Source organism: Cydia pomonella, chromosome 27, assembly GCF_033807575.1.
Source record: "Cydia pomonella isolate Wapato2018A chromosome 27, ilCydPomo1, whole genome shotgun sequence".
Classification (NCBI taxonomy): Eukaryota; Metazoa; Arthropoda; class Insecta; order Lepidoptera; family Tortricidae; genus Cydia; species Cydia pomonella.
In genome coordinates this window covers 253,062-325,150 of record NC_084729.1, presented here as the reverse complement: position 1 = coordinate 325,150, position 72,089 = coordinate 253,062, and the positions used below count along the sequence as shown (strand labels likewise).

Genomic DNA, 72,089 nt, shown 5'->3' with positions numbered 1-72,089 from the left:
GTTAAGTCTCATTTTGTATAGGATTTTGAGTTTCCAAAACGTCCCGGTTGGCGCGCTCTTTCGAAATCCAATACAAAATGAGACTAAACGCAAACGCGTACGTCACGTTTGGAAATCGAATTTATTTACACTAGGGGTACTGATCAACCAGTAAAAACAAATGTTTTTAGAACAAGTGAAAATTAAGAAGATTTTCGTTGAACCAATAGCAATTAGTAAGCTATTGTTCCATGCATCGTCCGCCATTGTGGCTATAATTTAAACAGCAACTGTGAAAATAAATGAAATTAATATTTCCGTCGTCAAATTGTTAGGAACCGGTTTTATTTTTCATCATCTTATTCCTCGCGTTGTCCCGGCATTTTGCAAGCATTGGCGTAGGCGCTAGATTTTATGAAAGCGACTGCCATCTAACCTTCCAACCCAGAGGGTAAACTAGGCCTTATTGGGATAAGTCCGGTTTCCTCACGATGTTTTCCTTCACCGAAAAGCGACTGGTAAAATATCAAATGAAAAACTCACGCGAGCCGGGGTTTGAACCCTGTTAGTGTGAACACTGTATTAATTTTGATTTTGTTAGGTCGGTAGCTATTAACTGCAGTATCGTTTTAGAAATTTTAAAACACAATAGCTATTATGCAGAGTAAACAACATAGACTTTTCTTCAAACCTATTATGTATGTATTTATATTAGGGAATGCAAACCGGTTTTAACCGAAACCGGAAAAACCGGTTTTAACCGGTTTTTTGACGGAAACCCAAAACCGGGTTTTTAGAATTTGAAAAAACCGGTTTCGGTTTTATTCGGTTTTTTTTTATTTACCTAAGTTGCATGTTTTATTCATTATAAGGGTATAAATCGGTCCTAAACCGGTTGAATCGACATCAAATCAAATAATGTGGTGTTGTGTTAGTTTGATCATTTGTAACGCTAAATGAATTTTTACGGTACAAAATACACAAATACGAAAGATTTAAATAATATAAAGTACTGGCAGTGGCAGGACATCCGTGCTGGTGTACGAATTGTATAGTAGTACTTTTTAATAAAAATGGGTATAAAAGGTCTTACTTATAATTTATAATTTTATTATGCGATGCACTGTAGAAAAATTCCACGTAATCAATTATATCAATGGCAGCTTTAGAGTCTTTTGTTGGTTCGGTGATAACGACTTACCGAGAACCTTTTTTTGAGATTAATAGTACAAATACTAATTAAAGTTGATTATGGAGTAAAAACAAAGCTTGTTTCATTTATTTCCTACTTTACAAATCCATAATAACTTAGCAAATATTTTATTAAGGAAGGTAGTAACAGTAAACGAATTAACTACTTGAATATATATACTAGAAGACAGCGAAAAACTTAGAGCAAGATTTCGGATTGGGCCATTTGATTTAAGACAAATAACATTAAATTATAAATTGATATAGATTTAGATTTATTTATTTCACAACATATGATTACAGTACAAATTACATCAATGTCAATTTATAAGAATCTATATTGTGATCGTCAGAAATAAACTTAAATAATAACAAGATAATCCAAATAAATTAATTTCAATAATAATAATATATATATGAAAATTTTCACCTGAAAAGGATCGTCAAATAATATCAAGAATACGCAAACACAATGTCAAATCATTATTCAATTATAAATTATACAGTTATGTCAAAAAATTCACTTATTGAATATAATGGGTTGTCCAGTAAAAAGTTTCTCAATAGACGCTTGAATGTTGTATCGGATGTGTCCGTCCTTATTTCTGCAGGTAATCGCTCATAATAAGTCGGACCGATGACACGCGGGTTCTTAGCTGCAAGTGCCATGCGACGTGGAACTGTTCGTAATCGACCTGTAGTTCTAATGTTTATACCAGCTACCTCAACGCGTTTAAACAAAGATAGGTTATTTCTAACATACATAAGGATTTCGAACAAATATAACGAGTAGTGCGTCATTATTTTGTGCGTTACAAAAAGGCCCCTGCATGAATGTCTAGGCTTCGCACCTGCTAGTGTTCTTATTGCCTGTTTTTGCATGATAAACACTCGGTTAGCATGCGTAGAGTTTCCCCAAATGAGTACACCATACGTCATTAGTGAGTGGAAGTGAGCGTAGTAAATCGATTTTAATGTAACATACGAAACAAGGGGTTTCAACTTCCGTAACGCAAAGACTGCACTACTCAATCTATTGCATAGCTGGTCAACATGGCACTTCCAGTTCAGATTCGAATCCAACATAAAGCCAAGGAACTTCGTTTCACTGCACATTGGCATAGGGCAGTACACTACACATGGGGGCGCAGTACTGTAGTCGTCCGTCCTGAGAATAACATGACGTTAGACTTGCTGACGTTAAGAAGTAACCCATTTGCAGTAAACCACCGTTTTAACTGCCTACATGCCTCATTGATATTCTCGCCAAGCTGTTTGTATGTTTGCGCGCTGATTATGACCGTAGTGTCATCTGCAAATAGTACTGACAGCCCGGTTGTGATGGCAGATGGGAGATCATTGACGTAGGCTAGAAACAGAGTGTTTCCAAGGGCTGATCCTTGGGGAATGCCTAACTTGATATGGCCAATGTCAGACTGGAATCGTTTGCCATTTGAGGACAGTTTAACCTGTTGTCTTCGGCCCGACAAAAATGAAGCAATTAAGCGATGCGCCTCACCCGTTACGCCATAACATTTTAACTTATCCAGGAGCATTGTGTGACTTATTACGTCAAATGCTTTAGATAAGTTATTGTCATATATTAAAGAAAAAATGACCTATCCCATCGGTGTCTAACCAACAAACCAAAAAAATAATTAAATTAAATTGGTGTGTTCCTACTCCTAGTTACAAATAACATTAAGTCATTTGACAATTCCCATACAATACAATAAAATAGTCAGATATTCTGTCTTTAATTTCGTGATAAAATCGTGTATATACTATACTTGCATTCGTTTTTACACGTGAAGCAATCTTTTCTTTATTCCATGGCGATGAATTTAAGAATTATTGGTCCTTCGAACCGAAACCGGTTTTAACCGGTTTCGGTTTTTTTGTTGGTAAAACCGAAGAAAAAAACCGGTTTTGAAAAACCTCCGGTTTTTGCATTCCCTAATTTATATTAACTATATGCGAAATATCATTTACCAATTGCTTTTCGGTGAAGGAAAACATCGTCAGGAAACCGGTCTAATCCCAATAAGGCCTATTAGTTTACCCTCTGGGTTGGAAGGTCAGATGGCAGTCGCTTTCGTAAAACTAGTGTCTACGCCAATTATGGGGATTAGTTGTCAAGCGGACCCCAGGCTCCCATTAGCCGTGGTAAAATGTCGGGACAACATGAGGAAGAAGAAGAAGCATGTTTTTATATTAGTGTTCACGAGTTAATGACAAATAACAGTATAGGAGTAGGATTATTTTGTGAATCGTATGATTACACAGCTGGTAATATTTCGGGTGGACCAAATACTTATGTAAATATGCGCGTCAAGTGTTTAACCAGCATTTTAGTATATAAAGAGGGGGGACGAATCAAAAATGGCGCAGTTATATAAAAAACGGCACCATGAAGGCTCCACTTTTCTTCCTGCTTTTGGTAATTATATTATTAATTATTCTTTTTATTTATACTGTGGGACTTAGTCAATTTGTTTAATAATGTCCTATAATATTTTTTTTTTTTTTTATCTTTTGTCTCGGGTAGGTAAAGTTTTATTACAATATGGTATACTTAAAAGTAAAGTATAAAAACACATACAAAATATAAACATATTACAAAAATCTAACCTAGGGTGCCGCCAGCAGCGGGGCAGGGCCCAAGCTGCCGGTGGTCAGGGCTGCAGAAAGAGGAACCGACGTACTATGCGCGCCGTGTCCAAGATTACCGCCTACTGCATCTGACCCTATAATCCTAATTATATTTATTAGAATCCAAGACCTAATTAATTTAATTTATTTAAAACCAAGTGCATGTATACAATGCTGAACCAAAACACTTACACATTATAATATTTATTGACAATAACAATATACATAATGGATATATACAGATGATTACTATAACTAGCTTATATCTAAAATAGGCCCTTGAGGCATTGTACCAAGGATGCTGGCGGCATTTCCTCGTTGTATCGCAATACTGATACGTTGTGCGAGGAAGCCGCCAGCTCTTCGGTCACCAGTTACGTCAACCAGACGTTTCGCGATTTCTCCAAAAAACTTGTGCGCGCTGGGACCCCATGGACCTAGAGTTTTCAACGCCAAAAGGCATTATAATTACATTTTAAATATTTAAAAATTAAATAACATTATTTAAAATAAAGAAACAAATATTAACTCAAGCTTGCGGCACAGTTCAACTTTCAATTAATTTCAATTCAATTCAATTATTTATTTCGAATCTAGAGAGATCCATATAGTGTTAGTAGAGTACTAGAAATCTTAAAATTAATTTAGGTTAGTGACTTACAATTTACAAATAATTTGATACACACATGGCACATTGAGATAAACAACACAAATATGTTGTCAAAAATGTTCTAAAGATACGATATGGATTAGATATGTCACTTTCAAAAGTGACGTTTTTGTTTGAGAATGGCTGCCTTCACATGGGCGTAGGATGAAAAATGTATTTATTCATTATTCATTATAAATTATAAGAATTAAATATTTGCTGTACCTACTAACCCCTTAGTTTGTAAGTTCTACTAATAAAAATATGTGTTACATGAAAAATAAAATATTCATTCTTTATTTTATTTTTTTGCATTACTTCTTGTATGTAGTAACGAAACGGCTAAGTCACATATTTTGACTAAGGTGTAGAGTTTGTGAAGTTAGAAGTTGTAGGCTTGTAGAGTTAGAAGCTTGGCTCTACAAGAGATCTGACAACTTTTTGACAGCCTTATAGGTTTCGCCTTGGCAAAATTTGACATAAAAATGTTTTAAATGGGATTTCACTTCTTTTTGTAAATTGCTTATGACAATTTTCCATCCCCTAATTTTAAAGGGTTGGGGGTGATTTACTATTAAACCTACCTACTAGTACTAAATCCTGAAATACGTATTTGGGCATAATTTATATAATCTGCTTTTTTATTGATTCACCATATAGACTTTAACCCCTTTTTGCCCCTAACGCCCTTTTCCTTTTTAATTTCAAATTCCTAGGACTTCAGGAAGTACCCCAAGGGTTTTGATCATAATCAGCGAGTGAGTCAGTGACAAAATCGGGTTTTTTAGATATGAATAAAATCTTAAGTATAAGCGCCATGTAATTGAATTTTTTTATGCTTAATATGTCAACTATTGATATTATATTCCGAGACTGTTTTTCTGGTATGGCGTCGTCCATTAATTACGTCACACGAATATCTAGGTTTTTTATCTCTCCCCCGCCTCCTTGTCACACTTGGTCACATCTTGACAACCCGTCCCTCCCCCTGATGTAACGTCACATTTTCGACAGTTTTCTTTTCAACGAAATCGGCAAAACTAATTAGGTATTATTATATTAAAAACAAAAAAAAATGATAAAAGAAATATTAGTAATTTTATAAGACAAAACCAATTAGGAAATAAAATTAGAAAAATCAAAACGATTTCCCTTCCAAAAACTCATTATTTAACTGTACAGCGAATAAAAAAATATTTTTCGAATACGGATGAAGCTAAAGTGACGTCACAAAGTTTGTGACTGCCCCCTCCCCCTTGTCACAACATATCACATTTTCTTGACCTCCTCAGATCTAAATAAAATTCATCGTGTTTCAACAAAATTTTTATTTTTTGTTCTCAGGCTACTTTCCAAATCTGTCTCAGCGCACCAATCGTCAATGACGGTAAGTGAATCAAAATTGAAGTTAAGCCAATAATAGATTATAGGCGTTCCTAAATTGAAACGCTTACCTTGTGACAAATTGTACAAGTTGTCTTTAGTCGCATCTGGGCAAGCGAGAAATGTGCACGTCCTAACGATCTCACGGATAGAGAAAAAGACAAGCTCATGTTTAACAACTAGTATGACAAATATGAATGGAATACGAAAACAAATAACAGATTTCTTCGTAGGTATAGAAATAAATATGGAAGTCTTTTTGTGCTTCTTATTGAATTTAATTGAAATATTTATTTCGAACTTGACGTCCATAGGGTTAGGTAACAATGACTTATGTATCTAGAGTTAGTATTACAGTTAATTAGACGAAACAAACAATTGGACAAAACAAACAAAACAAAAGATTGTTGTTGTTGTCCTAAAGCACCCCAGAAACTTCCTATAAGTATAAGTTTCCTATTCCTCTAATTCATTCGTGCACTACCTGTTCTAAAAACTTACTGTTCTTTATATCCTGCTACCCTAAGGTTGTCTGGAAGAGATCGCTTACAGCGATAAGACCGCCTGTTGCTACCTTTCTTTACATTGTAAATCTGTTTTTTTTTTTAATTTGTCTTCTTTGTGGTGCAATAAAGAATATTTACTTACTTACTTACTTACTTACCCCAGAGGTGCAAAGGGCCTTCACAAGCTCGCGCCACGCCTTCCTATCTTCAGCTCGTCCTCTGGCCTCGCTCCAGCTCAACCCGATCGCTCGTAACTCTCTTAGGACGGACCGTTGCCAAGAGTGTACAGGACACCCGGAGCCACGGCTTTCGTCCGGCGGTTTCCACGCGAAAGCTATGGTAGCATTATTCGTTTCCCCTCTTCGAATAGTATGTCCTATCCATCTCCATTTCCGTGTCGCAATTTCTTCGTCAATGGGTGTTGATTTCGCCTACTCTTGCTCATCTAGAAGCCAAACTTGAAAGTCAACGAAGAGGCTGATAGAATGGACCTGCGAATCAACAGACGTAAGACAGTTAGCATGCGAGTTAAGTCAAGTACAACGGATCCGCTGTCGCTGGGGGGTGAGAACCTAGACTCAGTGTCAAAGTTTGTGTACCTGGGGAGCGTAATATCCTGTAAAGGTGGAGCGGATGAAGACATCGACAGCAGGATAAAGAAGGCGAAGGCTGCGTTCACTCAATTAAAGGCTGTTTGCTCACGCGACGAGTTAAACTTTCCCTCTTCGAATCCACTGTGAAATCTGTGTTGCTTTTTGGCTGCGAAACGTGGAGAGTGACTAAAAAAAGGCCTAACTAATAAACTTCAACAAGTCCCTCAGGTCGATCCTTTGCGTTTTCTGGCCAAAAACCATTCGAAATGAAGACCTATTGAGTATATGCCGGCAAAACAAAACATTACATAATATTTATAAATTTCGCGGCAGCACAGCAACAGGTGAGTGTAGCTGCACGTACCGTTTGACTAGGGGCGAGTCCCAACGCTGCGCCAGCGTACTTAGGATGCTGTTCGTGCTGCTTCGGATGTATGAGTATAACCTATCTATAGTTTTGTAATAATATTAGGTTGAGTAGACACTTTTTAGGTCTGATTGGCAGTCATTCTATACGAGCAGCCTATGGAAGTATGGATAAACTATACCAAGAAAGCACTGTAAACTTTGGACACGCAAGGCATTGTGTCCAATTCAAATACTTACTACTTTACGAAAGTCGAGGACATCGTAAAGTATGTACGAGTCAAGTCCGGATTCGCCCTGAGGGTCGCGAAGTTGGAATCTCGACACAATGCGAATTTCAATTCTTTTGTGGTGAGCGTTCCGACTGAACGTCTAGCGACCTTCACAAAGGAGAGTTTTGACCGAAGGGTGTCAAGTTTCGGCGGTTCCGCGGCCGGCTCCCTGACACAGCCGGGTTGTGAAATGCATCGCAGCCATAGTCTATGTTTTAGTTTTTATGATATATTTTATGATATGTTTGCTAGTTTTAAGGTATCTATGGGCCCATAGTTTTCTGAAAATAAAGATTTTCATTTCATTATAGTCACGCCCAATTCCCGGAGGGGTAGGCAGACACCACGGATTACCACTTGCTACGATCCTAGCCTCTTTCGCTTCCTTCACTTTCATAACATTCCTCATACACGCTCGCCGGTTTATGGTGCTCGTGACCTGGCCTTTCTCTCATCAAATCGGGGAAATCCTGAAGAAAGGCCAATTTAATAACTGATAGAGAATATTGTTAGGGTTGCCGCGTTTTTTTAGCGCATCCGCCATGTTTGCTGAAGCCCGCATGGATGACTTTTATGCAATAATTCGCAAACGAGTAGCCTCCGAGATGTGCCGCGTGCGAGGCAGCGTCAACAGTTCCATAGCGGCAATAGGATATTGGATAACCCTTTTAAATGGCAATGGGTGTCGTTGCTTACCTCGACTGAAAATCTCTGTATTATATCACGATTGTATGAAATTCTATTTTTTTATACTCCGTAGGTGGCAAACAAGCGTACGGCCCGCCTGTATAAACAGTCTCCGTAGCTTATGTACGCCTGCAACTCCAGAGGAGTTACATGCCCGTTGCTGACCCTAACCACACCCTCATTGAGCTCTGGCAACCTTACCTTAAATTCATTTAAGCATTAATCATTTTTTCGTGTGATTAGCACGGATATTTGTTACTGAGTCATGGAGGTTTTCTGTAGATGAGATTTTAACATCCTTGTGCTTACTGTTGGGTTTAGTCAATTTGTGTAAGAATATCCAGTATAAAAAAAAATATGATTGCAGATTGTGATACTGCAGCTAATGGAGCCGGTGGGGCTGGAGGAGCAGAAGGGCCAGGAGGACTAGGAGGGCTAGGAGGTAATGGATCAAGTGGCTCAGATGGATCAGATGGATCAAACGGCTCAGATGGATCAGGTGGGTTTAATAGAATTGGAAAGATTTAAAATGATAAATAAGAAGTTATTCGCAAATATAAACACACGGCAGAATAATTGCATAATTCATTTATTGGACGACCCATCTAGCCTACTACATAGTGACCCTGCCTATGAAGCTGATGGTCCAGGGTTCGTATCCCGGTAAAGGCATTTGTGCTCATCACACAAATATTTGTGGCTAAGTCATGGATGATTTTCTATGTATTTAAGTGTTTGTTGTTTTTGACGACCGGTCTGGCCTAGTGGGGAGTGACCCTGCCTATGACGGCTATGGTCCCAGTTTCAAATCCTGGTAAGGGCATTTATTCGTGTGATGAGCATGGATATTTGTTTCTGTCTTGGGTGTTTTCTATGTATTTAAATATTTATATATTATATATATCGTTGTCTAAGTACCACAACACAAGCCTTATTGAGTTTACTGTGGGACTTTAGTCAATTTGTGTAATAATGTCCTATAATATTTGTTTATTTATTTTATTTGTATATTATATATATCATTGTCTGAGTACCCATAACCGGACCCCTTTGTTTGACATAATTATTGAAAGTCAAAATGAAATGAAAAATAAGATTATTATTAGCCACTGAAACCGTTAACTTTTCAGGAATTTCCTTATGTTATCCTTATCAATCTTATCATATAAATAGGTTAGGTTTTTTTTATGCCAATCCTGAAAAATAAAATTATAACAAACGAAAATGCGGACAAACAATACATTATGACTTAAAACTTACAATACAATAAAGTATATACATACATACATACATACTTTATGGGAAACAATAGTCAATTTGTGTAAAAATGTCTTTATTATTTATTTTATATTTAATTTATTGTTTATTAACTATATCAATGTCCCTTCGATTGACTTTGACTTGATTTATTGACTATAAAAGTTAGAAGCGAAATACAAATTCTATACTAATTTAAAAAAAATGTTGCTGCTGGGTTTAATATCATATATACAGGGGAACCTCGCTAACTTGAATTTCGATAACACCAAATCTTTGTTAATACGAATTAATTATAATTATTTTCCCTTCAAAGCCCAAAACCTCCACAAAACACGAAGTATTTAACTTAATTAAAGGCCACTTGCACCATCCCACAAACCCGGGATTAACCGGATAAACCTGGAGTTACCTTGGTTACCAGTACAATTTGACACTGAAACCCCGGGTTAATGGGATGCAAGATGCGCTAAGACGAAGAAACCAACGATTCCCTTCAGCAGTGCTATCATGTAACCGAAATTTGACCTCTATTATATAACTCGAAAAACTATAATTCTAATAGCACCTCTATATCTCGAAATTATTTATCCACAAACCTCAGGACTACCAGCAGCAGGACTTCCGGGAGCTTCAAAACTCCCAGGAGCAGGACTTCCGGGAGCTTCAAAACTCCCAGGAGCAGGACTTCCAGGAGCTTCAGGACTACCAGGAGCAGGACTTCCGGGAGCTTCAGGCCTACCAGGAGCAGGACTTCCGGGAGCTTCAGGACTACCAGGAGCAGGACTTCCGGAGGCTTCAGGACTACCAGGAGCAGGACTTCCGGGTGCTTCAGGCCTACCAGGAGCAGGACTTCCGGGAGCTTCAGGACTACCAGGAGCAGGATTTCCAGGAGCTTCAAAACTCCCAGGAGCAGGACTTCCAGGAGCTTCAGGACTACCAGGAGCAGGACTTCCGGGAGCTTCAGGACTACCAGGAGCAGGACTTCCGGGAGCTTCAGGACTACCAGGAGCAGGACTTCCGGGAGCTTCAGGACTACCAGGAGCAGGACTTCCGGGAGCTTCAAATCTCCCAGGAGCAGGGCTTCCGGGAGCTTCAAAACTCCCAGGAGCAGGACTTCCGGGAGCTTCAAAACTCCCAGGAGCAGGACTTCCAGGAGTTTCAGGACTACCAGGAGCAGGACTTCCGGGAGCTTCAGGACTACCAGAAGCAGGACTTCCGGGAGCTTCAAAACTCCCAGGAGCAGGACTTCCGGGAGCTTCAGGTCTACCAGAAGGTCTCAATACTCTAATACTTAATTGCATTTCATGTATACAGAGGATCTTAGGGTTAAGTACAGCCTCAATAACTTAAGGGGCCCACTGATTACCCGTTCGCCGGACGATATCGGTCTGTCAGTTATTCGCAAAAGCTGAGAATCGCGAATAACTGACAGGCCGATATCGTCCGGCGAACTGGTAATCAGTGGGCCACTTAAGTCTGTTATATTGTCAGCTTTTGCAAATAACTGACAAGCCGATATCGTCCGGCGAACGGGTAATCTTAAAACATCTTGGATCCAATAGTACGAGTATAATGATAATTAAATGTCGCTTTAATTGCATTTCAAATAATTAGTCAATAATTTTCTTTGGGATTTTATTAAATATATTGACTGGGATGGAAAATGGACCAGAGTGGATCATTTTTACAAGCTTGTATTTAACTTGCAATGTACTTGACTATGTATGAACGGGTCAAATCTTGCAAGTTAAATTTGACCCGATTCCCGGCTTCCAATGAAGCTGAAAATTTGCATACATATGTAAGTCAGGTGACAATACAATATTATGATACCATCGATTTGATCTGATGATGGAGACAGGAGGTGACCATAGGAACTCTGTGATAAAACAAAGCAACCTAATTGTATTTGGGGTTTTTAGAATAAAACTTAACACATGTTGAATATTGTAACAAAATTCAACTAAATGGATAGAAAATGAGGCATGCATTATAAAAAAGTCGAATTTAAAATTACTTATTGAGAAAACACAAGGCTCCAAAGCTTCAAAATATTTTTTTTAATTTAAAAAAAATGTTACCATTCGATTTTACATTTTATTAAAAAATTGAGTGTGTAACAACTATATACATAAACGCAATATTTCAGGGTCAAGATAGCCATTTTCTTGATCTTCCATACATTTGAAACAGAAATGTAATGTGACGTCACATTACAATATCATTTTGTTAGAGGCGTTTCCATCGTCGAGTGCGAGCGTCAGACTTTAACTCTCATTTCTGACCTTTGTGTTGCTTAAATGCCATGTGTTGTTCGAGTTGGGCCGGGCTAATCTAGTATTTTAGGTTGTAAATTTGGTACTGCAGGAAAAGGGAAATATTGTTTTTAACAAAAATGCTTACTTCTAAAATGTACATTGACAGCAAAGTTAAAATATTAGGTTGAATGAAGTACTCCTCAACTTCCAGGACTACCAGGACCTTCAGAACACCCAGGACTCCCAGGTGCCAGCCCTGCTGTTCCACTTGGACAAGGTAAGCTCTTCTTTCTATCACCTCATCTCTGAGCATACGATAACTTTTGTGTCGTATTTGCGTAAAAAAATATCTGCCTAATTTAAGCACCAGATTCCTTTCTTTCACATAATTAATGAAAGTCATAATGTAATGATAGTCATATTATCATTAGCCATAACTCTGAAACCGTTAACTTTTCAGGAATTACCTTAGGTTATCCTATAAATAGGTTAGGTTAGGTATTTTTTATGGCAATCCTGAAAAGTTACGCGTTTCTGAGAAAAACCAAATTATGACTAAAGAAAATGCGGTCAAACAATACATTATGACTTAAAACTTTATGGGAAACAATAGAGACCCGAAATAGCACATAGGAAGGATTACTCACACATGCAAAAGAAGATCTGCTTCGGAACACGAAGACACACACGACATTTAAATAAAATGACACATTCTCGTTCACTAGTGCGATCATTAGCACATTATGACGTTCTAAATGACATTGACAGCATGGAAGTATCCCATTCTTTTGAATGCAACCCTCAAGATCTATTCAAACACATACCGAAACCCAATAATAAAAGCCTTACAGTTGTATCGCAGAATATCCGGAGTATCTACACTAACTTCCACGATTTTTTAATAACTCTGTCCCTCCTTGCCTTTGAACCTGACGTCATAATTCTGACAGAATGTAGACTCAATTCAAATAAACCGATTCCTCACCTAACTAACTATACCTCTACGCCCACTTCAAATCACTTAAATCAAAATGACGGTGTGGTCGCATTTGTAAAAACAAACTTAAATGCTACAGTAAAAGAAATAAAACTCGAACATGCTTCGTGCTTGCAAATAATAGTTCATAATACGACTATCCTAGGGATATATAGATCCCCATCCAACAATAATGCTCTTAACTTTGTTAACTCCCTCAACGATTACTTAGAAACGCTAAGCTCTAATTCACTAGTCATTACAGGAGACATTAATATAAACTTGATCCCGCGCATACAAGAGACACAATACGAGTATAATAATAGGCATAATTATCTCCATATGTTAAGTGCACATGGCATTCTACCTGGTCTTCTGAAACCTACACGTCTGAGCAGCTGTCTAGACCATATTATGCTAAAAATAAACAAAACTAAGAATACTGCATACACAGCCACTATCCTCACATCAATAACGGACCACAGCACCACGTTCTTACTCCTATCCTTTAACAAAACAGTTGAAACCACTCGTAAATCGATCGAGGTCATAAACTACAAAATCGCCGTGGAAAAGCTACTCAATAAGCACCTAGAAGCTTTATTATCTAGCACTGATCCAAACTATGTTATAAACCAATTAATTAACAACCTAAATGAATCACTCAATGAAAGTAAAACGGTTAAATCTTTACCTAGAGGTCGTAGAATAATTAAACCGTGGATCACACCGGGTATTCTGCGCTGCATCAAAAACAGGAACAAAATGCAGATGAAACTTAGATCTGAACCGGAAAATGAGACACTGAGGGTTGCGTTCAAAAGGTACCGAAATTTTACGACAAATTTAATTAAAAAACTAAAACGCACATACGAACGTCAGTTATTGGAGCAAAACAAGAAAAACTCTAAAGCTTTATGGTCTACTATCAAGAGTATTACTAACTTCAAGGGAAATAAAAGTGACAACTCCGAACTTCTAAAACACAAACCTGACCCAAATGATGCGATAAACCACGTTAATAATTTCTTCACAAACATTGGAAAACAACTAGCATCTGAGATTGCTGGCTCTGGTTTTATTTCAACAACTGACACTAGCTCTATACAAAATCACTCATTGCCCTCATCTTTTGTCCTACTTGAAACTGACCCCCACGAGGTGGAAAATATCCTCACGTCCCTTAAGTCTGATAGCGCGACGGGCACTGATGGTGTGCCTACAAGGTTTCTTAAACTTTGCAAATCCATTATAGCCCCAATACTCAGCCACCTAACAAATTTATGTTTCGCCCAGGGTGTTTTCCCTAAACCTCTAAAGAAATCTTTAGTCACACCTGTCTACAAGAGTGGTGAGAGAACTGAACCAAACAACTACAGGCCGATTTCGGTTCTTACTACCGTATCTAAAATAATAGAAAAATTGATTAATATTAGACTCGTTAACTACCTCAATAAATTTCAACTTTTATCGAAATTCCAATTTGGGTTCAGACAGGGGACATCGACAGAAGACGCTATCCTTCACCTAACTTCTAGGGTAACTAAAGATGTTGACAATGGAAATAAATGCCTAGCTGTCTTTCTCGATCTTAAAAAAGCTTTCGACACGGTATCTCTCCCCACTCTTGTAAAAAAGCTCGAGCGATGTGGCATCAGGGGTAAACCGCTGGACCTACTCAGTGACTATCTCCGGGACCGAACGCAAAGGGTCAAAATTGGAAGCTACTACAGTGATGAGGCAGATGTGACCTTTGGCGTACCACAAGGCAGTGTACTCGGGCCCACCTTGTTCCTCGTTTATATAAACGACCTCACTGACATGAATATTCGTAAGGGTTACGTAATCTCATATGCCGATGACACTGTCGTGGTTTTCACCGAGCGTAACTGGGAGTCAGTTTTTGAAGCCGCGGAAAGGGGCCTGCATAAGATTAATATATGGCTGAAAACAAACCTACTAACCCTGAATGCGACTAAAACTAACTACATTTGCTTCTCTAAAATTGACAATGCCCAACCGAACCCAAGCCTTACTCTAAAAATTCATGTCTGTAACCTTCAATCTCCCCTGACATGTCAATGCAGAGCATTAGATAAAGTACGTACCACAAAATATCTTGGTGTCATAATAGATCAGCGGCTCTCTTGGCACCAACATATAGAATATTTAAACGGAAGAATTCGTAAACTCGTCTGGATTTTCAAAAATCTCCGTCATGTAACTAATAACACACTTATAAAACAGATTTACATTGCGCTTGCACAATCAATCATTACATACTGTATACCAGTTTGGGGAAGTGCAAATAAGACCAAGTTTCTGGAAGTTGAGAGAGGACAGAGGTGTCTCTTGAAAACCATGTTTTTTAAACAGTATAGGTACCCAACCACAGACCTTTACGCTGAATGCAAACTGCTCAGCATACGAAAACTGTACATCATCTCAGCAATCGTACGATGTCACAGGACAATTAAATTCGACCCCAAGCTACTACTAAGTGGAAGACGAAAACATAGAGCTGTCTCAGTACCCAGTAGTAATTCAGCTTATGCTAGGAGACAATATGATGTACAATCTGCGGTCTTATATAATAAGATAAATAGTGAACTAAATATTTATTCGAAAAATTTATACGAGTGTAAACAATTACTTTGTGATTGGTTATATACATTAGACTACAGTAAGACTGAAAATTTGATTCAAAAATAATAATAAAAGTTGGATCTTATTTCATGTAAATTAAGGATAAAACTCTATTTACCTAATAATTTTAATATTGTAATTTAATAACCCAACTGCTAACATGAACACACACAGTCACAACATACACACACACACACACACGCGCGCGCGCGCACACACACACACACACACACACACACACACACACACACACACACACACACACACACACTCTTAGCTTGCAATTTTGTTACTTAGTTCTTTAGTTTTAGTTCTTAAGATACTCAATGTAGTGTTATACTCAAATCATATTAAAATGTTCTAATTAGTTACCAATTGGAAGAGCGAGACTTTCTGACACAGGTTCTATATACCTACTAGAAGGTCTCAACCCCTTGTATTATTGTATCATTTTATATTGAATGAAATAAACTTTATTATAAAATAAACTTTATTATGTAACTATGTCGAAAAGTTAAAAGGCCCATGTACTGTAAAACATTGTACTGTACTCCCTTCGGTCGTGTTTTAATTTATCACCCTATGAAGCCGATGGTCCCGGGTTCAAATCCTGGTAAGGGCATTTATTCGTGTGATGAGCATGGATATAAATAATACTAAACTTAAAATAAAATACTAAAAAATATCCCCCTGCGACATGGTGCCGTAGATGCTGGCAGCAAATATTTATATATTATATATATCGTTGTCTAAGTAACCTTAACACGAGCCTCATTAAACTTACTGTAGTCAATTTGTGTAATAATGTCCTATAATATTTATTTATTTATTTATTTATTTATCACCACTTGTTGCAAATTTCCTATTTTCCGCACTTGTATCGTAAATAACTATTACAGTACATATGGGGCTACTTTATAGCACTAGTGCGAGAAGTAGCATATTATGTTACTGTGTCGAACATTTATAGGGCCATATGTACTGTAAAACGTTGTACTATACATGTGCGAATAGGTAATTCGCAACTCGTGTCGATTTAAAACACTCCCTTCGGTCGTGTTTTAATTTATCGCCACTCGTTTCGAATTTCCTATTTTTCGCACTTGTATCGTAATGTACTATTTCTTTACAGTAATGCATTCTCCAGTGCCAGGAGCAGATGCTTTTAACACACCAGCTAAAGTCGGAAGAGATCAAGCCGGTGAGTACAACGACGGAATATATGTAGACGAAGCTGTCATACATTTGGACTTCGAAAAAAGATTCATATCACTGACACTTATATTTCTCAATTACATTATGTTAAAACGAGAACATGTGTAGCAGGTATATACTAAGGGCCCACTGATTACCAGTTCGCCGGACGATATCGGCCTGTCAGTTATTCGCCATGGTCAGCGTTTGCGAATAACTGACAGGCCAATATCGTCCGGCGAACTGGTAGTCAGTGGGCCCCTTTAAAGTGGAGTCCAATAGAAATTGCATATAACGTAGGTAGGTAAACAAAAAAAATTTACTTTCTATCGTAATGGCAATCATGATCTTATATCACAGGTATATAGGGCTTAAACATTTTATTTGTAACAATTTTTGGTTAAAATGTTAGTTAATAATATTTCAGTGAAATCAACGTCTATAATTTAGATTAAATTAGGTGTCAATCGCCAACAAAACTGTCAATTTGTTTACATTATTTGATTTTTCTATTGGACTTCGGTATTAACATATTTTCACGGCAAAAATAGCGAAAAACTTCTTTTTCATGATTTCTTCAATAGAATATTGAAATACAATTTCTTTATATATTATTATTTATATAAATCAAGCATATTTCACTTTTCAGGAGCACTTGGCAACACCAATCCAATGGGTAAGTAAAAATATACTAAGTATATAAAAAAAAATTAAGTCTTTTGGTCAAAAAGATCCTTCATGTCTCTTTTAGTTGGACTACATTTAAAAAAAATACGGTATATGATTTTACCGTATTTTTATTACGTAAAGCACGTTCTGAGAGCGGAGTTTTCGAAAAATCGTACCCCTTTTTTTAGATTAACAGTTGCCAAAAATTTAATTAGCAATCTAGAGGATTTCCTTTAGTGACTTCATCGATTTAAATACTTATTGACTTTCGCTTGATATAAAAAATCAGGAACATAGGTCTTAAAACGCACTAAGTATTAAAAAATATTAACAATTTATGCATAAAAGCTAAATAGCTATACGAAAATAGCTTCTAAAAATGCGCTACCTATATATTTTTTAGGGAACTCTTCGAATATTTTCTTTTTTCCAAAAACAAAACGTTACTTTTGACTCTGACATATCCGATCCAAATCGCATGTACATCTTATATTTGACAAATCTTGTAGTTCGAATCAGGCCGTCAAACGTTTGTTAAAATTTACTTCTTTTTGAGCGTTCAACTTTATATGGTTAGAACCGGCGCAAGAAACCAGTATTTTTCGCCATGAGTTGTTGTCGTTTTGACAACAAACCGTAGAAGCGGAGTGTAAATATCGCAACTTAAACGCGTAAAGTGCCGTGAATTTTACGGCATTTACGACATTGTGGTCACGTGGCGTGCTTCTCTATAGTAATAATAAAATAACTCAATACTTCAGCCAGAATAATATTAAATTCAAAATTCCAACATTTATTTAGCAAATACGCCACAGGGGCAATTTTATATGTATTTTTTTGCAAGAAATAAAAAAATTAAATAACCAAAAATTACAAAATCTATTAAATATAAGATACTTTATACCATTTGGCGTTGAAACTCTAGGTCCATGGGGTCCCAGCGCGCACAAGTTTTTTGGAGAAATCGCGAAACGTCTGGTTGACGTAACTGGTGACCGAAAAGCTGGCGGCTTCCTCGCACAACGTATTAGTACCTATACTGTTTCTACATGTCGAATTTCGAAATAAAGTTTAGTAAAAAAATACAAACAACAGACAAATACTAAAAAAACAGTCCTATATTTGGATTGCAGTTAAGGTGCTCACTGATTACCAGTTCGCCGGACGATATCGGCCTCTCAGTAATTCGCAAAAGCTGACAATCGGGAAAAACGGACAGGCCGATGTCGTCCGGCGAATTTCTACTTAGTGAGCCCCTTTAGTCTATCCTTTATAAGTGTACAAACATAATTTTACTGCATATTCCCACTTTTTTAATACATTTTGTACTTTTTTTGCAGCTCACACTGTCCTTGAAACAAAGAGCCGTAAGAACTTATTTATTTACTTTTATAATAACTTCAAGCAAAAAAAATACGACTTGCATATGTCGGCGTAATTGCTATTAGCGCCATCTGTGATTGCTTACTGTCATGTTTTTCTGCGCCATCTAGCGGCGGACGGTGAAATATAGTAGATGATTTACGGTGACAAGCGGCTTAGCTTGTTACCTGCGTTTGTGCGCCATCTATTGGCGACTTTTTTAACCTTTCCGTGAATCAGGTGACCGTTGCCAGACCGGTTGGCTTGTTTTTGAACGGAGGAAGATTTACTTTCGCTCGAGCCGCCGGCCTGTTCACGCGTCCTAAGGGTGAGCTGTATGACACCTGAATCACTTTGTTTTGTCGCTCAGATTATGTGCTATTTTGTGTTTATGTATTTTGATTAAATAATTGCGTGATAATTGTATAAATTAATAGTGAATTGTAAAATTAACTCAACTACAACATGGAGAGCCAGAGCGAGCCAGATGATGACGGCTCGGCTTCTCCTATAATATCAACTTATAAATCCGACATATATTAATAACAATATTTCCGTGGGACACAGACAAATTAAATATGTTAAAACGGGTCACTCACGTATTTTAAGTCGAAAACGCAAGCTCCGAACGACACTCCTTACGGAGTGAAACATGTCGAGCGTTTTCGACTTAAAATACGTAAGTGACCCGTTTTAACATATTTAATACGACTTGTATCTTAGAAAAAAAAAGAATGAAATGAACATTTTGTGTTTCACTCGGTGGCAAAGTTTTGTTTAACCCTCATGCCTTGAAACCCTCGACGATCAAGATTTCATTTCCGAACCACTCACTATGCTCATGGTTTAATTTTGGAATATTTCGGTTGCTTATAAAACAAGTAGGTATCAGATTTTTTCAACAAGTATATTTTGTTTTTGAATTTCCATTGCTTATCGCCACAATTGTAAATAAAAAATAAAACTGCTAAGAGCATCTCGGGCCGTGCTCAGTGTAGGGTTCCGTAGTTGCCAATCTGTCAGAATAAGCTAAACAGGGGCTATTATTAGTAAGTATCTTCTACATTACAAGCATAAGGGTACTCCCTTATAACCAGCTTCGCAGCGCTTTGTACGTCGTTTTACTGAAGAGAAGACTGTATGCAATAACTCAAAAACGGTTAAACCGATCATGTTCGCTATAGTTTTCATTTAAACTTTATCTAAACTGTTTATATTTTCTAGTGGGTGCTGAAGGAGCTGAAAAAACTGCCGAATCTGCCAGCCACCTTGGTATGTGTTTTAGTTTTTTTTTTTTTAATAACTATATACTATATGTATATTAAGTATACGACATTGATACATAAATTGACTAAGCCCCACAGTAAGCTCAAGACTTGTGTTGTAGGTACTCAGACAACGATATATACAGTATGTCTCTAGCCATTGGACAAAGCCGAAATGTACATAATTATGCATTAGGGTATTTAGAACCAGTGTACAAAGTATCATAACAGCCGGTGTAGCGGTTAGCCTGTATGTGTTAGTATTAGCTCCTAAGGCCGGTCGAATGCTGATAGCGACCCTGCGGCACCCAATCTAAGGCGGAGCCGGCATTCGTTGGTGGTTTTAGACGGTAGTCCTTTACTGGTTAGTCCGTCATCGCCCCTAGTTTCCCCCGGACTAGGTGGCATGCGTAAAAGCATTTCCCCAACGTTAAAAAAAAAAAAAAAAGGGTAGGCGAACCAATGGCACGCGGCACAATATTTTGGGCACGTCGCCGATCATAAAACATGTGTAAAAAATTAATTTATGCGTGTAATAAAAACATTCCAAAATGTACCTTTTTTGTTTACTTTATTTAATAAAGACTTGATGGTATTTATTATTATTATTTTCCAAATAATCACAAAGTCAAAATTATTTGATGGCACGTCACGTCAATGACCCCATTAAACATTCTTTAGAAAAAATGGCACGTTGATGCATAAAGGTTCGCCTACCCTGTCCTAAGGTAATATCCTCAAAGAATAGTATGGAACCTTCTTTAACCTTTTTGATTATCTTTTTTATTTATGACACTAATAAGCTTCTGACTTTTGAAAAATGTCATCATTATCAAATATTTCGAACAAATTGTCAAAAACACTGCCAAAGTGTGTGTACACAGTGTGTTTCTTTTTGTTGTCGATTATTGCGAATAACTTTTGTTAGAAAAATTTTTTTTTCTTTTGTTCTAATTAAAAAAATATTAACGTCAGAGCATTCCTGAGAAGTAACCCTACGTGGGATTTCAGGGTTTGTCCAATGGCTAAGGTCATCCCGTATAATAAACAAATACTTAAATACATAGAAACATTCATCACTCAGGAACAAAATAAATATCTGGGATTTGAACCCAGGACCATCGGCTTCATAGGCAGGGTCACCGACTAGGCCAGACCGGTCCTCAAATTGTGTATGAGACTGACAGTTGAAATCAGTCAATCATCTGATAGAAAGCGGTCATTATCGCCCATGGACACACATAACATAAGCAACGTAAAAAAAAATACTTATGTGTTGCAAATGTCATAATGCAATTTTTACCCGACTGCATCAGGAGGAGGGTAATGTTTTTCGAGCGTATGTATGTATGTCCATATCTCTGATACGCCCTACAGCCGAAACGGCTGGACGATTTTTGACACACGAGATGTCGTTGAATTCGTCAGAATCGTGGCACGTGGACATGGGTCTCGTCGATTGTCAAACGGCCCAATTCGAAGAATGAGATACGATAATGATAAGTTCTGGTTTAGATAAGTTCTCATTTAGATATCGTTCGTATGTCGTATAATTGACAGAAGCAGCTCGATTCGGGCAACCAATGTCACTTTGACGTTACAAATATCGTAGATAGATCTTATTGGGATCACAGCGGAATCGAAATAAGCGTCAATTTTGACATGTCGTTTAGTTATCGATCTTTCCAAGATCTTAAACGTGTTTTAATCATTCTTCGAATCGGGCCGAAAGAGTAAAATAAACGAATACCATAGAGTAATTTATATAAAAGAGAATTTGAAATAGGAGGGATTATCAAAGAAAAATTTGTAGCACCGTAAATTTACTGCCATCTTTCGACACATGATTAAAACTTGCCTGTGCCACTTTTTGATATTTAATCAATTTAACACATATCAGTGAAAGAATATAAAAGTTTTAACCACGTGTCGAAAGATGGCAGTAAATTTACTGTAGCTATAAAGTTTACTTTGACAATCCGCCCCTACTTCAAATGCTTCGCACGGTCCCACCGTGCGAAGTGCATGGTGGGGGTAAGTACAGCTATCCCATCCCAGCACATAAGGTGGTAAAAATTAGAACTGCGGATAGCGTCTTTAACATTTCGAACAAGTTATATGGCTTGAAATGAAACTTAAATTTACGATTACTCCGGAAATATTCATTTAAATTGTATGGTGTATGAAATGCTTAATATAACTAATGTATTTAATTTGATAATTATGAATAATGTATCCGTGTAAATAGCTTTGCAAATGCCACGTATTACGTGATCTTTTTGTAGAAGTTAAGAATAGGTATAGTAAGTTATCCTTAAAAGATAGACATTCAACATCGTGGACTTTTTGGTAGACCTATGAATGAGAGACAACCCGACCATACATTGTGTTGTTATAGCTCAAACGGATTAGGCAGCGGTTTCGATTAAATAATAATAATAAATAATAATAATAATAAATTCATTTATTTCGACCAACTTAGGATCATATTACATTTAACTTATTATATTTAAACGTAAGATTAAAATTTAACTTAAACTAAATTAAATTAAGTCAAATATATCTACTCATATTTTAACCTATTCTGGAGAGGCTTGGACACCAGTACGTGAATCATATGACAGTGATTCAGGCACTGGCAGTCAAATCTCTCCGCAAACGCTCTCAAGATGCCGTTGGAACTAGCCCGCACCCTGCGCACCAGGGATGTGCAGCGTTTCCTCATTGTAGTGTAGAAACAGTCTACTCTGGCCTCCGCGAACATCCCCGACGCACTACAAAACCGAGGTAGTCCCATCAGCACCCTGAAAGCGTTGTTATACTGTATACGAAGAGCGTTGTACTGTTTTTGCGTATAGCACGCCCACAGACTAGAAGTGTAAAAGGTTGTACAGAATGCTCTAAAAAGAGTCTTTTTCACCTCAATTGAGCAACTAACAAATCTGCGGGCCACCATATTCGCTCTAACACACAACGCTCTCCGTTCCCTTTCAATGTCAGCATCGTCTTTCAAGTCAGAGGTTACTACATGCCCAAGGTATTTTTTTTTTTTTTTTATACTACGTCGGTGGCAAACAAGCATACGGCCCGCCTGATGGTAAGCAGTCTCCGTAGCCTATGTACGCCTGCAACTCCAGAGGAGTTACATACGCGTTGCCGACCCTAAACCCGCCCCCCCTAGTTGAGCTCTGGCAACCTTACTCACCGGCAGGAACACAACACTATGAGTAGGGTCTAGTGTTATTTGGCTGCTGTTTTCTGTAAGGTGGAGGTACTTCCCCAGTTGGGCTCTGCTCTAGATCTGGAATGACATCCACTGGCTGTGCCCTACCACACAAAGCCAGATGACATTCACAATGCCCGTACCTCTCGTTTGAATTGGTTCACCCTATTCAGTGGAGTTCCGTTTAGCTTAATAGGTGGTACTGGTGGCAGTTCTTTACCTCTAACTTGAAAGACCATGCATTCACTCTTCTTGACATTATACGTCAAACCATGACTGAGTGCATATTTCTCACATGTATTTATTAGCTTCGCCAGACCACTAGGAGAGGCACTCAGCAGCACCATATCGTCTGCATAGCTAATATTATTCAGACAAGTATCGCCAATGTGGCATCCAATAGTAGTGCTGCTGAGCTCCTCTAAAAGTTCATTGATATACAGGTTGAAGAGCTTGGGCGAGGTCACTCCTCCCTGTCTCACCCCACACTCCAACCATTAAAGCTCCTAGCCAGCGTGCTTTTTTCCGAGAACATCATTATATTTCAACCAATTCACACAAAACCTTAACAAGTTATATACCTAAGCCTTCCTCAAGAATCACTCTATTGATAGATGAAAGTCGTATGAAAATTGGTTCAAAAGTTTTTAGTTTTGGAGGAGTTTTATAAGATGTAGTGCATTGACGTTTTTCCCTAGACTTGCGGATACTAGGTTGCGTGACAGTCGTGCACATAGCGAATATGGAAGGTAGACGCAAGGAACAGAAACTCCATAGGCAGAATTGTTGCAAAAGTGTCCAGCTGTCAGGTATAAATAATAGTTCCAAATCTCTCCAGAGTAGCGCTAGAGTAGCCAAGAACCTAGGCGTTATTGACGGAGTGAAGTGCGCTGTCTATGATTAGATTTTTTTCTCAAGTATTTTAGGTATTGTAGCGCCACCGATTTATGGTTTTTTATCGGACACTTTTTGGTATATGGAGATTTTGTTACTTGCCTCTACCTTTCATAATAGCGAATATATTACATGAGTACCGCTGAAAATCCGCAACATGAAGAACGAATAGAATTTTATCAGGCTATAATTTTATACATATAAGCAATTTTTATACAACAATACCTACTATATTACATTACATTTACAGATCTTAACCAAACCGCCCAAAATGCTATATCAACTGGTGATGCCGGTAAGTCGCGTTTAGTATTTTACGATTTATCCCAAACATAGTCGAGACTCGAAATAATATGTGACCGAAACCGGCAGAACACGATTGAAAAGAATTATGCACTACATCTGTGACTCCTCGGACTTCCCTATTTTCACCCGAATCAATCGATTTACTTTAACCTGAATTGTTTAGGTATTTTAACCTGAATTAAAATTTGTCATGTGCAAAATTTAATTTACAATGTGCCCATTGTAAATGAAATTTTATTACTTAAAGAAATAAAAAGGCTAAAAAAAATGTGACCGAAACCGACAAAACGTCCCACTTTCTCACTTGCCATAAAGACGAGATTTACAAATACAAATACAAATACAAATTGTTTATTTAACAAATATAAGTTTAAACAGTGTTACATGTTATACTGACCTCCACACTAGGCATAGCCTGTCTCGTAGAGGAAATAATAAGATTAACATATTGTAAGCATTAGCGGCTAGTAGCAACAGTAAGTACTTATTCTAAAGGTAATACATATAATTAATTTAAGTAGCAATTAAAAACAGATAAGACTTATGACCTAGGTAAGTAACATGCTAAGAAAAATGAAGTTGTATTATAGCACAAGCGTGTGTGTGTGTGTGTGTGTGTGTGTGTGTGTGTGTGTGCGCGTGTGTGTGTTAGTGTGTGTGTGTGTGTGTGTGTATTTAGGTCTCGTTAGGATGTCGTCTTTAAGAGTCCTTATTCCTACAGACGAGCGTATTTTGTAAAATGCTTCCTTTTTCATTCAAGATTACGACGTAACTATTAGTATTTATTCAAAAACTGATAACGTACTTAAATAATCGTTTCCTAAACTAGGGGCTCCAACAGTTCAAATTTTCATTTTCTCTTTTAAACCTCTTTTTTAATGAGGTTTTTTGGGAGTCTTTTCCAAATTTTGCAGTGAGATGTGGCGTTTCGGTTCTCAATTTTGCTATAAACAAGAATCATTTGGTACATGAATGACTACAATTTGATTCAACATATCTCGTACGAGGGGCTGGAATGATTAACAATCGAAGATTCATTTGAAAAAACTGATAAAATACCTTCCGAGTTTTCTTCATTTTTTTGGCGAAAACAGGGTTTTAGTATATTTTATTTCCGCAAATTGTACGCATATTTTGCTTTAAAAATAATATTATAGCAAACTGTAACTTTATGTTAACCTATAAAAAAAAAAATCGTAACTATGGGACCTACATTGCCGTAAATTTATATTTTTTTAAAACACGTATAAATCACGCAGCAGCGACGCCCCGCTCTCAGTCCGCGCGGAGCGCGCTTAGAGGACGGACCTGTGCTCGATTGTCAGGCATTCGTTGCGATCGTAATCAGCTACGGAGTTCCGAGAAGTGCTATATACTGCGATTAGAAAATCTTAATAAAAGTTCATTTTTTACAGTATGCCTAACAGACTCGCTTATTGATGGATTTTCAGTGTTACTTTTTTTTTAATACTAAGTCGGTGGCAAACAAGCATACGGCCCGCATATGTACGCCTGCAACTCCAGAGGAGTTACATGCGCGTTGCCGACCCTAACCCCCTCCCGCCCCTCGTTGAGCTCTGGCAACCTTACTCACCGGCAGGAACACAACACTATGAGTAAGGTCTAGTGTTATTTGGCTGCGATTTTCTGAAAAACGCATTTTCACTTGAAATTACGTTAGGGTTTGCATTATTATTTTTGACCCGGATGAAGTCCAAGTTCTCATGATGGAGTCAGGAGTTGGTCACCAGAACTTCTAATCTACTAATTATAATCCCATCGTGGTTGGGCTCAAAAGATTTGCCCTGACGAACACCATCGATCTAGATGAGGTCCAGGGTCTCATGATGGAGTCAGGAGTTGGTCACTAGAACTCCTAATCTACTCATTACAATTCCATCGTGTTTGGGCTCAACAGAGTTGCCCTGATGAGCACCTTCAATCTAGATGAGGTCCAGGGTCTCATGATGGAGTCAGGAGCTGGTCACCAGAACTCCTAATCTACTCATCATAACTCCATCGTGTTTGGGTTCAATAGAGTTGCCCTGACGAGCACCATCAATCTAGATGAGGTCCAGGGTCTCATGATGGAGTCAGGAGGTGGTCACCAGATCTCCTAATCTACTCATCATAACTCCATCGTGTTTGGGCTCAATAGATTTGCCCTGATGAACACCATCGATCTAGATGAGGCCCAGGGTCTCATGATGGAGTCAGGAGTTGGTCACCAGAACTCCTAAACTACTCATCATAACCTCATCGTGTTCGGGCTCAATAGATTTGCCCTGACGAGCATCATCAATCTAGATAAAGTCCAGGGTCTCATGATGGAGTCAGGAGTTGGTCACTAGAACTCCTAATCTACTCATTATAATTCCAACGTGTTTGGGCTCAAAAGATTTGCCCTGATGAGCACCATCGATCTAGATGAGGTCCAGGGTCTCATGATGGAGTCAGGAGTTGGTCACCAGAACTCCTACTCTACTCATCATAACTCCAGCGTGTTTGGGCTCAATAGAGTTGCCCTGACGAGCACCTTCAATCTAGATAAGGTCCAGGATCTCATGATGGAGTCAGGGGCTGGTCACCAGAACTCCTAATCTACTCATCATAACTCCATCGTGTTTGGGTTCAATAGAGTTGCCCTGACGAGCACCATCAATCTAGATGAGGTCCAGGGTCTCGTGATGGAGTCAGGAGCTGGTTACCAGAACTCCTAATCTACTCATCATAACTCCATCGTGTTTGGGCTCAATAGATTTGCCCTGATGAACACCATCGATCTAGATGAGGCCCAGGGTCTCATGATGGAGTCAGGAGTTGGTCACCAGAACTCCTAATCTACTCATCATAACCTCATCGTGTTCGGGCTCAATAGATTTGCCCTGACGAGCATCATCAATCTAGATAAAGTCCAGGGTCTCATGATGGAGTCAGGAGTTGGTCACTAGAACTCCTAATCTACTCATTATAATTCCAACGTGTTTGGGCTCAAAAGATTTGCCCTGACGAGCACCATCGATCTAGATGAGGTCCAGGGTCTCATGATGGAGTCAGGAGTTGGTCACCAGAACTCCTAATCTACTCATCATAACTCCATCGTGTATGGGCTCAATAGAGTTGCCCTGACGAGCACCATCAATCTAGATCAGGTCCAGGGTCTCATGATGGACTCAGGAGTTGATCACCAGAACTCCTAGTCTATTCATCATAACTCCATCGTGTTTGGGCTCAAAAGATTTACCCTGACGAGTACCATCGATCTAGATTAAGTCGAGGGTCTCATGATGGACTCAGTAGTTGGTCACCAGAACTCCTAATCTATTCATCATAATGGTAATTTGATGGTGCTTGTCGGAGTAAATCTATTGAGCCCAAACACGATGGAGTTATGATAAATAGATTACGAGTTCTGGTGACCAACTCCTGACTCCATCATGAGACCCTGGACTTCATCTAGATCGATGGTACTCGTCAGGGCAAATCTTTTGAGCCCAAACACGATGGAATTATAATGAGTAGATTAGGAGTTCTAGTGACCAACTCCTGACTCCATCATGAGACCCTGAACATCATCTAGATTGATGGTGCTCGTGAGGGCAAATCTATTGAGCCCAAACACGATAGAGTTATGATGAGTAGATTAGGAATTATGGTGACCAACTCCTGACTCCATCATGAGACCCTGGACTTCATCTAGATCGATGGTACTCGTCAGGGCAAATCTTTTGAGCCCAAACACGATGGAATTATAATGAGTAGATTAGGAGTTCTAGTGACCAACTCCTGACTCCATCATGAGACCCTGAACATCATCTAGATTGATGGTGCTCGTGAGGGCAAATCTATTGAGCCCAAACACGATGGAGTTATGATGAGTAGATTAGGAATTATGGTGACCAACTCCTGACTCCATCATGAGACCCTGGACTTCATCTAGATCGATGGTACTCGTCAGGGCAAATCTTTTGAGCCCAAACACGATGGAATTATAATGAGTAGATTAGGAGTTCTGGTGACCAACTCCCGACTCCATCATGAGACCCTGGACTTCATCTAGATCGATGGTACTCGTCAGGGCAAATCTTTTGAGCCCAAACACGATGGAATTATAATGAGTAGATTAGGAGTTCTAGTGACCAAATCCTGACTCCATCATGAGACCCTGAACATCATCTAGATTGATGGTGCTCGTGAGGGCAAATCTATTGAGCCCAAACACGATGGAGTTATGATGAGTAGATTAGGAATTATGGTGACCAACTCCTGACTCCATCATGAGACCCTGGACTTCATCTAGATCGATGGTACTCGTCAGGGCAAATCTTTTGAGCCCAAACACGATGGAATTATAATGAGTAGATTAGGAGTTCTGGTGAACAACTCCTGACTCCATCATGAGACCCTGGACTTCATTTAGATCGATGGTACTCGTCAGGGCAAATCTATTGAGCTCGAATACGATGGAATTATAATGAGTAGATTAGGAGTTCTAGTGACCTACTCCTGACTCCATCATGAGACCCTGGACTTCATCTAGATTGATGGTGCTCATCAGGGTAAATCTATTGAGCCCAAACTCGATGTAGTTATGATGAGTAGATTAGGAGTTCTGGGGAGTTCTGGTGACCAACTCCTGACTCCGTCATGAGACCCTGGACCTCATCTAGATCGATGGTGTTCGTCAGGGCAAATCTTTTGAGCCCAAGCACGATGGAATTATAATGAGTAGATTAGGAGTTCTGGTGACCAACTCCTGACTCCATCATAAGAACCTGGATGGACTTCATTCGGGTCAAAAATAATAATACAAACCCTAACGTGATTTCAAATAACACTGAAACTCTATAGCACTAATGTGCGCAAACGATTGGCATCTTGACTACGCAGCATGGGTGCGTAGCCACCATGCCAATCGATACGACAACGAAACACTATCTGTCTCTCTCGTACTAATATGCACAAACGATTGGCATCTTGGCTGGGCAGCATGGGTGCGTAGCCAACATGCCAAACGTTTACGATACGACAAGGAAACACTATCTGTCTCTCTATCGCACTAATATGCGCAATCGATTGGCGTCTTGGCTAGGTATCATGGGTGCGTAGCCAACATGCCAATCGTTTACGATACGACAACGAAGCACTACTCTCTCTCTATTGCACTAATATACGCAAACGATTGGTATTTTGGCTAGGCACTAAGCAAGTGTGTGGCCAACATGCCAATCGTTTACGATACGACAACGAAACACTATCTGTCTCTCTATCGCACTAATATACTTTATTTATACCTGCAGTCATTTAGTAACTTCTTATTTTATTTTATTTTATTTTCTTTATTGGGGAAAAAAACAGACATAGGCAGATGATACAGAAAAGAGGATATTGGTTTTTACATTATAAGTGCAACCTACATCCTGAGACAATTCCCACTAGGATTTATAAACTAATAATTTATAAGTAGTTTTTATAATTTGTAAGTCTTCATTTTCCATTGGTGTGAAAGAGACAGAATAAAGAGCAAGGGTTATAGTACACTCTGTAGTCTGTACACTTAGTAGTAGTGTACATAAAAAAAAAACTACTGTGCATATACAATAAAATAAAGAGTGCCCATATGATATCATATGACACTAAAATTAATGTTGCTTGAAATTATATTGAAAACTATCAAGATTATTCTAGTCTGCATTGAAACGCGCGTCGCGTTGCCGGCGCTCGCGTACCGAGCGCCAACGCCATCTATCGAGCGTTATTTCGTGAAATCGGAGAACGCTCCAAGGATTAAGGGCTCTTAATAGATTTTCGGTGTCTACATAAGATAGGCTTATCATGTTTTTCAGTAGAAGCTTCCTTGTCTTGTAAACGGAGTGCTCTTTAAACTCGTATAGCCCTACTAGACGATTGTAAATACGGGGGAACAAAAATACTGGGAAATGGTGTGCAAATTTGGTATTAACTGCTGTGGTTGGGATTTTAAAGATACGGTTTTTTAGTAGATTGTTGTAGTTGGATGAGCTGAGAACCGCTTTATGTACGTGCAATGCTACCCTCGCTAAGTATAGTTTCCGGACGCTGAGCACCTGTGCGTCGCGGTATAAATCATTCGTTCGGTATGTAATTGGTTTTTTCAAAGCCACTTTCAGCACCGCTCTTTGCGCTCTTTCCAATTTTAGGAGAATAGAAGAGGTTTGGCCACCCCATGCTAGAATGCAGTAATTAATTATAGACTGTCCTAGTGCTAAATATATAGTTCTTAATAAGGGAAAATCGGCTGCCTCTCGTAACATTTTCATAGAGTGTATCAGCTTTCTTACTCTGCCAGAAACTGCAGCCACATGCTCCCTGAAGCTTAGTTTTTCATCTATGATAATTCCTAGGTACTTAATTGAGGGCGTTCTCGTTATGTGGTCACAGGCACAGTCTTGAACTGGAGAATTTATACAGTGACTGGTGTGAATTTTAAGCACCTGCTGTGGTATAGGTGAAGAAGCCGAAGTCTTATGAAAACATAAATAATTAGTTTTTGACGTGTTTAGAGTTAATAGGTTCTTCTTCAACCAGCGTGCTACCAGCGACATACCATACTCAACATGATCATAGACGTTCTTCCATGAACTCCCGTGAAAAATGATAGCGGTGTCGTCGGCGTAACATAGAATCTCGGCATTTTGTAATGGTATAAATGAGATGTCATTAATATATAATAGAAATAGGGTAGGTCCCAGTATGCTGCCCTGAGGCACGCCAAAAGAGACTGGTTTCTGGTCGCTCAGGTGTTCACCTATCTTAATACGTTGGCTTCTTTCCGACAAATAGCTTTCGAACCACTTTAGGCTATTTCCTCGGAAACCGTGTGCTTCCAGTTTTCTAAGTAAGATAGGGACAGACACTGTGTCGAAGGCCTTCGCTAGGTCCAGAAAGACTCCGACACAGGCCCGGCCGATTTGCAACGAAAGATCCTACAACTTTATAGGAGTAACCTGTCAAGGCATCCTTATGGCAAGCGACAAAGTGAGCCGTTTTGTCGGTTCCGGTCACATTTTTTTAGCCTTTTTATTTCCTTAATAAAATTTGATTTTCAGAGGTCACAATTACATATTTCAATTCAGGTTAAAATATCTGTACCCCTAGTGTAAATTTATTCGATAGCGAAACGTGACGTACTCGTTTGCGTTAAGTCTCATTTTGTATGGGATTTTGAGTTTCCAAAACGTCCCGCTTTTCGCGCTGTTTCTAAATCCCATACAAAATGAGACTTAACGCAATCGAATAAATTAACACTGGGGGCTCTGAACATTCGGGTTAAAGTAAATTGATTGATTCGGGTGACAATAGGGGAGACCGAGGAGTCACAGATGTAGTGCATAATTCTTATCAATCGTATTTTCTCGGAAACGTTCGTATTTGTCATGCTAGTTCAGTCAATCGACCTGATTCGAAGTTTAAGATACACAATTAACATTAACAGCATTTACTTACTTGAAAAATACGCAAGTAAGTTTAACGGGTTAGCAATTGACTACCACGGTAACTTTTCGTAATTTCGTAAATAGTAAATTCATATTTTTTTGTTTATTTGTTTTTTCTTTAAGATACGTATCTAATACAAAAAATCCTAAAGATACGTTATGGATTGGATATGTCAGTGTCAAAAGTGACGTTTTTGTTGGAAGAAACGTCACATTTGACACTAAAATATCTAATCCATATCGTATCTTTCAAATAATTAACGTATTTTAACTTTATCTGTAAGACAGGTAGTTTGAAACCGCGTCAATTTTGAGCTATCGAGCTGGAAAAATTATGTTTAGCCTCGTCCCTCCGTCCACTGGTCCCCCGATATGATTCCTTGCCTCAAGACGATTATAAATAACGCAATATTGACGTTGTTTCAACTTACTTCTGTTTTAACATACCTCGATCTCCCCTATCTATTTTTTTTATACCACGGTCGTAAACAAGCATACGGCCCGCCTGACGGTAAGCAGTCACCCTATGGTCGCCAGCAATCTGAATTGATTCGGGCTAAAGTAACTGAATTAATATGACTAAGTTATTTTATATATTATATTTTTTAGTATTATAATCGCTGCTGGCCTATCGGGAAGAGCGTGCAACTTTCAATCCGGAGGTCGCGAGTTCAAATATACATACATACCATTGAGTATTTCGGAACTAATGTACGAATTATCATTTGATTTTGATATTTACCAGTCGCTTTTCGGTGAAGGAAAACATCATGAGAAAACCGGACTAATCCCAACAAGGCCTAGTTTACCCTCTGGGTTGGAAGGTCAGATGGCAGTCGCTTTCGTAAATGGCAGTCGCGTTTGTCCCGGACAAACGATTATTAGCGGCTTGTCAACTTTAGTTGACGTTTATGAATAAGGGGGTTTGAGCCTATGCCAATTCTAGGGATTACTTGCCAAGCGGACCCCAGGCTCCCATGAGCCGTGGCATATATGCCGGGACAACGCGAAGAAGATTAATATTTTCAGTGTTCATTAGTTTTTGTTTCCAGGTGTGGAGCAAGCGCGTAAATTAACAAATGAAGTGCCTGTGCCAGGTGCAGGAGCTGCTGGTGATTTCGTCGCTAGCGGTAAGTACCTCGTATTGCCCAGGGTCCTTTATTTGGGACAAACATATTCCTACTCCTTATTTTGGAGCCTGATATTTACAAAACTGAATACGATGATATTTTTCTGCCTTATACATAATTTAACATACGTTTGTGTATCGAGGTAATTCAGAATATTTAGAAGTTGTTTATACCACGTCGTTGGCAAACACGCATACGGCTCGCCTGATGGTAAGCAGTCTTGGTAGCCTATGTACGCTTGCAACTCCAGAGGAGCTACATGCGCGTTGCCGAGCCTAACATTATGCAGCCTCGTTGAACTCTGGCAACCTTACTCACCAGCAGAAACGAAACACTATGAGTAGGGTCTAGTGTCATTTGGCTGCGGTTTTTTTTAAGGTACTTCCCCAGTTGATCTCTGCTCTAGATCTAGAATGACATCCGCTGTGCTGTACCCTACCACATGAAGCGAGATGACATTCTTAATGCCCATACCTCTCTTTTGGACGTAGTTTGAAGATATACCCGGGTCCAATTTAAGGACATACCCAGGCCAATTAAAGGACATACCCGGGTCCAATTTAAGGACATATATTTGTTATGTCATTTTATAAAAGACGTGTAAGTAAAAAAAAAAATCCTAAAAATTGTTTGTCAACCTGTTTTTGGGCAATTCTGTATACGCGATTTAATCTGTTTACATAGTTGTATTTTATGAATAATTATCGCTAAACTAAGGACGGTAAGCACGAAAAGTTTCGTAAAATAACCCGCCTGTTTCTATCTCTATCGAACGAACGTAAATATATTGCTGTCCCGCCCAAGATACCGGTGATTAATGCCACTGTGCAAGCGAGACCGCAGTATAATTAAGTGCGTGTCTGAGGTAGGAACCGATACGTCAATGTACGACTTTATTCGTGCTCAGCGTGCCACCTCTATTTTCTTTTTTCAGTTTACACGGCTCCGTCTATGCTTGCTCACGAAAAAGCTGCAAGTAAGTATTTATAATAAAACTTAGCAAACCTTTGAAGAAAGGGCGTAAAGCCAGATAATTAGAAGGCAACAAAAGATATGGCGCGCCGCGTGAAACTTGCGACGAGAGATATGGCCGTTACGCGGATTTCAATGTTCACCTCAATAAATCTTAAGATAGACTTATATCATTATTTTAGCGATAAGACCGCCTGTTGTTTACCTCTTCTTTATGTGTTGTATTATTTGTACTGTTTTTGTATTGAGGTGTGCAATAAAGTATATTTGTATTGTATTGTATTGTATAATAAATAATTATTCTTCATTCTTACACACATTGACTAATTCCCAAGTCAAGAAGGCTTGTGTTATGGGTACTCAGACAACGATATATATAATATACAAATACTTAAATACATAGAAAACTCATCACACAAATAAATGCCTTCAAGACCAACGACTTCATAGACAGGGTCACTCACTAGGCCTAGTCGTCGATTCGGAACTATAAGATAAGGGAAACGGACGAAGGGGGACGGATAAGGGAAAAGTGTGGACTGAACGAAGATATAGTGCCAAAAATTTGGACACGTGGAAAGAAAACTAACCAAGAGAAGAGACTATGTAAGGGAGAAGTAGAAGCGGGAGTAGGAAGAGGATAGACCTGGGCGGTCTTTCTCTGATCAAATCGGGGAAATCCTGAAGAAAGGCCAGGTCAAGAGCATCCTAAACCGGTTAATGTTTTGAAAGTGAAGGAAGCGAAAGAGGTATGGCAGGATCGTACTGGAAATCCGTGGTCTCTGCCTACCCCTCCGGGAAATAGGCTTGATTATATGTATGTAAATCTGAAAATATACTTCTTTTTGAACATATACCCTGCATAACATGACACGGCCGAGCGACGTCAATGATTAAGATAAAGATATAGATAAAGATAGTTTATTATTCAAGTAGTCATATTATAATGCGCTTATGAACGTCGAATAAAGCTACACCGGCTCTAGCCCTACAGCTCGGACCCGAGAAGATTTAAATCCCCCCTCAATTGGAGGAGGGTATCCCAATATGGACCGGCAAGAAACTCGGCGGGACACATCTTTTCAAAACATTACATCTTATAATTACCATACATAACATATTTTTTTTTTTTTTTTTAATTCCGCTACCTAAAGGTTGTCTGGAAGAGATCGCTTTTTAGCGATAAGACCGCCTGTTGTTTACCTCTTCTTTATGTGTTGTATTATTTGTACTGTTTCTGTATTGAGGTGTGCAATAAAGTATATTTGTATTGTATTGTATTGTACATTAAATAAGAAAAAAAAGTGATAAAATATTACACAAGATTATAATCATGAGATTTTTAACTTATAGTGTGTACATTCAATATGGGTGATAAATTAAAGCAGATATAGAATTATCCGTGCAATCATTAATAAACAAGTTAATTTTGGTTACACTTAATTAAATGAAGATTTACCGAGCAGTAATGTACTGCAAACATTACGAAACATAACATGACATGATATTACGAGATATGAGCCAACAAGTGTTGACAGTTACTTTAAAAAGGTCGTATCTCGCAACTTGTGCGTTGCTTTACATTGCTGGCCGAAGTATTTTGTATGATTAGTATTTTCGTTGATTTCTAAGCAAAATATAATATATTCCAATATACTTCTTATGTTCTATGGTAACCACAGTTTAAATAACCGTCCGTATTGAATTTACACACTGTGTAGGATTAGATTCGATTACATTTATTTATTTCATAATACAGATCACATTATAAATTGCAGACATGTCAATCGAAAAGAATTCATATTGTGATCGTCAAAACAGATACACAAATAATATTATTTTATGTTTCAGCTGCTTCTGGTGTAGCTAACACAGCGGATTGTGGTAAGTTCAGCACATTTTACAAATCATAACTTGGATCAAGAAACAGATTTAACTATTTTATATGGTTTTAATTTGTTTTCGATACTACCTAAAAAAACCGTATGCATTTATTTAGGAAATAGGTCACAAAGCAATCTAAATAAATTATTAAACTTGACAAAATACAATTGCAAATATTAATTCAATAAAATATTATAATTATTTAGAGACATCTCTAAATGTCGAATTACAGCGATAAGACCGCCTGTTGTTGCTTAGTTTTTTTTTTATGTTAATTGTTGTATTTAATCATGTCTTCGTTGTGCACAATAAAGAATATTATTATTATTACAGAACAAGGGCACTAGAATCATAAAAAGACACAAACAAACGAATACTAAAATACTTGATAATAGTCTTGGTGAACTTATATAAGCTGGAGCTATATAAACTAGTTAGTTAGTTAGTTAGTGCTTCTGGGCATTTTCCGCAAGTCGACAACCATTGTGCGTGAAACGAGGTAGAGCTACTCTAACCACCCCAGCTCCTCCACGAAGATTATATATTAGGGTGCCGTAGGAGGATGGTAATTGATTAATACTCATCACTACACTTCCAAACACTTATATATGCCCTCTCGCGCATGAGAGGAGGCCTGTGCCCAGCAGTGGGACGTATATAGGCTGAATTATTATTATTATTATATATATATATATATATTTTATTTTGTATAGATTAAGCAGTTACATGTTACTGTGTAAACCGATCTGACAGAAGAAGAGTGAGTCAAAAGAGGGAACATGTTAGTTCAGGCGCGACAATTTATATAAAGAATACTACACCTAGCAATGTATTTAGATTTCTAACTGCCTCTTTTAGCTATACATACATCTTTAGATATACCTCATGACATTATATGTCCAAATTTTCATTACAATCCAACTCCTAGTTTTAAAATGAAAACGAAACTACGGTTATGGAAAGGGGTAATTCCACGAGACTGTAACGCCAGTTACCAATTCTTTCGTGTGTACTTACATTAACTAAGCAAATACACACGAAAGAATTGGTAACTGGCGTTACAGTCTCGTGGAATTACCGAAAGGTGAAATTTGGCCGAGCTTGCTGGACTTATCGACTCAAGTGTCATCGTTATCGATAGTAATCAATGTCTAAATCATAATAACAAATGTGTTTTATCTTCGAACAAAACTTTATTCACTAAAAGCTCTTTCAATACCTAATTGCAAACCCTTTTCCAACATTTGATGTTAATTCAAATCACTGAAATAAATTAAAAATGGCATTAAATATTAATTCAGTTGATGTTATTGCACGATTATAACACAATACCTGGGACACCGAGCTTTGCGCGGAAAACATATAAAAACTTAAAAATGCGCGTTTTCCCAGAGATAAGACCTAGCTAGATCGATTTTTCACCCCCGAAAACCCCCACATAGCAAATTTCATCGAAATCGTTAGAGCCGTTTCCGAGATCCCTGAAATATATATATATATATATATATATATATATATATATATATATATATATATATATATATATATAAGATATGTCGTGTTCTTTATATTGTATCGATATTCGTACCTATGAAATTATGACGTATAAATAACACATACACTGCGTGTGCTGTCAAAGTCGTTGCAGAATTATCTGTTCTTATGAATGAATGAGAAGTCCCAATGAATGAAAGAAGTCCGTATGAATGAATGAGAAGTCCCCATGAATGAATGAGATCGTTTATTCACAATGAACTTAAGGTAACATAAGATCTTAATTTACAAGCATTGTTTTCCATGATATATTCAGTCTAGGTAGACGCGTGAAAACAGTTGTTAGTGATTGGACCACTCAGTCATTTAAAATGAATGAATTATTTTTATTATTTTTATTTATTATTTTATTTATTCATTTTAATTAACACAGTATAACAGTTAAAACTAAAGCACTGTGAAATTACATATTGAACCTAGACAATCTAGACATGTATAATTGGAAAGAGTTGACATGAAACATCAAAATACTAATTAGAATACAGGTGACACTTATAACACAGAGGAGGGACGAATATCCATCATCTCGCTGAACATCAGACATTCATCACGCACTGACATCCATCTACTTGCAAACACATCACATTCAGGCGCTGATGCGAGGAGTGAATTCAAGCTGCGTAAAGCTCGAACAAAAGGAGCGTTCCTGCGCGACACAGTTCGGGAACCCGGCACAGATAAAAGACAGCGATTACGAGGCCGAAACTCAAATCTAGAAGGTGTTGGGACAAACAGACGCACTACTTGTGTTGTTAACTCGACAAAGTCAGAGTCACCGCGTAAGATATTACAGATTGTAGTGAGAAGTGCTGAGCTGCGTCTTACCTCTAGGGAGTTAAATCCCATCATTCCCAACAAAAACTTGGTAGGATAAAGGAATGGGTAATACCCGTACATTTTTTTGTATAGGAAGCGCAAGAACACTTTCTGTACTTTTTCCAGTTGTAAGACATATGTTGTCTCGTAGGGACACCAAACGACAGAGGCCGTCTCAAGCTTACTCCTCACTAAGGCATTGTAGAGCAGTTTTATTGTTCATGAATGATGAAGTGAATGATTTACAAGATTAAATATAATTTAATATCAACTAATAAAATGTAATTTAGTGAAGAGTCAATAGCATGAAAATATATAAAATTAAAATTATAAAAAAGACAATAAAAATATGATACAATAAATATATAAGATCAGATGTCGATTCACATTTAAAACGTATGCAATAAAAAATCTTTTATACTGTAAAAACATATATCAATTCAAAAATACCACAAACATGCCCGATAGCTGGTTTTTATTAAGAATTTTCTGAAGTATGAATTGTCGAAGAGGCATGAATTATGTTTTACAGTAAATATGGTGCTACTTTACCGCACTAGCGCGAAATTTAGTATATTACGTTACTGTGTAAAACATTAAAAGGGCCATATATACTGTAAAACGTTGTACGATACATGTGCGAATAGGTAATTCGCTACTCGTGTCGATTTAAAACACTCCCTTCGGTCGTGTTTTAATTTATCGCCGCTCGTTTCGAATTTCCTATTTTTCGCACTTGTGTCGTAATGTACTATTTTAATCTGGTTCGGTAAGAATAAGAATACCTAAACTTATGAATGATTATTTTCTTATCCAGGTTTGACTAGCGGCGCTGATGTATAAATAACTTTGGTAAGAATGTCGACATAACCCAATAATGATACATGTATTGGCTCCTCTACACGATGGGCCATCATACTGGCCCACTAAGATGAGCCAGCGTGTAGAGAGGGTAGTGGTGTCGAATGGATTATGGCGCGGCGAGATGGCGATGAGATGGCCGCGGTGTCGGTTTTTCGTCCGCACGTCAAAGGTAGTGGGCCAGCGATGGTGCGTACGCACACGTGGCCCATTCCATAGTGCGTGCTCTCTCGCTGGTCCAGCGCTGGGCCATCGTGTAGAGGAGGCATATGACCCGATAATTCCGAAAATATGCTCGAATTATAGGCGATTTTAGGAAGTACCCATTCTAAATACTTTACAAGTAACCTCTGATGGGTTGGAACATTCGGACCGATGTTCGAAAGTGCATAAGTTCGTTTCTCAACGTGTTTAATTTTTCAATTTGCTGTTTGGCTAGCAGCAATATACCAAGGAGAATATACAAAAATGTATAAAACTCGCAAAGTTGCTGTGAAATATTCTCGGTATTTTTTCCTGCACGTTTATTGCCAAACCTTCTTACAGTTAGTTTTAATTTATATGACACTTCAAGTAGACGTCAATGAGTGACGTAAATGTTAAATGAAACAGTCGTCAACAGTTACGAACATTGAGTAATAATCCCTAATTTGAACGGGAACTTTCTTAGTGGAAACTTGCATGAGAATTTTCTAATGAAAGTTTCTAGAAGTTTTAGAAAGTTTGAGAGTATTCAGCAACTTTCACATTGGTGGCTAGTGTCTGCTAAGTTTTTTTTATTTTTCAGGAGGAAGCCGAAGACCACAATTCACTCGGTTCCTACCATTTTTGAAGAAATCTCTTAATTGTAATGGATTCAATTCAGATTCCAATAATAATTTTGCTGTAATTAACACACTCGTTTTATTTTCAATACCTACCAATGGTATTTAAGTTGATTAATATTATTTTTGATTAAGTATCTTAGATAACAGACATAGACAGAGTTATTACTATAGGGACCGTGCGCGTTGGAGGGTCTGCCATCTTTTGGCCTGAATAGGAACAATAAACATGTAAATGTACACGTCACGTGTTTTCTTGTGCATAGTAGGTTCTGCCATCTTGTGGGCTACATTGGAACAATAAACATCACATTTACGCCTCGCGCCAAAAATCTGACGGCTCCTGTGCTGCCTCCTATAGTTCATGCACGCTCCCTATAAATAACTAGCTTAAATCTACAATAGGCCCTTGAGGCATTGTACCAATTATCTTACAATTACTAAATATCCTAGTCTCAAATTAAATAACCATGGTTATTTGTGATATTAATGATGGTTTATTTTATTTGGTGACTCCTGAAAATATGTAAACTATATATTTTTTTAAATTAAGTATACCCGTTTTTTTTTTAAATTAAGGAACTGTCATAGGTCATCATTCGACGCGAAAAGTATAGTCGTATATTATTATAGATCGATTCACGATGACGCGCGCCTTGACTCGAATTATCGTGTTATTAAAGGTTAGAATAGACAAATCTGCGCGTCATCTTGGATGACACGATCTATAGTACACTAAGTAAATCGTATAACTATCCATGACAATACATAAATAATATAAGTCGAATTACCATTCCAAAGATGGACCCTAGGAGTTATTTCTTGAGAGGAAGTCTAATTCAAGATAAAATAAAATAAAACCATTTTAAACTTGAAAACCAATTTATTGTTTAAATATTTCTAAGCTGATTACAGGAAAGAGTTGAATTTTTGCAATTAATGTATGAATAAAACTATTAATATAACAGATGAACAAAAAATAATAGGCAGAAAACTTGATAGATATTAAAATGATAAGTGTGGTTCTCTGCCTTGTCGCCGAAAATTGTATTGCCGAATTTCACTTAGGTTAGGTTACATTTTGTAAAGTTGGGAAATGAAATTCGTCCACATGAAACTTCTGCGAAAAGTTGGTTGGCAAAGTGAAATTCGGCAATACAATTGCCGTCGAAAAGGCAAAGAATAGAATGAGAAATTTATGCGAACGCCTGGCTTTCGATTATAAATTTTATAATTAGTTAGTGAGTACAATATTTACGAATTTGGCTCAAATATTAATGAATTTTGACATTAGGTAGTTTTTAATTTTCCCATAATTACAAATTGTAAAAAGTTTCCAAATTCCTCAATTATTTTGAAATATTTCGAAAGAAATATAATAAGGCTCCATTTTGGATACGTCAGGGCTGTTCTCCATACAAACCAATTCATTGTTTAAATATTTCTAAACTGATTACAGAGAGAGTTCAATTTTGGCAATTTTTGCAATTAACTAATGAATAAAACTTTTAATATAAAAGATGAGGTAAAAAAATAGGCACAACTTTAAAAAATATAGTAAAATTAAAATGTTATCATATTCAAATCATATCAATGATTTCATATTATTTAAATGTTGTTAAGTGTAGAATGAGAAATGTATGTACTTAATTTGGCTCAAATATTAACGAATTTTGACATTTGGGCAGTTTTTGATTCGCCATATAATTTCAAAATGGTACTGTAAAAAGTTTCCAAAATATAAAAAAATCCTAAATATCCAAAAATCAATTATTCGGAAATATTTCGAAGGAAATATAATAAGTTTTCATTTTGGATGTCCAAACTGTCTTCCATACAAAATCATGAGAAGTTACTGAAATTGGACGTAATTTAACGAAACGGTGTATATCGTTAAAAATCTGTTATTCAAATGTAAGACTTTTCTTTTTGGGGAAAAGTTATTGACAGATTCTTGTGATTTGGTCCTTTTCCCTAAGTCACGTTCAATTCATCCATATGGAAAATTTCATATTTTTTCTAACTTCTTCGTCACGATGCACTAGAGTAGATACATTAACAATCAAGGCTTTAGGTGTTTAATAATTGTAACAACAACAATACGCAACGTGAAATTCTGCGTAGGGGGCGCCACTACCACAAACCATTACAATCTGAGGGTCTACCGCGAAACAAAAAAATCGAAATTTCGTTATCTAACCTCTCTGTCACTCTTGCATATTCGATGCGATGAAGATCACAAATCATCAAAAGGCAGATGACAAAATCTCGAATTTCGTGTTTCACAATATGCCCTTTGTAAACAAACCGCCTTGATTATATTATTATCTATGAAAACTTGTCAAAAACTATTGGGTACTTGACACATGTTCAATATTATAACAAAATTTACTTAAATGGATAGAAAATGTGCCATCCATTATAAAAAAGTGGAATTCAAAAAATTATATTGAGATTATAAAAAAATACTAGGCTCCAAAGTCTCAAAAAAAATTTTTTTTTTGTCTTTCAAAAATAGAAAAGAAAATGGTACCATTCGATTCCTTACATTTTATTGAAAAATAAATTGTATGACAACTATACACATAAACGCAATATTTCAGGGTCAAAATGGCCTTTCCTTGATCTTCCATACATTTAGGACAGACTTATTATGTGACGTCACATCACATTATCATTTTGTTAGAGGCATTTCAATCGTCGAGTGCGAGCGTCAGACTTTAACTCTTATTTCTGACCTTTGTGTTGCTTAAATGCCATAAGTCCTATATAGACATTTGATCCTCAGGAAAATCAAGATCGTTTGACATTATTTACAAAAAACTGTCAAGTAGCCAATTTAAAGCACAGTATGTATAAGTTACTCTATGGTTTATGACAGGTGCTAGTGCTGCACTCTGGCGGCAGAACGTTGCATTAATACCCCATATTACAATAAAGCCAGGCCATTATACCTCCCGTGTCCAATGATGATCCCTATGACAGCTACTTCCTCTTTTAGTAGTGCTTAACCAAAAAAATAGTTTAAGTAATATGTTATTACTGCATTCTTATTACTTATATAAATGTTAAATTTCTAAAAAATTTTGTAACTTAAGCAAGTTACAAAAAATTCATCGTGTTCAAAGCCCCCTTGGTATACTAGGTCTCTTAGAAGACTTCTGAATGAGAAAAAGAAATACCATAAACTGTGGAAGACTTTCAATAATCCCTTAGATTTCGACACTTTTAAAACTATAAGAAAAAGAATTTTAAAATTGGAGCCAATATGTTACAGAAATTATATTAACAATACTGAAGCCAAAATTAGTACTCACCCTAAATTCTTTTGGACTTATATAAAATCAGTTTTTGTTAAGAGTGGTCTCCCACAGCTTATGCACTATAAGGGTATGACAGCCTCAAATGGTACACAAATATGTGATTTTTCAATCAACATTTCCACTCAGTTTTTGAAAAACCTACTGTTAGTTCTGTTGACTTGAATAATCTTCTACCTGTAAATGATACAGTGTTTGATATGGACACTATTTTTATAACTAAAGACCTTGTTAACAAATATCTTAAACGTATAAACATTAATAAGGGTGCTGGTCCTGACGGTATACCTCCCATCATAATTAAAAGATGCTCCTCTAGCTTGACATTGCCTATAACTTTACTTTTTGAGAGGTCTATCAGGGAGGGGTGTGTACCTTCACTTTGGAAACAGGCATTAGTTACACCAGTACCAAAAGGTGAAGTTAGCTCGGACATAGAGAAATATCGCCCTATATCGAAATTGTGTCAGTTTGGCAAAATTTTAGAGAAGATTGTTAGTGATCAGCTTTCTACTGCGATGCGGCGTCATATCATTCCAAACCAACATGGTTTTCTTAGTGGTCGTAGTGTCGAATCGAATCTTCTATCTTATACAGAAGCCATATTAACTGCGCTAGATAACAACTGTCAAGTGGACGCTGTGTATACCGATTTTGCCAAGGCTTTCGACAAGGTCTGTCATGAGCGCTTACTTATAAAGCTGTGGCATTTTGGTATACACGGGGATCTTTATCGCTGGATAAAATCCTATGTAGAAAATCGTTCGCAGGCCGTAGCTGTGAAGGGACATATTTCTCATTATAGGTCTATCAGTTCTGGTGTACCGCAGGGTTCCCATTTGGGGCCCTTGTTATTTGTCCTGTACATAAATGATATCACTGAATGTATCAAAAATTCAAACATGCTTTTATATGCCGACGACACGAAAATTTTCAGAGTCATACGAAATCCAGAAGATTGTACTTTACTACAAAACGATTTACATAATTTCCAGACTTTTGGTAACACAAATAATCTTTTCTTAAACCCAGAAAAATGTTTTGTTATTAGCTTTAGTAGAAAAAGGACAACTATTAATTTCAAGTATGATCTTTGTAATAAAGAGTTAACTCGTGTGAACCAGATCCGTGACCTCGGCGTAATCATGGACTCAAAGCTTACCTTTGTACCCCACATTGATAATATCTTAAATAAATCTTTTAAGCAGTTGGGATTCATATTGCGCGTAGGTAAAGATTTCAGGAGACCTTCGACGTATAAGATATTATTTAATAGTTATGTCCGTAGTCGATTAGAATTTGCTAGTTCAGTGTGGAACCCGCTATATAAAATTCATGGCGATAGAATAGAGAGAGTGCAAAAGAAGTTTGTAAGAGCAATTGAATATCGCACTGGAAATAAATACATAGATTACACTACCGCTATGAAAAGACATAATATTTTACCCTTGAGCTTGCGTCGCGAACGCACTGATATTATAATTCTCTATAAAGTCATTAACAACATCATCGACGCCCCTGAGTTATTAAAATCTGTTTCATTTAGAGTACCCCGTCGTTGTGAGCGAGCATGTAGAAAGAAGAACCTCTTTTATATTCCTCGTAGTCGAACCGCATATGCGAGAAACGGTTTCATTAGAAGAGCATGCAGGATGTATGATGATAAGTTTCAAAATGTAGATATTTTCAGTGAAAAGTTCGGTAGTTTCAAACAACTTACATTGAAATGTATTAATGGACTTAAATTAGATAGTTAACTTTAATTACAATTATTGTTTGTTATTAGTGTTATTGCAATGTACTTCATCTTTGCTTTTATTTTTGTTAGGATGTACGAGCATTATTTGTAACTTCAATTTGGCAACTTAGAATTTCAGGTTTAGTTTAGTAATTATATATATTTAGGTTATATGGTTTTCATACTATATTTAAGGAAACTGTAGGTCTATAAGTCTATTACCCTATATTGTAAAAATTTATCAATATAAGAGACTGTTTGTTTCTAAATAAAGAAAAAAAAAAAAAAAAAAAAAAAAAAAAATTGACAAACATTTAGCGTGACTTATAAAAAATTAACTGTCATGAAGCCACCCACATTAGCGTCTTTTGAGCGTTGGCGTCTAGTCAGCGCATGAATCTAGTATTTACGGGCTATTGACTACTGTATGTAACGTCTTACGGGGGAACTCGGACTGCCCTGAACTGGTTGCTCAGCTCGTACGCCTGTTCGTTCCATCTGTGGCTAAGGCCTAATTTAATTTCCGACCACGAAGTCGTCACCTATTAGCAGTGCCTAAACACGCAGTCACGCACTATGTCCCATGGCAAATATATTAACGCGCTCCTCGCATCAGCACCGGAATGTGAAGTATTTGCAAGGAGTTGGATGGATCTGTGTAAAGAATGTCTGAAGTTCAGTGAGACGATGGATAAGTGAGAATCTTATTCTTCTTTCTTACATTTGTTCTATTTTTCCTTTCTAGACTGTATCATGTACCTAGTTTGTATAAATACTGTCTATTATAAATTTCACAGTATTAGTTCGCTGTAATGCTGTGTATTTTTTTTAAATCAATTATAAAAAAAAATCTTTCAGTAGGAGTAGCAGATAACCTTTATTATTATTCTCACTTGTCATTTCTGCCTGCTTCTAAAAAGTCCTAAGTGACGTAGATATTTTTGTTGCCCAGCGTTTTTAGGGTTCCGTAGCCAAATGGCAATAAACGGAACCCTTATAGATTCGTCATGTCCGTCTGTCTGTCCGATTATGTCACCGCCACTTTTCTCCGAAACTATAAGAGCTATACTGTTCAAACTTGGTAAGTAGATGTATTCTATGAACCGCATTTGGATTTTTACACAAACAGAAAAAAAACAATAAATTTTGGGGGTTCCCCATACTTAGAACTGAAACTCGAAAAATCTTTTTTCATCAAACCCATACGTGTGGGGTATCTATGGATAGGTCTTTAAAAATGATATTGAGGCTTCTAATTTCATTTTTTTCTAAACTGAATAGTTTGCGCGAGAGACACTTCCAAAGTGGTAAAATGTGTCCCCCCCCCCCCCGTAACTTCTAAAATAACAGAATGAAAAATCTAAAAAAAAATATATGATATACATTGCTATGCAAACTTCCACCGAAAATTGGTTTGAACGAGATCTAGTAAGTAGTTTTGTTTTAATACGTCATAAAATTTAAAAAAAAAAATTTTTTTCATCAAACCCATACGTGTGGGGTATCTATGGATAGGTCTTCAAAAATGATATTTAGGTTTCTAATATCATTTTTTTCTAAACTGAATAGTTTGCGCGAGAGACTTTTCCAAAGTGAAAAAATTTGTGTCCGGGGGGGACACAAATTTTTTCTCCTCTAACTTCTAAAATAACAGAATGAAAAATCAAAAAAAAAATATGATATACATTACCATGCAAACTTCCACCGAAAATTGGTTTGAACGAGATCCAGTAAGTAGTTTTTTTTAATACGTCATAAAATTAAAAAAAAAATTTTTTTCATCAAACCCATACGTGTGGGGTATCTATGGATAGGTCTTCAAAAATGATATGTAGGTTCGTAATATCATTTTTTTCTAAACTGAATAGTTTGCGCGAGAGACACTTCCAAAGTGAAAAAAAGTGTGTCCCCCCCCCCCCCCCTCCTGTAACTTCTAAAATAACAGAATGAAAAAATCTAAAAAAAATATATGATATACATTACCATGCAAACTTCCACCGAAAATTGGTTTGAACGAGATCTAGTAAGTAGTTTTTTTAATACGTCATAAATGGTACGGAACCCTTCATGGGCGAGTCCGACTCGCACTTGGCCGCTTTTTAAGGTTTCAAATTGTGTTTGTCATGTTGTCAGGAATGTCAAAACGTGTTTTTAATTTTGTCGCATTGCATATGTTCTGTCCCTCACGGATGCAAGTGTATCTATACGATCCTACCATCTATGAGTCAGCGCTCAGTAAATTTACTGCCATCTTTCGACACATGATTAATAGTTTTATATATAGGCCAAAGGTATGACGGCATTTTTTCGAGCGGTGACGCCATACCTTTGGCCTATGCTCTAGTAGAAGCGCTACTTTTTGATATTTAACAAATTTAACACATATCAGTGAAAGGATAAGGATCAAAGTCAAATAGCGTTCCAAAAGTTTTAATCATGTTTCTAAAGATGGCAGTAAAATTTTCAAATTCTCTTTGCCATATGGATCATCATTCAACGCGTAATGTATAACACAACTATCCTTCCACAATTTGCCTGCTGGTAACCTGCTGTTCAGATCTGGATGAGGATGCCTTCTCCTGATGAGTGCTACTGCGCGATACCTCCACAATTTCACTGACTTCTGTACCTCCTGCTTTTATCGTTTTTTCTTTCTTAACACTGGCAGCATCACTAGATTCTTTACTACTATTTGATGCACTCTGTTTAGAGGAACTTATATATTCGTTTGTGATCTTTTTGCCTCTTCCTGAAAATGAAAATCAAATAGATTCTATGAAATATTATATAATCTGTAGAATATCTCTTGTAAGAGAGGCAAGACAGTATTTAATGTCGAATTACACAAAAAAATATTAAAAATTAAAGACACAGAAAACATTAAAAACTTAAATTATTTACAGATATTATAAAAGTGTCAGAGCTAAAATAAATAAATAAATTAAATATTACTATTACCGAACTATTTTTAGGGCCTGTTTCGCAATGTCCAAGTAAAGTCCTGAATAAGCTACCTGCCACTTATCAGACGAATAAAGTCATCGAAGGCGTTTCACAATCTTCAAATTAGCTTAACTGGTGGATAAAGTGCTAAGTTTTGTAGGAAGTTTTATCTAGCAGTTAATTTATTTGTTAATTAGTTATCCCATACTTGTACATTGTGAAACAGGCACTTAGAGATGAATAGGGTCTCCAATAGATGAAGTCCTATAGAATTAGAAGATTAATGAACCCTTTGGAAGATATGCCTATCGTACGCGGCACGTCACCATGAACCTTATCGGAATGCATGATTGGGCTGTCGCCATGCGCGTCAGGTGATGTCTTAGAAGGTCAAAGGGTAAAATACTTGTATTTGACATTAAAGAAGACAAGAAACAAAAAAGAACCAAATGACGTCTCACCTGAATCAGTATCATCGGTAATACAATATTCAACAGTTGATTCTGAGGCTTCTTTAGAAATGATAGCCCGCTTCCAGCTCCAGCATTTGACGTCTTCGATAATCTTTCTGATTTCCACGGTGTATATGTTTATATCTGTAACAGGTACATATTGATAAATAAGGTGTTTTGAGAACGAGCAAATTATTTCACTAAATGTTTTGATTTGTTTTTTTAAGTCGCTACACTGCTACGCCACGACCACGAGCTTGACATTGACCTGACAGTGACATATTCGTGTGTGCGTAACTTACTGTCTATGCATCTCGCTCGTACTGGCATATTAGTGCGAGTGAGATGTATAGAAAGTATGTTACGCACACGCTAAGGAATATGTCAGTGTCAAGCTCGTGGTAGTCGTTATAAAAATATTAAAATGAAATAGATGACATATATGGTACTAAAGAAATAATGACAAAGCCCTTCCTCACATACAAGTCAAAATTTGTATAATTTTACCACTTTTGTGATAAACTGATAAATTTCTCAGAATTTTTTGAAGAATAAAGATAGACTTTACGAGCTGGTGTAGTGAAAAATATACTTACCTTTATAACCACTTTCCTTGAACCACGAGGAGCATGCTTTTTCCAATTCTGTGAACAATTATTTGTTATTTGAAATAATTGCAAACAATAGTTTTTTATTGCTTAGAGTAGGTATAATAAATAGAATGAGTTGTACATATAAATTTCTTATTGCTAAGTATGCGATGGCCTTTAATATTTTATATTTATTTTATATTGTATTTATTTAGGTCATCAACAGCAATACAAACAGTATTACGAAGCTTAAATACAAAAAAAATTGCCAGTAAAAGATGTCTAGAAAATAAAACTGGGTCTTAACTTATAAAAGCTAGATGGAAACTGACTTACAAATCTTGCTTTCGCTGTTTTAATTAAAACATGCAAACACATTTAAAAATACACTTGTTACAAAAAAAAAATACAAAGTTTTATCTTACAATAATATTTGTGTCAGACTTACGAGTGACAATTTCAACCCCCACTGAAAATAAAAAATTCAATTAGTAACAAGTAAGCTTTAGCTAGCTTCGTTGCCTAAACTGAAAAGCTCTCCATTATATCACGATTATATACAAATACAAATACAAATACTTTATAAATTATACTTTATAAAGTACTATATTTGTTATTTGATCTTGATTGACGCGCCTATGCGCTATCAATCGTTTTGCCCCTTAATCTGTCGTCACAGGGAATCCTCATATACCTACATATGATCAGCAACACACTTATGACTCTGTCTGACTGTAGGCTTATTTACCACCGTTGTAGTATACTACGAGTCATCGTGATTTTACTTACATCCTGTCTTGCAGCTGTTCCCAACAACGCCAATTATTATGCTAACTGTAAAAGAAAAAAAAACAATTAAATACCTGCTTAATTAAAGAATTCACAGCCTTGGGCATGATTTTCGTTGGAATAACGGGAATTTAATTAGGCGCGTCTACACAAGTACACAGAACAAGCCGCCTCGCGAGGAAAATGCCGCGCGAAGCAGCTCGGTCGGTGAAGGGCTGGAGACGTGCCTCGCCCGTGGCAATGCGGCCATGGCACGTCTACACAGACCGAGCTGCTTCGCGTGGCAAGTTCCTGGGGAGGCAGCTCATTCTAGGCCGTACACAAAACTGTGTTTTTCATTACTTTTACGATTTTATCATACTTATCCAAATAAAAAGAGTAAAGTACCTTTCATGTGGATAAGAAAATTAACCTATAAAGTCCTTAACTTTTGGGTATGTCTACAGAAAAGACGTGAACACAGTTTTGTGTTAGACCCTCCTGTGTGGACCCGCCTAATATGTATAAACATCATAACGGTATATATATCAACGTACCTACAAAATAAAAATTATAAAAAAAATAAATATTATAGGACATTAATACACAAATTGACTAAGTCCCACAGTAAGCTCAATAAGGCTTGTGTTGAGGGTACTTAGACAACGATATATATTATTACCATGTCAGGGATCCTCGCTGTCGACATCTCCAGTGATGTCTAATTCCGTAGCCACCTGGAAGGGAAGGCTGCGCTGGCATCCAAAAAACTCGGTGTGCTCAATAAAGCGAGGCGATACTTTACTCCGGGGCAAAGAGTGCTGCTATATAAATCGCAAGTCAGACCCCATATGGAGTATTGCTGTCACCTTTGGGCAGGAGCACCTGCATGCCAGCTTGGACCCTTTGACTCAGTCCAAAGGCGCGCTGTGCGAATCTTTGACGATCCCAAACTCACAAGCGGTATTGAACCTTTAAGTTTAAGGAGAGACTTTGCCTCCTTGTGTGTGTTCTACCGCTTGTACAATGGGCTGTGCTCTGAGGAATTGTTTGACATGATGCCAACGGCCACTTTCTATCACCACACCGCTCGCCGTCGGCAGGGTGTTCATCCTCAGACCTTAGAACCTAAATGGTCGCGTACTGTGCGGTTCAAGAGGAATTTCCTCCCGCGGACGCTCCGGCTGTGGAATGAGCTCCCTTCCGAGGTTTTCCCGAGGGTCTACAGTATGGGGTTCTTCAAAAAAGGAGTGTACAGGTTTTTAAAGGGTCGGCAACGCGCATGTAACACCTCTGGAGTAGCAGGCGTCCATAGGCGCACTGCTTACCATCAGGCGGGCCGTATGCTTTTTTGCCACCGTCGTGGTATAAAAAAAATATATATAAATATTTATAAATACTTAAATACATAGAAAACACCCATGACTCTGGAGCAAATATCCATGCTCATCACACGAATAAATGTCCTTACCAGGATTTGAACCCGGGACCATCAGCTTCGTACTAGGCAGGGTCCCACTAGGCCAGACCGGTCGTCAAGACATAATTTAAATTTCGAATTTTCGTTTGTTATTGCGCACTTTTTGTATTAGAAATACAAATATCTATTTCATACTTACTGCTTTTGTATACAACGACTAAGTCATCCTTGCACCAAGCGCTGTCGATTCCTAAAATAAAATTAAAACAATAATTATTTATTGTGTGCGAGCCACGTATATATTATGTATATACCGAGATATGCCTCGAGAGGCATGTAATAATAAAACGTATTTTATACAAATATATAGTTTTATTACATAAATTTATAAAAATAAAAAGTCTTAGAATAAATTAAAAAAAAAACTAAAAATGTTACATATAAAAGGGCTTTTATTTCCATTCCTATACGTAGTATAATTATTGGACTCATTGCTATAATTTAAGATAAAAAATAAAATTCAGTACTTACTGGTAGTGATGTCGATGAGTATGGATATCTGGTCGTAGATGATTCTAATGAGGACTGAAAATTAAAAATATACATATTGTATTACAAGTAGGTATAAGCGATTTTTAAAGTTACCCCCATTTGCGAAGTTACACCAAAGCACCTTATACATAATACACTAAAGTCACATTCATGTTATATTTTCTACTTAAAATTGCTACGTTTTTTTAATCATTACTTAGGCCGATTATTTTTTCTTCGTCGTTTATTTCGTCAAATTTTGATAACATTTGGCAAGTATCATAGTTGAACCTCAACGTCCTGTCACGGTCGCCAGATGTCTGAAAACATCTTCGTAACAGCATGGTCTATAAATTGTAATTATTTTTAATAAATTTTATGTACTTCGTTTTATAGTGTTTCAATAAATATCGCGAGGTCGCTACAGTAAGTTTAAAGAGCTTCTAGCTCCATAAACAGAAACTTTAATTTGTACGTTTCTATACAATTTCGTAACGCAGAGGAAGATTGTTTAGAACATACGGTAAAATTTCGCTTCAGTTGTACAGAATGGGGAATCTATTTACTAAATTATATCGAAATCTAAGGAAAATATAACAACAACAAATAAAAAATCGGCCCATCACTTTTTCAGGAGGAGGCAAACGAGTAGACGAATCGCCTGATGTTAAGCAATTTCCATCAACCATGGAGATATGCAACACCAGAGGAGTTTTTAGGCGCTTTGCCGACCTTTGATATGGTAAGTACTTTTCTTAAAGGTTTGAATACCGTACTGGTCTAGAAATACTGCAGGCGACAATTTAGCTGTGCGAGGCAGGAAGTTAAATTAAGGAAACCTGGACGGAATAAGAGGTAGTTGTAATATACTTTTTAATCCTTCCTTCCTTTAATAATTGAATTATTTTTCTGATACAAAAGGTACTTACTGCTCAAGCTGTCAACGCCTCGTCCGTTCGTGTACTTCCTGATAATGGCGTCCAACTGCACACTCACGTCTATTAGGTCGTAATTGCTCAAAACATCTCGGTAGTCTTTCCATCCACCGTCATACCTGGAATTTCAAAAATATTAAGAGAAGAGGTAGTGTTGTTTGACTCTTTTCCTTTTGTTCAAGATGATGATGAAGATGGTATCCTGTTATCCGTCATCAAGGACATAGGGCTCTCAGAAGGGATTTCCAGTTTTCACGGTCCAGCGGGGCCTCCTCCAGTTCCGCCCAGCCGAGGCCAACTGATGCAGCCTCCTTTTTCACTGTGCGTTCAGGTAGGACCACGGTTTTCATACCTTATTATTATTATTATTATGAGCACATATTGTCCCACTGCTGGACAAAGACCTCCCTATTCTTCCACGTATCCCTATCCTCGGAAGGCTCTCAGCAGTCTCTGTCAAAGGAGTCAAGCTCGTCCCACCATCTCCAACGAGATCTACTGTGACGCCTTGCAATTTCTAAGATGCAACGGGGGTGGCTGTTTTGATCCACAGGTCATCAGACATAGGTACGGCAGACGTATCTTACCCAAGTCCCATTTGAGCTTGGCGGCAGTCTCCGGTAAGTCATTTAATCAAGTTTTGGAGCGGAGTATTGTATTTTTAATGCGATTGGTTATTTTATTTTATGTCTAATAGAAATATTGTAAATGATCAAAATCCTAAATACCTTTTCCATCCCCATTCGCATCCATAATCTGGTCCGCAGATACCTAAAACAGAGGATAATCACATTGTTAATTTGTCAAAGTATAAACAGAAAGTAAAACTAGTTAAAAAACGTTTGGAACTTATTTAAATTATACAGCTTATATTTATCAATTAGTTGCAAGGAATAAAGATCCTAATTTACCCAATGAAGCTAGAAATCAGACATATATAGTAAGAAAAAAAGTGTCATATTAATTAAGAATAAGAATAAGAATAAGAATCATTTATTGCCACATACAAGTACATAGGAGAATAAGGTTACATAATAGTTAAAAAAAGATACATTAATAATTTACACAGATCAATCGGTATTGTATTTATTGTATTGGGCAAAGGGTTCCAGTCTCAGCGTGTGCCGGGCCGACATGCCCGGCGCTGATTTTCAGACCGGTCCCAGACTAAGGACGGTCGGACATTATACATCGAAATATATAATACTAATACTTTTGTGCTCATGAAAGAAAAAGATTGAAAGAAAAAAAACATGGTAAATTTTACAACAATAGACTTAACACGGATTAAACTTTCACGGTTTTTACACATTATTAAGTCCCGTTTCTATGAGCTATCAATAAACTTAGTCACTCTTAGTAACAATACTTGTACTTCTTAGTGTATTGCATTACAAAGATGGGTAACTATTAACTATAATTAATATAAAAAAAGTAACAGATTAGGATTGCTCGCGATTATGCTTGTGTGTCTCTGTAAGTGTGTGTGAGTATGTGTATGTGGGTGGGTTGTGAACGCTTATGAGAGTCATCTTTAAGAGGGAGGGAATGCCTCATCGCTCTGCTTGGCCAAGAGGTGAGCCTGTACTAACCTTTTGTATTTAAACAATGATATCGGCTAATATAATATAATTATTGTTAATAACTTTAAAACTCCCATGAGAGTCGAACATATTATGTTAATTTTAAACGTATGAAAAGTTTGTTTGAACTAATTTGAATTGAAAAACTCAGTACCACACCAAACATTTCCACCAGTAGTCATTTTTAACTCTAATCAGTAATATTTAATATTAACAGCACTTCCTTTTACTTAAATAAATAGTTAAATTACTTACCCCGTCACACTTTACTCGCATTAACACATTAACTTATTAAATAATCACGATCTTAACTAAAACGATTTGAATTGTAAATAAGTTTGTAAAAAAACAAAACATGATAAGCTAGGTACCTGGTCTTCCGGGAACGCCAACAATACAGATGAGGATCCTAGTAATAGCGATCACCACTGAAAGTAAAAACAATACATTAATGTACATGTTTCTAAAGTTATATTTTTTCCCGCGAGCCAGGAGACAGTAGGTTACTATTTGTTAGAAGAACTCTTGTACCACGTTATTCGTATATTATCGTGCTTAGTAGATGGCGCATTGAGGTAAGAGCTTATAACTACCGCACAAATGCATGTTTGGTTTATTTAAGTGTTATAAAACGAGGGTTTAAAGAGTGACCCAGCAGACAAAAACAAGTGATAAGAAAAGTTGATTCAAATACTGTTATTTGATACGCAAATATATTGGCACGTACAAAAGTAAATTACACTGGAATCTATGTATTAATTTTTGTTATTATATGTTTATTAAAATCTATTTCACTTAAAAATACTTACAATTTTGAAGGATGACACCAACTGTAAATAAAAAAAACATTAATAGTTAATAACCACTAATTATAATATTTATTTCATTGGAAAAAATAATAAAGTAGACAATTATATAATAAAATATAAACGAAACGCCAGCAGAAACGCCAGGGCGGCGGCTGACGCCCGAGAGCGTTTTAAAACTAATAAATATAGCTGTCTCGGCACCAACTACGAATTCGTAGCTTTTGGTGTCGAGACACTTGGTCCGTGGGGCAAGGGTGCGCGTGGGCTCCACAGGGAGCTTGGAAAGCGATTGAGGGAGGCAACGGGAGACCCTCGCGCAGGCAGTTTTCTCGCGCAAAGGCTTGCCGTCGCGATACAGCGCGGGAATGCTGCCTGCGTGATGGGCACCCTGCCAAGAGGCCAGGGTCTGTTTTAGGTTTCTTTATTTTTTCTAGGTAGGTTTAGTTTTAGTCGTTTTATTTTATAAGTAGTCATAATTTAATTTTAATATTATTATTATAAATAAAATAAAATATTTCTACTTATATAGTAAATATTCACTTACGTCCTGGTACTATTACTTCAACGATACACCCGAGAGCTCTAGACACTGAAATAACAGTAAAAACATTAGCAATTAGAAGGAAAAAAGCAGGTATAAATAGGACAGAAAAAAATATATATACACGGACCAAAACTTGAGCCCAGCTACAATGAATTAGAATGTTTTTAGTAAATAAAAATCAACGACTACTAGGATTATTAATCCATATCTAAAATTAGTTTACATAAGAACGCTATTATTGTTATTATAACACAAAACAATTTAGCTAAAATTAAATAATATTAATATAATTTTGAAAATCTACCTACAGTTTTCCGTCATAGAGGTTGTCTCTTCGTCATGTGGACACAAATATTCTTACATAAAATGACATACGTTGATGACAAATATATATGGAACTATCCAAACAATGCTAGCCGTTTTAGGTGCTTGTTATATGCACTTATTTGTCTTTCACATAATTACTTCTAAGCATAATTATTTACAAAAAGTAAACTTACGGCTGATGAGGATATCCAAGATATTATCCAATGACCTTATTTCTGGAATTAAGAAATGATTTAATGTGGTGAGCACTTTATGTAAAAAAATACTATTTACCTACCCTTATCAATAATCCATTTGATATACAGACAAAAAAAATTACGAATATATTACAACGGCAATAAAATTAAGTATGAAAAGGGCCTATTTTAGATATAAGCTAGTTATAGTAATCATCTGTATATATCCATTATGTATATTGTTATTGTCAATAAATAATGACCATCTCAGTATGAAAATAATGTCGAATATTTTCTAATAAAAATTATAGAATTTAAAAAGTTAAATTAAAAAAAAAACAAATCTTTAATTAAAATTAGTTAACCGTTTTACTATGTACAACAATTTTAAGATATAAAGATATTGTCTGTATTTAAAATAAATAATTTTAATGACTTGATTTTTGACTTGAGTATTTGATTATTATTAAAATTTCGAACTGTGCACATTATTTATATATATATATATATATATATATATATATATATATATATATATATATATATATATATTTTTTTTTATCGATATTACAATTCAATATATTAGGGCTCATTTTTTTGTAAAAGGGGCTCATTTATTTATATTAAAATCACTTACTTGTTTTTATTATAACGACCAGAATATTTTTAGCGTTTATGACGGTATCTAAAAAAGAAAAAGAATAAAAATATAAATATTAAATTTTTAAAGCTTAATTCTATAATTCGTAAAAAGATATGAACAAATATGTGTGAGCAACACAATACCATTAACAAATAATACCAAAAAAAGAATCAAACCTGAAAGGCCTTTGTTTAAAGTATCTGGAAATAAAAACATAAAATTAATTGAACAGTCCATTAATAATTACTAATACAATAAAATATAATTTATTATACTAGCTAAGATAGATCTTTTAAAATGATTCTGTAATCATGAGACATTTAAGATAACATTTTGGGTATTATTGATATTTCAGCGACACCTGCAAAATTTCTACCGCTTTATGCGTTAACGGTTGAATATCCTATTTGTCCTTTATATTTTCGATGTAGTTACTTCAATTGGTTTCTATATTATTACAAAATAAATCTATGTATTTTTGCTCCAGTCATGGGACGTATGTTATGGCGCCATTAATTTTAAAACTAACAAACATCTATGAAAATAAATCTGAAGAATCTGTACGGCTCTTATTTATGGTGAAATGTTGCCGGGGTTTATAAACTGATGATAAATACTTATTTTGCAGGATTAGTCTATTCCATCCCATTACTGGTGCCAAATCCATTATAGGGGTGGTTACTATAGCCGGTTAAAAAATTGTTAAAAGGTCGATGTCAAAATCAGAAAAATAATATGCGCTATTACACGCAGTTATCTTCAATTTTAGAATTATTTTATCGGAGTACCCTGTATCTCCCTAAAGTTAGAAATTTCTAAGATGTCTGAATGTTACATAAGTTATTTAGTTACACGGATATTTTTAAATGAACTATATGAAGTCATTAAAATTAATTACCTATTCCAGTTAACAACACTTCCCCTCCGCTTTCTCCCACACTGCCATTATCATTGCCCTGAAAACAAAAAATGCAGTTATAACTTCTCATATTAAACAGCAGTATTTGTAAGGTATGTAATAATATGAATTGGTAAAGCATATTAATAATTAAGCGCCAATTATTTTTGATAAGCCCCAAATAAAAATTCCCATCCGTAATTTATAAGAAAATGACACAAAACTTAACCTGATAGGTACAGGTAGGTACAGAGCAGGAACTGAACCAATAGAGTCATCTTCCCTCTCTCTTTTTCTGGGGTAGCCATGAGTAAATCAATCGGCTAAAGCATTAGATCAGCTTAGTACGATCTAAGAGAGAGTTTTGCCTTACTTTCCTAACTATAGTAAATCACTTGGAGTCTGCTTAAACTGTATACATATCAAATTAAAATCTTAATAAAAACGGTTTAAATCTGCAAATTATACTTACGGAACGGTTAGAATTATCAGTTGCTGCAGTTCTTTTTTCAGTTGACCTAGAATCATCCACTAATCTAGATTTATCAATATCCTCAGTATTTCTAGTTCTAGATCTTGAATTATCTGAATTGTTAGAATCATCAGTTTCTGTTCTAGTTCTTGAATCATCTGAAGTGTTCGATTTATCAGTTGCTGCAGTTCTTCTTTCACTTAACCTGGAATCATCCACTCTCCTAGATTTATTGATATCTTCAGTATTTCTAGTTCTAGTTCTTGAATCATCTGAAGTATTCAATTTATCAGTTGCTGCAGTTCTTCTTTCACTTGACCTAGAATCATCCACTAATCTAGATTTATCAGTATCCTCAGTATTTCTAGTTCTTGATCTTGAATTATCTGAATTGTTAGAATCATCAGTTTCTGCAGTTCTTTTTTCACTTGACCTGGAATCATCCACTTTCCTAGATTTATTGATATTTTTAGTATTTCTAGTTCTAGTTCTTGAATCATCTGAAGTGTTCGATTTATCAGTTGCTGCAGTTCTTCTTTCACTTGACCTGGAATCATCCACTCTCCTAGATTTATTGATATCTTCAGTATTTCTAGTTCTAGTTCTTGACTCATCTGAAGTGTTCGATTTATCTGTTGCTGCAGTTCTTCTTTCACTTGACCTGGAATCACTCATTCTCCTAGATTTATTGATATCTTCAGTATTTCTAGTTCTAATTCTTGAATCATCTGAAGTGTTCAATTTATCAGTTGCTGCAGTTCTTCTTTCACTTGACCTGGAATCATCCACTTTCCTAGATTTATTTATATCTTCAGTATTTCTAGCTCTAGTTCTTGAATCATCAGAAGTATTAGATTTATCTGTTGCTGCATTTCTTCTTTCACTTGACCTGGAATCATCTAATCTCCTAGATTTATTGATATCTTCAGTATTTCTGGTTCTAGTTCTTGAATCATCTGAAGTGTTAGATCTATCAGTTTCTGCTGTTCTTCTTTCACTTGACCTGGAATCATCCACTCTCCTAGATTCATTGATATCTTCAGTATTTCTAGTTCTTGAATCATTTGAACTGTTAGAAGATATATCAGTTTCTTCGGTTCTTCTAGTTCTTGACTTAGAATCATCAATCCGCCTAGATTCATCGATTTCCTCAGTTTTTCTATTTCTAGATCCCCTAGAATCGATTTCACAATATTCAACTGTTGATTCTGTGGCCTCTTTAGTAATCATAACATTCTTCCATTTCCAGCATTTGACTACTTCAATTGTCCTTATGATTTCAACGGTGTATATTGTTACATCTGTTAAAACATGTTATTCTTTTAATAGTTGAAACTTGAAAATAAAAGCATTTTTTGTTCAAGTAATTTTAAGTCGGTAGCAAAAATATTTAAAACAATCTCTAATATTATAAGCATTTCCTGTTTGATATATATTGCATTCCACTATCAGTTAATTTAACGGCTAATTATTTAAAATATATCCTTATAATACATAGTTTACCTTCACCATACTTAAATGACTAAAAAATATTTGAATTTTCTACTAGTGAATCAAAATCTTTTAGCCATATATTTTTAAATTTATAGTTTGAATTACCTTAATAATAGAATGCAATTAATCTATAAATCGCACGAGTTCATGAAAAAACCCTTGACAAAAAGAAATCCGTTAAAATAACTGTGAATTATCCCATGCAAATTAATTTTTACCAAGCAGAAACGTCTGCGGACGATGCTATTAAGCTTAGAATAAATTTAAAAGTGGAAAAATTACTGTCTTCAGTGAGACTTGAACTCACGGCCTCTCCCATGGAAGTAAAATAATTAAAAATATATTTACCTTTGTATCCATGGTCTTTGAAGTGCGAAGAGCATATATTTGTCATTTCTGTAAAGAAATTGTACCTTATTGATAAAAAGAAGCTAAAAATATCTCCATTGCTTTTCTATTTTAAATAAAATAGAGCCCGCACCCTCTTTAGTATTATATTAATTTAATTGTATTCGTTGCTAACTAAGTAATTTGTGGCAGGATGATTGTTGCGTGCCCCTTTTCAAAAAACTAAAAATCCTTCCTTTACCGTGTCTATATTTAAGAAAAATATGGGCCCGATTCGAACAATGATTTAGAGATGCGTTAGTTCTTGGAAAGAGATTGAAAAGATCGATAACTAAACGATATGTCAAAATTGACGTTAACTTTGATTCCGGTCTTATTTCAATAAGACATCAATAAGAGATGGTTTAGAGATCTAAGCAAGATCTAAGTGACTTCTCGAAAGCTCATAAACGTGATTGGTCGTGGAGCATACTTGTCAATTTTGACAGATAATTTGATACGTCAAATTATGAAAACATGTCTTAAAAATGGCGAAGTCGGGTCAAGAATGTTTGTTTTTGTTATTTTGCTCGATGATAATATTTAAACTGTTAGCTTATACTGCAGTAAACTAACGTGGAAGTGTGCAGCTAATGAAGAATTAGTCTTGAAACCATTCTTTAGTCAACAGTCAACACCCGGCACTCCATCCATTGTGGCTATTTGTTAATAAAAACCAGCGATCACTTTACTAAAAGCAACTACGGGACAACTTTATCCCCTATGAGAACAGTTCCTGGCGAAATCGTCATTAACTAGGTAAATGGAAAACATAAATCTATATATCGTGCCCTCACGAAACAAAGGTTCTCCGAAGCAGATTCATCCCCTGTTCAAGCTAAAAGATGATTCGTTCGTGCTAAGTATCAATGGACTAGCAGACTTAGAATCCTAGAGGAAGGCAGCCTGGGGTCGCAAGAGTGTCACGACAAACTTTTGGAAGTGTTGACGTCGTGGTTGTTCGCGCCGCCTGGTTCCAGCTAGTTACTCATTTAGGTACACGTGGACTGTCAAGATAATAATTTTATTTGTGGTGATTTAAGATAAAGTGATAGTGCCTCTTTTGTTTGTGTTACCTCAATTACAGGTTTGCTATATGTAAGACTATCTAAAATTATTTTAATTCAGAAAATCCGTACACTGTCTTGTGATGACCCATTTAAATATAGGCACTTACCCATCAGTTAGTAACAAACTAAAAACAATGTTGCCTTGTATGACACAAAATTGCTTCTTTCCACTATCTGATTAGTTGTAGGTACATACATAATATTGTACACTAACTTGTCTGCTTATGAGTTACAAATTGTTTCATAATAACTCAATACCCTTATAGTATATACGAAAGTGATCAATATAGTAAGTTATAATGTTTAAATATTAGGCAAAATAATATTTTACTGAATAAACTCCAAATCAGATGAGCGGCCCAAACAGGTCAATATTCTAAGTTATAGATAGACTAGCTAAAGAATGGGTTTTCTCATCTTTCTTCTAATAATGATCTGTAGTACCATTAACTTACTTTGGTGGGTCCTAGTGGGAATGATTATTCTCAGTTGTTACCAGTAAAATATTTTAATGTTCAATATTCACAAAAATATATAACACATAAATATACAGTGAGTTATTTTTTCCTTTGAAAGCCGTTTCAGTAAACGGCTCCAGAACTGAAAAAACATTTTAAAACAAAAAGGTATGAAATTAATAGTTCTTCAAAAAACATTCTAACAATACAGCTACTTCATAATTAAGTTTCTAGTATGTTAATACTGATAATTAAACATTTCAAATTTGTTTCTGTAGTTACCTCCTTCTCCTACTCCTCTGGAGTTTCAGGCGTACATAGGCTACGGAGACTGCTTATCATCAGGCGGGCCGTATGCTTGTTTGCCACTGACTTAGTATAAAAACCTGTAGTAAAATAAGAACAAATCAGCAGTGCCACTATGGTTCTATTTTTATCACTTGTCACTATGCCCATCACTTTCGCACTTACATACATACTTGTTAGAATGTGACAGGCGTGGTGACAAATGATAAAGAGTTGACCTTAGCCCTACAGAGAAAGTTAAACTACAATCATTAGTCTTATCAGCGGTGGCATCATGGCTCCATTTTTATCACTTGTCACTATGCCTGTCACTTTCGCGCTTACATATTTGTTAGAACGTGACAGACATGGTGACAAATGATAAAGAGTCGACCATCTTAGCCCTACAGGTCTTATCCATTAAATAAGTGCGAGAAAATTTACTTATCTTAGATGAGTTTTCTGTTTATTTTTTTTCTTTGATGACTCATTCTTTGATAATTTATTTTGACATTTATTAGTGATCTCATGTGTAATATAAGAATTGCTTCATTGTTAATAATAATATAATATGTTATGAGTTATGATTATGAATAATAAGATATTATATGCTGTGCCCTTGCAGGGTCCATGTGAGACATTGTATATCATGTATAACATCTATACTGTACCATGGTTGCAATAAAGAATGATTATGATTATGATTTAGTACATTGTGTAGTCCATACTAATATTTACTGTTGAAAACAACACATTTGTTATTATTTATGATTGGATTTTATATTATTTATTTACTGGGTTAGATGTGTTTGACTGCTTTTTATCTGAACCAAAAACCCAATAATTGGTATAAAATAATAGTTTGTTATGTTTATTTAAGCAAGGCCTGTACTTTCAAGGTAGTAAATAAAAAATTAAAAAAGAAATATTTTTATTTCTATAGTTCATAAATAATGCTCCTTTTGTTACCGATCAGAAAGACACTTTACCCCCAATTTTAAATTCTACATTGTAGTGCAGAGATTGTTAGCAGAAGTTGCTAAATTGCTACCTAGGTTTATGGTTGAAACATTCAAAATATTTTAGAGGATAGTGGACGACCACTTCCCCCATTTTCCTCCCTCAATATTGACATTATGAATAATATTTTTAAACAATTTCATGTATATTAACCATATATAGCTATGCCCCTTTGTTTTCCTCTTTTCGATTTATTATTATTAGGTATAAGATAGGAGCAAAATGAGAAGGTACTTAGCATCGCACGTTTACCCAGTATCACAGCAGTCTTGAAACAGAGACGCTTACGGTGGTTGGGGCACGTGCACAGGATGGAGCCCTCTCGTTTGCCACGTAAGGGCTCCTCTACACGATGGCCCAGCGTAGGCCAGTCCAAGGGACGCAGCTATGCGGTGAAATGAGATAGCAATATCACTTGCTCCCTCTAACGCATAAATGCGTCCCTAGGACTGGCCTACGCTGGGCCATCATGTAGAGGAGCCATAAGACTATCCTAAGCGAAGTAGCGCACGCGAAACGACCGGTTGGGCGACCAATGCTTCGTTTAAAGGATAGCGCAAAGCGAGATATGTTGTCCTTCCGGATCGATCCCACCAACTGGGAAAGGGAGGCTGAAGACCGCGAGCACTGGAGGAAGACCCTGGGAGATGGAGTAGTTGCACACGATGAAGCATGGCTTAAACTCCTTCACACTAGGCGAGAACTGAGACACCAGCGCGCTGTTTTCCCACCTTCGTCACCGGGCATGACATTCTCCTGCCCGCCATGCGGTCGCGGCTGCCGCTCTCGAATTGGGCTTACTAGTCATTTACGTAAGTGCCTTAATGTTATGGGCGCTGTTCAAACCATCATTTAATTGATGTTAAAGGCCAAATGATGTGGAACAAAATACAAATTCCATACAATTATCAAAAACACTTATAATATTTGAAAAATCTTAAAAAATCAAACAAAGGGGCATACGTATTATTTATATACATAAAAGGGTGTAGCAGGATAGCCTAGGAAAAATTGCCCCCAGCGATTTTGGGCCGAAACTGTAATCATACGATGCCTTTTGGGGAGGTTATACTCTGCACAAAGTTTCATCCCTCTGTTACCCCCTGGGGGTGAAAAACACCCGATTAACCCCAAAACTGTTTTAATTATTTTTTCCTAAACTATGAAAGTGACGAATTTCAAATTTCGTACAAATATTTATAAGACTAAAAGCTATGTGCTAAAAAAATATTAACCCCCTAACCATTTAAATTCTTGTAAAAAAAAACAAAAATGAAAAAAGAATCATCCTGTATCTCAAGTTTGGCTCACGGTACACACACCATTTTTTTTTTTAATGTACCAATTTATATTCTATATTATATAAAAGTTTCATGGACCTACTCCAGAAGGAACATTGCGAAATTAAAATAAACGTACTATTTCGTAGCCACTAATCATTATACTCGTATCATGCTTAATACGCAACGTCTCGGACCCGAAACCAAGATAATTTTAAAAAACCGGCCAAGAGCATGTCGGGCCACGCTCAGTGTAGGGTTCCGTAGTTACTCTTCCGTCACAATAAGCTAAACTGGAGCTTTAAGTATAGTAAATTGTTAACCAAGGGATGAAACGGTACCTTTCACGCGAGTTAAACAAATAGGCAAATTTGCATAATAAGTACCTAATTAAAGTATGTCTTTTTACTATGAAGGGGAAACTTTTTGCGATAACTCAAAAACAGCTAAACTGATCATGTCCGCTATAGTTTTCATTTAATGTCTTTCTTAAGCTCTACTTCCACGATTTTTTTCATTTTTTTTGGACCTATGGTTCAAAAGTTAGAGGGGGGGACACATTTTTTTTTCTTTCGGAGCGATTATCTCCGAATATATTCACTTTATCAAAAAATGTTTGTTGAAGACCCCTATTAGTTTTGAAATACCTTTCCAACGATACTCCACACTGTAGGATTGAAGCAAAAAACAAAAATTCACCCCCACTTTACGTGAAGGGGAGGTACCCTCAAAAAAAAAATTAGATTTTATTGTACGACTTTGTCGGCTTTATTGATTTACATATCCATGCCAAATTTCAGCTTTCTAGCACTAACGACCACGGAGCAAAGCCTCGGACAGACAGACAGACAGGCAGACGGACATGGCGAAACTATAAGGGTTCCTAGTTGACTACGGAACCCTAAAAATGTTTTTATAAATACAAATGAGTTTGATTCATACTTCTTTATCCCCACCTTTTTCAAATCGGGCACGAGCAGCGCCAGCGGTCCGATCGCAAGCCATTGTTTATTAATAATGCAAGGCTCTTAGTGGGAGTTCAATGAATAGTACGCACCAAAGAGCCAATACATATTAATTTCGCAATGTTATTCCTTCTGGAGTAGGTCCATGAAACTTTTGTATCATGTAGAATATAAACTGGTTCATTTTTGAAAAAAAAAATGGTGTGGTACCATGAGCCAAACTTGATATACAGGTTGATTCTTTTTTTATTTTTGTTTTTTTTACAAGAGTTTAAATGGTTAGGGGGTTAATATTTTTTTAGCACATAGATCAATCATAGATCTTATTAATATTTGTACAAAATTTGAAATTCGTCACTTTCATAGTTTAGGAAAAAATAATTAAAACAGTTTTGGGGTTAGTCGGGTGTTTTTCACCCCCAGGGGGTAACAGAGGGATGAAACTTTGTGCAGAGTATAACCTCCCCAAAAGGAATCGTTTGATTACAGTTTCGGCCCAAAATCGCTGGGGCAATTTTTCCTAGGCTATCCTGCTACAATTGGAAAATCAATATATTTAAATTTTTCATTGCAATAATTTTCATATAATGTCAATTGTGCTGCGTCACGCTCTCCCCAAATAATCTTATTACATAAGTACTATATTACTTGTAATATTATTATTTCTAATTAAATTTAAATTACAAACTAATTCTAACGGATGATGGTCCGACCAGTACACGTCATAATGTATTTTTATACTCCGTATTAGTTTCCGTGCCGCTTCAGATACTACACAGTGATCCAGCCAGCTTTTAGTACCATTAATATCACTAACATAGGTGTATGTATCCGAGGCCACTCCTAGAATGTCTATGTCCGCACATTGCCATCTAACATCCGCACAAAAGTCTAACAACTCCTTACCGAATCGTCTGCCCGGGTGAGCGTTGAAATCCCCTAATATGAAGACGCAGTCTACCTGGCACTCCTCCACTATTGCCGCCATTTCCCCTAGGCATTCCGTAAATTCGGTAAGAGTCTCCGCAGAATCGACGGGCATGTACACAGAGAACACCAAGAGCGAACGATCCGATAACACTATCTTTACAGCAGCGAGTCGCGCACTTTTACAATGCACAATCGAAACCGATGTAAATAAACATTTCCGCCACAATAACTCCACACCGTGCACCGCCGTACGGCCTACCGCGTAAAATCCCAGCTCCAGTATCGACCGCCGATGCTACACCCTTTCGTAAAAATATTGTCACCGAAATTTAAATGCGACTTTCCTCACTCCAGTGAGTGAGACAAGCTTTCGTCATAATGATGATGCCTTTCATTCATGAATGTAAATAAATGTGGTTAACTTTACTTGATGTTTAATTTTATTAACCTTTAATAATGAACTCACTACTGAGGTGAAAAGTTGCGTGTCACACGAGAGCAGTTATTTTACATCTCGTGTTTTTAACTCCCTCGCTACGCTCAAGATTCTAACTTAGAATCACTCGCTTCGTGATGCAATTATAGAATCTTTCGCTTACTCAAAATCAACACTCGCAAGAAAAACCAACTTTCCTGTCTTGTTGCACAAATAACTATGTACAGTACATATGGTGCTACTTTACCGCACTAGTGCGAAAATTAGCGTATTACGTTACTGTGTCGAACATTTAAAGGCCCATATGTACTGTAAAACGTTGTACGATACATGTGCAAATAGGTAATTCGCAACTCGTGCCGATTTAAAACACTCCCTTCGGTCGTGTTTTAATTTATCGCCACTCGTTTCGAATTTCCTATTTTCGCACTAGTATCGTAATGTACTATTACAGTACATACGGTGCTACTATAGTGTTACGCACTAGTGTGTAAATTAGCACATTATGTAACTAAGTATGTCGAAAATTTAAAGGGTCATATGTACTGTAAAACGTTGTACGACACATGTGCGAATAGGTAATTCGCAACTCTTGTCGATTTAAAAGACTCCCTTCGGTCGTGTTTCAATTTATCGCCACTAATGTATCGTAAATAACTATTATACAATCGTGATATAATAAATAAATATTATAGGACATTATTACACAAATTGACTAAGTCCCACAGTAAGCTCAATAAGGCTTGTGTTGAGGGTAATTGGTTAGTCTTATTTGCAGGCAATAACGGACCAGCGTTGGACCAAAAATGTTACGTCATGGAAAGGGCCACTAGGGAAACGGGGTATAGGAAAACCTGTTACTAGATGGGAAGACGAAATAAAAAATATAGCTGGTCAAAACTGGATGCGAATAGCTCAAGATAGAGATGAGTGGAAAACTCTGGAGGAGGCCTTCACCTGTGAAGACGGGGTTCTTGCTACATATTAAAATTCATTTTGAAATAGTTTTAGAGCTGCCATTGGGAAGCTATAAGTAATTAAGTTTGCTTATAGTTTTTTGATGTTGGTTCTAAAATTATTTTAACTTAACTCTAAACAACAATGTTAAAATGTTAAAATTTCGCAAGAAATAAAAGGCTATTTTATTTTATTTATTTATTATTTATTTGCAGGTTCATACATTTGCCATTTAATGCAAGTAGCTAATGTATGAACTCGCAATAAACACTAATCAATGTATAAACAGACCCCAATGTCAGCCTCACATACCTGAATGGGCTGTGTGCCACACTTTCCCATGCTGACCTTACATGAAGTTGAATTGAACATAGGTACAGTTAGCTGCAAAAAGTATGTATCGAAAGAATTGTACTTGGTACTACACTCTTATTACGCTGCGGGCTTAGCATGGTCTTAGTTATCACGCGATATGGTGACAATCTTGTTGTTAAGGTGGTTCGACTAGGTTACCCAAAGCTTAAACCTCACTAGATGGCGCCACAATTGCAAATTTTGAGTTTTAATCTTTTTGTGGAGTAGTCTTTGGTATTTCTATACTGTAAATTATGTTTAGCGCACTCTTTAAATAAATATTGAACTATTAAAACAAACATTGAACACTTCATTGTACAAAAACTACCCCTTAATGTCGACAGAATGTTTCTTGACTCTATTTCTAACTATCACTCACACATTCAAACAGTCGTACTGGGATCCTTGTAGTAGACAATTTGGCACAGCGTGATTAGGCTTCAATAGCGTTGCGGTATGTACGTGGAAATACATGCAAGAGGATGTGGGTTCGAGACTCATTATTTTTTTTTTGTTATCAGTATTATCAAGTACCTATTATTAATAAATTATTTTATGAGAAATATGAGCGTTTTTCCATAAAAATATTAAAAATCTGATTCTCACACATCATGATATTTTTGGGTTCTTCCAACTCAGAATCACTAGCATAATCAATCCTCGTGCTATAAAAACCCGAAAATTTGTATTGAAATTTTAGTTTTACACTGAAATTTCTATCACACTAAAATGTGACGTAATGGTATGGATTGGATGGAAAAAAGTAGGTACTATTTTACAGTAGAATTAAAACTTTTTTTTACGATACATTTAATTAAATTACAGTAAGTTACAAAATTGCATGGCCTTCTATTTATAACCATTATAAAAAGAAATGAGATATTTACCATGTTTGTTTATATTATTGATTTCCCGATATTTTGACACAACTAGAAGTTTCACACAATGCCTAGGGATAGAAAATTATTTATTTATTGTCAATTTCATTCAACGGATCACATCATATCCAATTTATGTGTTTTATGTATTGCATTGTTTTCTACCTAGTTGGTTATTAAATTCTGTTACTGCAATAATCTTTATCTACATAAAATATACCAACGAAAGTTTAATAAAGTATATATTATAAAATAATAAGTAAAATGAAGTACACAAAATCAGGAATCACATATGACAATATCATTCAAAATCGCCTCCTCTGGCTTTGACACAGGCCCTGAAACGACGAGGCCAGTCATCAATAGCGGCACGCACGATTGTCATGTCTAATTCCGTCACTGTCTTAACTGTGGCCCGCTTGAAGGAGTTAAGATTTGTGTGGGGTTTAGCACAGGCTTTCTCCTCAATAACCTGCTATATGGCATAATCCAGGGGGTTAAGGTCCGGGCTGGAGGACGGCCAGTCTTCGTGGGCAATAAAGTCAATTTTGTTCCTTCGAAACCAGGCTTGAGTTGTTTTTGCCTTATGTGCAGGAGCTGAGTCTTGTTCAAAGATCCATGGCTGGTTTTGAAATAGGGTGTGGCTTAAGGGCTTCACTATTGGTTCGAGAACGGTTTCCAGTTTCCGGTTTTCACACCTTTTTCACAGAAATGAATCTGTGTTAGCCCTGAGTATGACACACCCAAAATCATGTTTGGCGGGTGCCCACATTTGTGCAACGCAATAGGGTTGTTTCCATCTACAAATCTTAGGGCATAATTGTATCCCAATAAATTCTTTTGGATTATAAGAACACGTTAAACTACTTTTAGGGGACCTGTAATGACCATATTTTTGCTAATATTGAATTTAAAATATCTTTTGGCACACGTCACGTGACCAAACTCGAAACGTCATTGAAGATTCTGATGACGTCACAACTCTCGGATTGACACTGTTGACAGTTAGGCGATTAACAACAAATGATAAATATCAGTTGACAGTTCGTATCTTCTACGTGTGTATGTATAAACTGTGACGTCACACAATTTTCAAATAGCGTTTTGGGCGCGAAAGCATCTGTCAAAATATATTTTGTTAATTTAACATATTTAAAGCCGTTTTTAGTATAAAAGCTGAATTTTAAGGCAACTTTTAGTTAATATAGAAAGTAATACAAGCGTTTCAAAAAATTGGAATACGATTCTCTTTTAGGCCCCAATTCATTATAGATACGACGAGATAAGCGTTATGTGTGGTATATAATTATAGCTCTCAAATCCACCACATTATGTCATTTTTTATTTTTTCGGTAGCATTTGTTTTAACGGGAATAAAGAGGTTGCAAATCGAGTAACAGAACTTCAGAACAGATATCATTTGATATTTACCAGTCGCTTTTCGGTGAAGGAAAACATCGTGAGGAAACTGGACTAATCCCAACAAGGCTTAGTTTTACCCTCTGGGTTGGAAGGTCAGATGGCAGTGGCTTTCGTAAAAACTAGTGCCTACGCCAAATCTTGGGATTAGTTGTCAAAGCGGACCCCAGGCTCCATTGAGCCGTGGCAATATGCTGGGACAACGCTAGGAAGAAAGAAAGAAATCGAGTAACAGAACTTAGTAACCAACTAGGTATAATAGTTATGACGTAAATGTCCATATCATGTTGGAGTCATATATTAGCCAACTAATTATTCAAGATCAATACACTTAGCTCCCTTAGGTATTCGCCTAAGTACAATCTCGGGCAAAATTGAGTTTTATAAAAATGAACTAGTTTCTAGGTCATATTTTCTATGAATTGGTCATTTTTGTAGACTCCAATTACAGTTACACTTTTCCTGGTTTTTCGCGGACCAGAATATCGATGATTTTTGTAACTTGATTTAGACGTTGCTATCATTTTCAATCCAAAAACACATAAAATCACAATTCAGAACATGCGGCAGCGTTGTTTTCTATCAAGTACGTCAAGCACCAGGGCGGCTACCGGGAAAATCGAAATTCGTCAATTTCGGGCATTTTTCTCTGTCACTCTAATTACGTTTTAGTGAGAGTAAAAGAGAAAGATCCCCGCAATTTGCGAATTTAGGTTTTCGCGGTAGGCCCCCAGGTCCTGTCAAGTTTCAGCAGTGTTGCCAGGCGAGCGGAAGAGAATTATCGTACTTGAGTGTCAATATTATTGTACCATTGAAAAAAATATCGTACGCCAATCAAAAAGGCAGCGCCTAAAAATGTCTAGCAAAATAATAAAATAATAATAATAAATAAATAAATATTATAGGACATTTTTACACCAATTGACTAAGTCTCACAGTAAGCTCAATAAGGCTTGTGTTGAGGGTACTTAGACAACGATATATATAATATATAAATATTTATAAATACTTAAATACATAGAAAACACCCATGACTCAGGAACAAATATCCATGCTCATCACACGAATAAATGCCCTTACCAGGATTTGAACCCGGGACCATCGGCTTCGTAGGCAGGGTCACTACCCACTAGGCCAGACCGGTCGTCAAAATAAGCTTAAATTTCCAATTAATAATAAAAAAAGACAATTTTCGTCTAAATTGCGCAAAAAATCTGTTTATGTTTGTGTATTTTTGGGATAGACTCAAACGGTATACAGGAAATTGAGACATTTTAAACTTACACCAAGGAGCCGAACACCCAAAATATACTAATTTTATCCTATTTCTGAGAGAAAGTGTCATATTATGCTTCAAATTACTAGACTTTTAAGGTGGCATCATCCAAGGGCTGAAATTATAGTACTTTAGTGTACGATAATGCTCTTTGGAACATTATGTCATACCGGGGCCCAAATTATTGTACATGAACGACAATTATCGTACGCCTGGTCACACTGAGTGTCAGTGTCGACAGAGTCAGCTAAAAACGCGTCAAACATCGCAACGTCGCGCCGAGGGCCGTCCGAAGCATGGAGTGGCAACGCCGCAATGTATTTGTACACGACATTTGTCACACACACATGAGTAAAATTTATAAAAATATAACGTTGATTATGCATGATTTCTGTATGAAACAAAGTTTTTCTATTAATTTAGCGCAAATGAATATTCGAAAGTAGATAGATGCGCAACTATTTATGTAATAATATTGTGTAATTAATTAATAAATAGCGATTGTTTTTTGTATGAAAATCGAACCACCTTAAAATGACAGTTTTCTTCGATTTTATCGTTCACACTACGGTTGCAGACGATAATAGGAGTTATCCACATTTGACAGCGATAGATGACAATCGACAATTTGCATAACATGGTCGTCGGATAATTTGACACATTATCCCATTTTGGCAGTTCAATATAGTTAATTTTATCTACGTGCTTCTTAGGTCACGACAAGCGTTGTCGTGGATGCAAAGCTCATGAAAAAACCTATGTTAAGGTATAAATTATCAGTAAGTATCCGTTTTTCTATGATTTTATTGAGTGTTAGTTATTGAGTGTTAGTTAGTTAGTTAGTAGTGTAACTCCTCTGGAGTTGCAGGTGTACATAGGCTACG

General features: G+C 36.6%; 1 long non-coding RNA gene across 1 annotated transcript in view; it reads left to right on the top strand.

The window, feature by feature from the left end:
- The first annotated feature begins 71,740 nt into the window (after window positions 1–71,740).
- The window catches only part of LOC133532472 (uncharacterized), a 3,828-nt gene continuing 3,479 nt past the window's right edge, over window positions 71,741–72,089 (top strand). Inside the window, exon 1 of the long non-coding RNA XR_009801704.1 lies at window positions 71,741–72,089. This exon is cut by the window's right edge and continues 1,126 nt beyond it. This is a non-coding gene — a long non-coding RNA (uncharacterized LOC133532472).